The 70,782-nt window shown below is 36.2% G+C and overlaps 8 protein-coding genes across 10 annotated transcripts; all 8 read right to left on the bottom strand.

The window, feature by feature from the left end:
- Nucleotides 1-14,281: 14,281 nt before the first annotated feature.
- LOC110885829 lies at nt 14,282-15,562 on the bottom strand. The gene has a single exon (XM_022133555.1). The coding sequence runs from the start codon at nt 15,560-15,562 to the stop codon at nt 14,282-14,284; it is 1,281 nt and encodes a 426-aa protein (XP_021989247.1).
- A 5,230-nt stretch (nt 15,563-20,792) lies between these two features.
- On the bottom strand, nt 20,793-21,965 carry LOC110885824 (MATH domain and coiled-coil domain-containing protein At3g58260-like). The gene is made up of 3 exons (XM_022133547.1): nt 21,945-21,965; nt 21,781-21,894; nt 20,793-21,335 (listed from the first exon to the last, which is right to left on the bottom strand). Exons 1-3 carry the CDS (start codon nt 21,963-21,965, stop codon nt 20,793-20,795), a joined length of 678 nt encoding a protein of 225 aa, XP_021989239.1.
- Nucleotides 21,966-22,045: 80 nt separating this feature from the next.
- On the bottom strand, nt 22,046-23,999 carry LOC110902040. Its single transcript, XM_022148781.2, has 3 exons — nt 23,346-23,999; nt 22,880-23,272; nt 22,046-22,168 (listed from the first exon to the last, which is right to left on the bottom strand). Exons 1-3 carry the CDS (start codon nt 23,997-23,999, stop codon nt 22,046-22,048), a joined length of 1,170 nt encoding a protein of 389 aa, XP_022004473.1.
- A 1,620-nt stretch (nt 24,000-25,619) lies between these two features.
- Nucleotides 25,620-27,513, bottom strand: LOC110885817 (MATH domain and coiled-coil domain-containing protein At3g58260-like). The gene is made up of 3 exons (XM_022133537.1): nt 27,493-27,513; nt 27,335-27,442; nt 25,620-26,309 (listed from the first exon to the last, which is right to left on the bottom strand). The coding sequence occupies exons 1-3, from the start codon at nt 27,511-27,513 to the stop codon at nt 25,767-25,769; spliced, it is 672 nt and encodes a 223-aa protein (XP_021989229.1). The 3' UTR covers nt 25,620-25,766.
- A 123-nt stretch (nt 27,514-27,636) lies between these two features.
- Nucleotides 27,637-29,504, bottom strand: LOC110902032. Its single transcript, XM_022148776.2, has 3 exons — nt 28,894-29,504; nt 28,428-28,820; nt 27,637-27,716 (listed from the first exon to the last, which is right to left on the bottom strand). Exons 1-3 carry the CDS (start codon nt 29,410-29,412, stop codon nt 27,645-27,647), a joined length of 984 nt encoding a protein of 327 aa, XP_022004468.2. The 5' UTR covers nt 29,413-29,504; the 3' UTR covers nt 27,637-27,644.
- A 1,663-nt stretch (nt 29,505-31,167) lies between these two features.
- Nucleotides 31,168-35,791, bottom strand: LOC110902023. Its single transcript, XM_022148768.2, has 5 exons — nt 35,115-35,791; nt 33,874-34,281; nt 33,150-33,227; nt 32,882-32,983; nt 31,168-31,857 (listed from the first exon to the last, which is right to left on the bottom strand). The coding sequence occupies exons 1-5, from the start codon at nt 35,757-35,759 to the stop codon at nt 31,315-31,317; spliced, it is 1,776 nt and encodes a 591-aa protein (XP_022004460.1). The 5' UTR covers nt 35,760-35,791; the 3' UTR covers nt 31,168-31,314.
- Nucleotides 35,792-44,033: 8,242 nt separating this feature from the next.
- On the bottom strand, nt 44,034-47,844 carry LOC110902016 (protein bfr2-like). Its single transcript, XM_022148762.2, has 7 exons — nt 47,651-47,844; nt 47,332-47,468; nt 45,944-46,039; nt 45,758-45,847; nt 45,570-45,662; nt 45,092-45,235; nt 44,034-44,634 (listed from the first exon to the last, which is right to left on the bottom strand). The coding sequence occupies exons 1-7, from the start codon at nt 47,733-47,735 to the stop codon at nt 44,089-44,091; spliced, it is 1,191 nt and encodes a 396-aa protein (XP_022004454.2). The 5' UTR covers nt 47,736-47,844; the 3' UTR covers nt 44,034-44,088.
- A 1,974-nt stretch (nt 47,845-49,818) lies between these two features.
- On the bottom strand, nt 49,819-61,932 carry LOC110885799 (late secretory pathway protein AVL9). 3 transcript variants are annotated; one of them, XM_035979133.1, is made up of 9 exons: nt 61,668-61,932; nt 59,738-59,815; nt 58,732-58,821; nt 58,377-58,466; nt 57,635-57,847; nt 53,747-54,064; nt 52,539-52,649; nt 51,432-51,504; nt 49,819-50,525 (listed from the first exon to the last, which is right to left on the bottom strand). In XM_035979133.1, the coding sequence occupies exons 2-9, from the start codon at nt 59,801-59,803 to the stop codon at nt 50,497-50,499; spliced, it is 990 nt and encodes a 329-aa protein (XP_035835026.1). In that variant the 5' UTR covers nt 59,804-59,815; nt 61,668-61,932; the 3' UTR covers nt 49,819-50,496. The 3 variants fall into 3 exon arrangements, with proteins under 3 accessions (XP_035835026.1, XP_035835025.1, XP_021989203.1); XM_035979132.1 differs by having other exon boundaries at nt 49,819-50,526; nt 51,395-51,504; nt 53,897-54,064; nt 61,668-61,929; XM_022133511.2 differs by having other exon boundaries at nt 49,819-50,526; nt 51,395-51,504; nt 61,668-61,927.
- Nucleotides 61,933-70,782: the final 8,850 nt, after the last annotated feature.

Here is a 70,782-nt window from a genome sequence, read left to right as displayed (position 1 = left end):
TGTTCGATCGGCTAGCCTGTTCGATCAGGTTGCCCTGTTCGATCGGCTTGCCTGGTTTTGAGTGTTTCGCGACGATTTTTGATATTTCGACTTTGATGAACGATGATTTGAGGATGATAGAATTCCTAATCAAATTACTTTTAGTCTCAACTACTATATCTAACATACAAGCATCCTTACAACCATTTCGGGTTCGATTTCCATTGAGTTTGATTCACCTTTGAGTCTTGATTGATTTGATTGATTCACCACACACTTTAACATAAAAGTAAACATGCACAAGTAACACATAAGGCACACACACACGTATAAAAAGCATTAAAATTCCCACACTTGAGTTCGATGATTGGTTTGATTAGCTTGATTATTGATTGACTAGCTTTATTGCATTGTTACTTCCTATCATTCACAGTCGGTCGTTGATTCACAGTTCGATTATCGGTCGATTTAGTTTGATTATACAACACTTACTCCAAATAATACGAAAATCAAAATGAAACTAAAAATGAAATTAATCTTTAATTCCAATAACAGTCAACACTTGACTTTGACTTTGGAAAACACGGGGTGTTACATCCTCAACCACCACAATATCAAATACCACCGCCGGCACCGATGATGTCGCCACCACAAGTTCAAGAAATCCTTCAACGGATAAATGATGTGCGACGCGAGATGCGGCATGAATTGCGGGAAGAGCGTCGGCATAATCGTGGGATGTTTAAGAAGATGGTGGATTTGATCAAGGGAAAGAGCAAGAAGGACTACTAAATCCTTTGTTTGCTAGTTATTTAATCATGTCCCTGCGAGGACATTTATTTCTGTACTCTGCCCCTGCGTGGGCATATTTTCCTTTCTGTTCTACCCCTGCGTGGGTTTGTTGTTTCTGTTTGACCCCTGCGTGGGTTTGTTTGTTAGCTTAGCTCCTGCGTGGGCATGTTATTTGAGTAAAAGTCCCGTTTAGGGCAAACCTATGTTAGTTAAATTAATTGAAATGGCTAAATTAAGTTTTTCATTTTAAAATTTTATGCATGAATATAATATACAAATAAATGAAAAATAGTAATTTTTATTTTATTTTACCATTTTAATAGTAAGAATCTTAAAAAGGTAAAACCTAGCTTGAATGTCATATTAAAAGACCTGGCCAATATGGTAGAACCTATTTAAAAGATTCAAATCTCTGTTAACATCTGTAAACATGTTAACATTCTTGGCAAGCGTGATCCGCAAAATCACACATGTCACTCTTTTTAATAAGCTATCCAAATTTGTATTCTATATATATCTGATTGTGACTTGATGCCTACGGGTTATGACTAATGTCATATAAAACAAAAAGGGCAGTCGTGGTTTACAAACTCCCTGCCAAGCAAAGGGTTTATTTGTTTTAATTATACAATCCTAATCCTATAAAAATCTGAATTCAAAATTTAGAAATTGTCCAAGTGACTAGGCCTATTGTGCCAATATATATATTTCATTCTAGGGTAAAGTTGCTAATAAAAAGTCCTGAATGAAATTAATTAAATTAACTAATATGGCTCTTATTACCATGGTTAATAAATCGTCAAGAACGATAATACTGTTAGGTTTCTAAATAGACCTTGTCCTTACTTTTATGTAGCACCTAAAACCACATGGCTAAGTCTGAAGAAGTAAACAGTCACTCCGAGGAAGGACCAGATAACACTAGAATACATATAACTGGTGCGGAGCTACAAGCATTAGTAGAAAATGCTGTTGCCAAAGCCATTGAAAGGCAATATAGTGAACCAAGTAGGACCCGAAGTAGGGCCCGGTCCGCGCCACATTCCAAGACCAAGGATCATTCTGAGGCTCATACCAAACCACTCTCTAAGAAGGATGCATCTAAGAAAGACGAGCTAAAGAAGAATGATGAGGATAATCACTCCTCTAACCACAGCAGTATCCCGAAAAAGGAGATCAAGCAGAAACATGAATCGCACAGTAAGTCCTGTACGTATAAGTACTTCGTCTCATGTAAACCCAGTGACTTTACTGGGGAGAAGGGAGCGGTCGACTGCATGACCTGGTTAGACGAAATGGATACAGTTGTAGATATCAGCGGGTGTGCTGATCGGGACGTAGTGAAGTACGTATCCCAATCATTCAAAGGGGACGCACTGGCGTGGTGGAAATCTCTCTTACAAGCTGCCGGAAATGCCACACTTTACAGTATGTCATGGGATCAGTTCGTAGCCCTTATTAAAGAGAATTTTTGCCCACAACACGAAGTTGAAAGGATCGAGTCAGACTTCGTATCTTTAGTGATGAAAAATCTAGACTGCCAGGCATACCTCACCACTTTCAATACCCTATCTAGGTTGGTTCCATACTTGGTAACCCCAGAGCCGAGAAGGATTGCCCGTTTCATTGGGGGATTGGCACCTGAGATTAAGGCAAGTGTTAAGGCATCGAGGCCTACAACGTTCAGATCAGTAACTGATCTATCTCTCTCTCTCACCCAGGACGTAGTCAGATTGAGAGCACTTAAGAACTCGGAAGAGAATAAGAGGAAACGTGAGGACGATACCTCACGGAGATCGGAGAAGAGACACCGAGGGAATAACGACCACAGGAAAGGGTCGGGATTTAAGAGAGAGTGGCAACAATCAGGGGATAAGCCCAAATGCAAAACCTGTAAGAAAAACCATTTTGGGAAGTGTCGCTTAGAGTTGAAATCGCAGTCCCTCACGAGACCCTGTGGAATCTGCAAATCTAAGGATCATACGACTTTGAAGTGTAAGGGTCTGAAGGATGCAACATGTTACGGTTGCAACGAGAAGGGGCACATTAAGTCTAATTACCCAAAGAACGCTAAGAAAACTGATGATGGAAAGAAGACCAATGCAAGAGTCTTCAAGATGGACGCTAAGGAAGCAGTTCAAGATGACAACGTTATTACAGGTACTTTTCTTGTAAATGATGTTTTTGCTAGAGTATTGTTTGACTCTGGAGCAGATAAGTCTTTTGTAGATAATAAATTCTGTGAGTTGTTAAAATTGCCTATAAAGGCCTTAAGTGTGAAGTATGAGGTGGAATTAGCTGATGGAACCATAGAAACCGCCTCAACCGTTTTAGATGGATGTGTTATATCCATTAGGAATCACTCTTTTCCATTATCCTTACTTCCCTTTAAGCTAGCCGGTTTTGACGTAGTGATAGGTATGGATTGGTTGTCACATAACCAAGCCCAGATTGTGTGCAACAGAAAGCAAGTGGTAGTTAAAACTCCGTCCGGTGAGTCACTCACTATCCAAGGAGATACCCAGCATGGATTGCCTGAGCAAGTGTCCATGCTCAAGGCATCCAGATGTCTGCAGAAAGGTTGTGTCATTTATATGGCGCAAGTTACTGTTGATGAGCCAAAGCCGAAGATTGAAGATATCCCTGTCATTTCGGAATACCCTGAAGTGTTTCCGGGAGAACTACCTGGCTTACCACCAGATAGGCAAGTGGAGTTTCGAATTGACATCATTCCGGGTGCGACGCCAGTAGCGAGAGCACCATATAGGTTGGCACCAACGGAGATGAAGGAGTTAAGGACGCAATTAGATGATCTGTTAGCTAAGGGTTTTATTAGACCTAGCTCGTCTCCTTGGGGAGCGCCGATTTTGTTTGTCAAAAAGAAGGATGGATCGATGCATCTGTGCATCGATTACCGCGAGCTTAATAAAGTCACCATCAAGAATAGGTATCCTTTGCCTAGGATCGATGATCTGTTCGATCAGTTACAAGGGGCAAGCTACTTTTCCAAGATCGACTTGAGGTCAGGCTATCACCAGTTGAAGGTCAAGGATGAAGATGTTCACAAGACAGCGTTTAGGACTCGTTATGGACATTACGAGTTCCTAGTGATGCCTTTTGGGCTCACTAACGCACCAGCCACATCCATGGATCTCATGAATCACGTTTGCAAGCCTTATCTGGATAAATTCGTCATCCTCTTTATTGACGACATCCTTATCTACTCAAAGAACCAGGCTGACCACGAGAAACACCTTCGTTGTATTCTCAAACTTCTACATCATGAGAAGCTCTATGCCAAATTTTCAAAGTGCGAATTTTGGCTTCGAGAAGTCCAATTCCTTGGGCATGTGGTAAGTGAGCGTGGAATCCAAGTAGATCCCGCTAAGGTAGAAGCAGTTATGAATTGGCAAGAGCCAAAGACGCCTACCGAAATTCGCAGTTTCCTAGGATTAGCAGGATACTATAGGCGATTCATCGAAAATTTTTCAAGGATTGCTGCGCCCCTAACTTCGTTGACGCGTAAGAAGATTAAGTTTGATTGGGGCCCTAAGCAGCAGGAATCCTTTGACATTCTGAAGAAGAAGTTGAGCAATGCACCAGTGTTAACATTGCCCGATGGTATGGAAGAATTCGTGGTGTATTGCAATGCGTCACACACTGGCATGGGCTGTGTACTCATGCAGAGAGGCAAGGTCATTGCCTACACTTCACGACAACTAAAGGTGCACGAGAAAAACTACACCACCCACGACTTGGAACTGGGTGCCGTCGTATTTGCATTGAAACTTTGGAGACACTACTTGTATGGAATGAAGTGTGTAATCTATTCGGATCACAAGAGCCTTCAACATTTGTTCAATCAGAAGGAATTGAACATGCGACAAAGGCGATGGATGAAAACTTTAAATGATTACGACTGTGAGATAAGATACCATCCAGGCAAGGCAAATGTAGTTGCTGACGCCTTAAGCAGAAAAGAAAGAGTGAAGCCGATAAGGATCAATGCCAAGCGCATAGAAATAAGGAATAATTTGAACGAAAGGGTGTTAGCTGCACAGAAGGAAGCTGTGTTGGAAGCTAATTATCCTGAAGAAAAGCTAGGAGTAACTGAGGAACAGTTATCCTATGACAAAGATGGAATGCTAAGACTGAATGGACGAATATGGGTTCCAGTTTATGGAGGACTTCGGGATGTTATCCTCCAGGAAGCCCACAGCTCCAAATATTCCGTTCATCCTGGAGCTGATAAGATGTACCAGGATCTAAAGGCAAACTACTGGTGGATTGGTTTGAAAAAGTCCGTAGCAGAGCATGTAGCTAAATGTTTGACTTGTGCGCAAGTCAAAGCTGAGCATCAGAAGCCGTCAGGTTTGCTTCAACAACCTGAAATTCCCACGTGGAAATGGGAAATGGTGACAATGGATTTCATCACCAAGTTGCCAACGACGAGAAAGGGAAATGATACTATATGGGTCATAGTAGATAGACTGACGAAGTCAGCTCATTTCCTACCCATCAAGGAGACTTATAGCTCCGATATGTTAGCTCAATTATACGTTGATAAGATTGTAGCGCTGCATGGTATACCTGTATCTATTATCTCCGATAGAGATACTAGATATACGTCACATTTTTGGAAGAGTTTCCAACAATCCTTGGGCACTCGTTTGAATTTTAGTACGGCTTATCATCCACAGACTGATGGTCAAAGCGAGCGTACTATTCAAACTTTGGAAGACATGCTACGTGCATGTGCGATCGACTTGGGTGGTAGTTGGGATAAGAACCTACCACTAATTGAATTCTCCTACAACAATAGCTACCACTCCAGCATAAAAGCTGCGCCTTTTGAGGCCCTATACGGTAGAAAGTGTAGATCGCCTATTTGTTGGGCGGAAGTTGGAGATGTCCAACTAACAGGACCAGAGATTATTTTTGAGACAACGGATAAGATTGTCCAAATTCGCGATCGTTTGAAAGCTGCCAGGGATAGGCAGAAAAGTTATGCGGATCCAAAGCGTAAGCCTTTTCACTTCGAAGTAGGTGACAAAGTATTGCTTAAGGTATCACCCTGGAAGGGAGTGATGCGATTTGGTAAGAAAGGTAAGCTGAGCCCGAGATACATAGGACCTTTTGAGGTTATCGAACGCGTCGGATCAGTTGCTTACAAGTTAAACTTTCCTGAAGAACTTAGCGCTATACATAATGTGTTCCACATCTGTAATCTGAAGAAGTGTTTCGCTGACAAATCACTGGTCATACCGCATACAGATGTACACATAGATGAAAGCTTGAAGTTTGTGGAAAAACCATTGTCAATTGAGGATCGACAAGTGAAGAAGCTCCGAAGAAAGTACATACCTATTGTTAAGGTCAAGTGGGATGCCCGTAGAGGTCCCGAATACACCTGGGAAGTAGAATCCACAATGAAAGAAAAATACCCTCATTTGTTCCAGTAAATCTCGAGGTCGAGATTTCTTTTAAGGGGGTGAGGATGTAACACCTCGGAAATTTACGTCCAATAATGTATTGACACGTGGCATAAGCTTTGGATATGTGAAAACATACTTTAGAGGGACTAAAGTTAACAAACAGTAAAACTATGGAATTATAAGGGTCCAAAGTGTCAACAATGGAAAGATAGGCTCTAAAATAACCCTACATAATGTTTATAGTCTCAAACGGTTAAATCATGGATCATACAAAGCGGAAAATGTAAGAAAGTGAGGAATTACAAACTACAGGGGCTAAATGTGTCAACATGTTGAATTTATACCTCTGAGTGATCTTTTGGCAAACCCTAAGCTTTCTAATGCTAAAATATACTCACTAGAATATGTGGTAAAAAATTCATGAAGTTTCGTTATCGTATGAGAAAGTTATGACCAAAACCGTACATGAAGGGTTAAAAGCGTCAACGTCGAATTTCGTGACTTTTCGGGTGAGCGCAAAGAAAACCGAGGACTTTACCATGTTTGTAAATGTCCCAAGGTTCCTAAAAATCAAGTTTGAGAGTCTAAGGGTCAAGATAAATGGCCAAAACCTCGTAACCGAAGATCAGGGACCAAATCGCAAATGTTAAACAAGTTTTGTGGGTCTGCAAGCCCAGGCGGCCCGCCTGGGCACCCTTAAGCGGGCCGCGACCCACGCCCAGCTCCAGAAAATCGCGAACAGCAGCATTTGGGTCCGTTTTGCGAGTTGATGACAGCTTTTACCACCTCCCAAACTCACCAATCGAATTACATGCATGCTAGGACACCTGTAACCCTCTCACAACTCCTGAAACACCTTATAATCAGATCAAAACTTGCATAGAAGGCACAAAGGGTAGTAACCAAGAACACTTACATCTTTCAAAATTCACAAGAGCTATTCTGGAGCTTTCAGGTCGACAAAGCTGCTTCATAGTGATCTCTAAGCTTCATTAGGACTCTTGTAAGTATTCATAACCTTCTCTAATTCGTTCTAACTTAGATTATTAGCCGAAAGTCAATCCGTCGTAACTCTAGTTTGACTTTTTGATTAAACGAAAATGGCTCAGTCATTTCTCAAATTGAAAGTACCTACAAGTTGGTATTTATGTGGGAAACAAACCCTCAAAAGGGTATTTTCTGATTCCCACTCTAAGCATGATTATTGTCGAGTCAAAGTTGTTCTTAAAAAGTCAACAGAACGTGTTTTTGCAAAATCTAGCATAAATAGTAATGTAGATTACATGCAATCAGTTTGATCATCCAAATAACTTTGTAATGAATGTAAGAATATGTTTTATCATGATCAACTCGACAATTTTTAGTATAAACCCGGATTGGAACCGAAAGTCTTATAAAATGACTTTTTCTTTGACTCTCGATTCGGATCCGTGCATGCATGATTGAGATCTGACTTAGAGCTTATTTTGGACCATTTGTATTTATGTGCAACTCTCGAGATTTTAAGACTTGGTTCAACGCTTGTCCGATTCATATGCATGTTACCGGTTTATGCTTAAATATGACTATTTTGCCCTTTTTGCTATAAAACGTGATTTTTGGAAAAGTGAAAGAGTAAAAACCTTTATTACTAAATTATAAACTTGCACCGAAAATTTGATATCAGTTGGAGGTCCAGATTTAGAGTTATGCCCGATATCGTAAATCTAAAGCTTTATGTTAAATAAACGGCGTAATTAGCGTATAACCTATTTAAGCCCACTTTTTGATACCAAACTTTTTACCAACTGATGTTATATAATATTTTGGGATTTTTGAAGATTTTTATTTAATTTTTGGCTGATCGTATCATAGGCCTCTAAGTTTAATTCGGTTAATACCGGTTTTGACCTTTTAAGCCATAAAATGAGTTTTATAAATCTTTTTGACCCCAAACCTTTTTCTACTGATTTTATTTGTTAAATAAAATATTTTCAGCATTCTGGAAATATAAAAATATCAGCTTTCCTTTGAAAACCCGGAAACGGCTCTAAATCGCCTTTTTAAGCATTTTTAACGCATAGTATGTACTATAACCATATTAAGCGTATAAGGGTTATACCTACTGATGTTTTTAACATGTTTTTATAAAATAACAGTAAGTATAAGTTTTTGAACTCAGGTTTCCAGTTTTGACCGTTTAAGCCCTTGTGAAATTACCAAAATATCCCTAAGGTGCATAGTTCGATTTTAAATGATAAGTTTCATAAATGGGTCATACCCTACTGTTATAATATGTCAAATTAAGTATATTTACTGTATAAATCAGACCTGTAACTCAGATTTCCAATTTAACTCTTTTATAATCTTTTAAATGACCAAAATGCCCTTATAAGGCGTAAATTGAGTTTAAATCCGTATGAGGCAAAATAGAAGTTATCTTACTAATATTATAACATATTTAAAGCATATTATCTCAGGGAACTTGCATATGACTCTTGTGGTTACCCGTAACGCTCTTTTAGCGTTCGGTTCGGGTTATGTAACTAGTTTGCATAAATTGACCGAAACGGGTCAAACATTATCATTTTTGTCTCAAAATCCAGAATGTATTTAGCATACCCAAATTATACAAGTATTCAAACTTGTCAGGTCTAAATCACATTCTATCCGGTCTTCGCTTAATCGTGCGCTTGAACCGTATCGTCCTTAAAACTAACCGGTCTAAGCTTAGGCTTAAATAAAGACCCGTTAGGAATCTAATGGGTTATTATAAACCTTTGTTCCAGAATAGGAGACCCAGTAAAAGCTACCTTCACTTGCTAATTGTGATTCATACTTACCAAGGTAAATACTTTTAACTTATTTTCCCTATACGGGCTTGGGGTACGGTATATAAAATACCGCTTGGTCCGGCATTGAATTCTTTAATCGAATAGTGGTTAAATTTATTGAGATGACCTTGTTTTGAAGGTGTTTTATTGCTTAAAGCCTTTGGGGGGTTAATGACCATGTCCCGGATATCCTTGGCATCATCTTACGAGATGGCCACGACCTGAGCACGGGGTGTAGGCGTACACCCGTCAGTGTATAACTCTATATTGTGGTGTGTCTATTGATCTTTAACCCGGTCTACGGATCGGGCTACTGAACGCATAAATAACATGTAAATCCCTTACAAGATTATATTGCATAATTATCCCAAGTTATAAAAATATTTTATGCCATGTGCATTTAAATCAATTTTCAATCTTTTCAAAATGAGTCAGTTAATTTGTATTTACCAGTGTAAACTGACGTATTTTCCCAAAAGGTTAAGTGCAGGTACTACACGTAATAGGCTGGCTGTCTTCTAGAGCGTCCACAATAAGTCTCGCAAGCTTGGACGACAATAAAACTGTTGAACAATATCTTATTTTATTTTGATCCGCCTGTGGATCCGTTTCAACTACTAGTGATATTTAGTATTACATTCTATTAAAGTTGAAATGAATCTATCTTTGCTTCCGCTGTGCATTTATATATTGTGTTGTTTGTCTATGATGATGCCAACTACGTCACTATACTTCCCACCGGGCCCACCGGTGACACGTGGAAATTAGGGGTGTGACACATATCTCATTACTAGATCCATCAGGGCGGGTTTCTTTACCAGTGTGATGTTTGTTTTTGTTTGCATAAGCATTTGGGCCTCCTTCCTTTTGTGAGAAGCCTCAAAGTGTGCTCGAATCCACGACACATTAATGTTGGCGGCTTCAGCATCCGACAATTGGCGCTCTATATCTTCCCCTATTTCAATAACATCATCCGTTTGAATCCGCCTGACAACTTCACAAACAACCTCAAGGATTGATGATCTCACAGAATCTGTTTTGAATACACAATCAGCTGCGATATCACCGTGTTTCTTGAAAATGGCTTTAAGAATTGTTGCAGTACTACGCTTCACTTTGTAGCCTTGGACACAAACTATGTCACTTTGAGGAGATGAGAACTTTTCCGGCTATGCAATAAAAAGATACATATTAGAGGTGACCAAAACGAGCAAGTCGGGTAATGGGTCAAACCAGTTGTGTTGACATGTAAGTTTTTCTATATTCTTTAGATTCCGCGATAACCAATATATTAAATGCAGTTTTAGAGTTTACTACTTAATATTAGTTCATTGTAGCACCAAAAAACTGTCCTAACTTAAAAATGTAAGAGAAATAACAAAGGCTAACACAACCTGACCCGACCCAACAGTGGCGAAGCTTGAAAATTTCAACCGGGGGGTCAGAAGTCACCGGACCTTAAGATTCTATATGAGTTAATTTTCTTTTTATAAAACTGGGGTGGTCGAAAACGTATATGCCTAAAAAATTCTATACGAAACGTACATACATAACACTACTGAGTGAAAAGTTCGGGGGGTCGGGCTCCCCCCGGCCCCTTGAAAGCTACGCCCCTGCGACCCAACACAATTAGACATGCAAACTATTAAGCACTTCCTTTATTCAAGCCTGTCTGGAAGCATTAGTTCACTCAAAAGACTAAACTAGCCAAATTTCATCAAGTTTTGTCCATTTGGGCCTAAATGTCCTTTTTCTACTATTAATCATACGGATACATAACATAAGAGAGAGGTGGAGAGATACATACATAATTCGACACAGGAGACACATTTTCAACCGGCTCACATTGTAACTGCTTGGGGTCTAAGAGTACTACATCGTCGTCATCACCATCATCATAATCCTCATCCTCATCCCCATCCTCATCCGCATCCTCATCCTCATCCTCATTATCCTCATGATCCTCATCATCATCATCATCAACATCATCATCCTCATCCTCATCATCATCATCCTCATCATCATCATCATCATCATCATCATCATCCTCATCCTCATCCTCATCCTCATCCTCATCCTCATCCTCATCTGCATCCGCATCCGCATCCTCATCCGCATCCGCATCATTGGGTAACTACAAAGATAAAGCAATACATGTTAGTCTACATACAAAAGTACAATTTATAGATTTGAAATTGATAGAGTATAAAGTCCTTGCCCTCTTTCATTGATAATCATCAATATATATATATATATATATATATATATAGGTACAATAAGATCCCTATTTTAGGGGAGAGATAATTATAAAACTATACAAGATACTATCTCTAATTTTATGTATATCCTATATCTATTAGAAATATTAAACTGAGGATTTCAAAATTTCTTGGGTATGTCATTGTAACCCGTGCGTTTGATTTAAATTGTGTTTCTTGTAGTTTACTTTTCTCCTGCTGTTGTAATTGTATTCTCACGTGTTCACGGTGAGTGTCTGATATAGCAAACGATCTGTATATGAGTAAATCAGTGTACCCATATTCAACAATTTCTATGATTTACCTGCTTGTTACGAGGGTGTGCATTCTCGCTAAGTAATGAGTTAAGTTCCAGCAATAACTTAGTTGTAAAATATTTTATAGCTGGAGTTTTCGCCTTAGCTGGTGTATGTCTTAGCAGTTGGTCGTGTGCGTATAGCACCTGTTTAGAGAATGCAACATTAATAAACAATTCAAGATATATAACATTTGCCTTTCATAATATATGGACATACCGCAAGGAAAGTCAACGGCCCATTGTATGACTCTTTACCATTCCATTTTTCCTTAGTCCTTTTCAAACATGTTATGATGTAGCTACACCAATCCATGTTAGCTATCACTGTTTCTGTTGATTGAAATTTGCAGATCACGTAAACTATGAATTAGGGTTTCGAATCTTTTGAGAGAAATGATATGATCGTATTCGAAATTGGTAATGAATATTGTTAATACATGAGATATATATACATGGCATAATAAAAAGAGTAACTGCCAAAACTTATAATAACCAATAATAACATAATAATTATATCCTAATAATAAAACTTATACTATCTAATATACATTTATCTAGCTTATATTCTAATACCCTCCCGTAAGCTAGATAACTGCAACATGAAGGAGTTCTTTGAAGTGGTAGAAATCTTTGGGTTGCAAAGCTTTGGTGAGAATGTCGGCCACTTGATCTTTCGTTGAGCAAAAACAAACTTCTATCTCATCAGTCTTTATAAGATCTCTAATGAAGTGATACTTGACTCTTATATGCTTGCTCTTACCATGATAAACAGGATCTTTAGCCAAACATATGGTAGATTTATTATCACAATAGACAGTAGGTGGACAGTCCATATTAAAACATAGATCATTTAGTATCCCCTTCATCCAAAGAGCTTGACAACCGGCCATAGATAAAGCGATGTATTCAGCTTCTGTAGAAGAAAGTGCCACGACCTTTTGTTTCTTTGATTGCCAAGCTATAGCTCCAGATCCTAGATTGAAAATATATCCTGAAGTGCTCTTACTGTCATCCACATTTCCTGCGTAGTCACTATCGCTAAAACCGACTAATTTTCCTTTGCTTCCTTTTGAGTATGTTATACCTTCATTTACTGTTCCTTTTATGTATCGTAGTATTCGTTTTAACGTCCATCTGATGTAGATACCAACCGTGACGAGCAGCCAAGGCAAGAACAAGTCTTATAGTGTCAAATCTGATTACTGGGGCGAAAACTTCTTGATAGTCCACTCCATATTTCTGGTTATAGCCTTTCACTACCAAACGAGCCTTATACTTGTCAACTCTTCCGTGTTTATTGTATTTTGTCTTAAATATCCATTTGACTCCAATTGCTTTTTGATTGTTTTTTGGTTCCACCAGTTCCCAAGTACCATTTTTATGTATAGATTCTATTTCTTTATCCATTGCCTCCTGCCATTTGATATCTTTTACGGCTTCTGCATAAGTAGTCGGGTCAGCATCTGTGTAGAGGGCAAAGTTGGCGACATTAGTTGACATTGTTTGATTATGTTCGTATAGTTGTTTCACTTGGGCATCAGTCAATTGTGATGAATGCTGATATATATCTCTGATATCACGTGTCCTTAATTCTTCATTTTCTGATGTAGTAGAAGATGTGTCATCTTCCATGGTATCATCCTGTTCATTGTTTATTTCATTATGTGGATGTATCTCCGGTTGACTTTGACTTTGAGGGGCGATATCTTGTGGCATGTTTGCAGCATTTGGTTCTTGAGTTGCATGTTCCATTTCTGTATCCAAATCCTGTTCTTGATTCACTTGAATGATATTAGAATCCACATTTGCTGTCACAGACCCCTAATCTTGACTTTCATCAAATGTAACATCTCTACTAATGATAGTCTTATTTGTGATTGGATTATAAAGTCTATAAGCTTTACTATTTTCGCTATACCCGACAAAAATGGTTCTTTCTACTTTGTCATCCAACTTCCCTCGTTGTTGCTTCGGTATATGAGCATAGGCTATACTCCCAAAGATTCTGAGATGATCCACACTCGGTTTCGTTCCGCTCCATGCTTCTTGAGGAGTTACATCTTGAACGCTTTTCGTTGTGGTTCGATTTAATATATATGTTGCACAGACTACAGCTTCAGCCCAAAACGAGTGAGGCAGTTGTTTCATTTTTATCATGCTTCGGCTAAGCTCCATCAGCGTTCTATTTTTACGCTCAGCAACCCCATTTTGCTGGGGTGTATAGCTTGTTGTTAGTTGATGATGGATTCCGCTTTCTTTGAGAAAGTTCTGAAAATCATAGCTACAAAATTCTCCACCTCTATCAGTTCGAAGCGATTTTATTTTGTACTCTATTTGATTTTCAACTAATCTTTTAAAGATCTTGAACTGTGTAAGAGCCTCAGACTTTAGTTTCAAGAAATATACCCAAGTCCTCCTCGTGTAATCATCTATAAACGTGATAAAATATCTACAGCCGCCTATCGAATGCGTTCTCACGGGCCCACATATGTCTGAATGTACCAGCTGTAGAGGTTTTGTTGCATGCCATCTTGCTGTTTTGGGAAATGGCTTCCTTGTGTGTTTACCAAATAGACATCCTTCGCATATATTACTTGAGAAGTTCGATATCTTTGGTAAACCCTTCACAGTATTGCATTTACTTATCATATGTAAGGTTTCGAAGTTAACATGACCGTATCTTCGGTGCCATAATACAGAGGTATCTTATATCATCATGCTATAGGCCCTTGGTGTATCATCATATTCTAAATTTAAAGGAAACATTTTGTTTCCGGTCATTTGAACTTTCCCTATACTCATGCCCTTTTGATCCTTTATAGTGCATTCATGGTTATGAAATTTAACTTCATATCCTTTCTGCACTAACTGGCCAACACTTAGAAGATTATGTTTCAAACCTTCAACAAAATATACATTCGGTACCCTTTTCTCTACTCCCTTGAATCTGATCAAAACATCTCCACAACCCAGCACTTCTAATTTTTTATTGTCCCCAGTCCTAACTTCCCTTCTCTCCGACTCGTCTAGTGTGACGAATAGACTTTTGTCGCCAGTCATATGGTTGCTACATCCGCTATCTAAATACCAGCAACCGTCCTTCGTTGTTTCTTCTATGTTAAAGATCATAAACATAGTTTCCTCATCCTCCTCCTTTTCATGCATAAGTGCATTGCTAATCTTTTCAGTATCGTCTCTCCTTTGACAGAATTTCGCTATATGTCCTAACCGTTGACAGTTAAAACATCTAATCTGTCCATTGTATCTGCCTCTTCCTCTACCCCTTCCTCTTCCTGTATTCTCAGATCTAAGTGATCTTGAACGTTCCAGTCCTTGACTTTGAACTTGAAACGCTTGTTCCATTGGTGAATCATCGTATTGCTTTAATCTTAATTCATGAGACTGCAGAATTCCTAATAATTCTTCTGTTGTGATGGTATTCAGATCTTTAGATTCTTCGATTGCGACCACAACTGATTCATATTTTCGAGTGAGACTTCTAAGTATTTTCTCTATTATTCGTTGTTCTGGGACTTCCTCTTCATTTAGTCTTAATTGATTTACTATAACTGTGGTCCGATTGATATATTCTTCTATTGATTCACTATCTTTCATCCGTAATGCATCAAATTCACATCGTAAAGTTTGAAGCCTTACCGTTTTAACCCTGCGTTCTCCTCTATATGCCTTATGAAGAATGTTCCACGCTTCTTTAGATGTTTTACTTGTTGCCACACGTTCGAACACAGTTTCGTTTACTGCCTGAAAAATTACATGTAACGCCTTCTTATCCTTCCTGACTTTCTCTCTATATGTGTTCTGATCGTTTTCTGAAGCATTGGCAGGGATTTCACTATATCCATCTTCGATGATTGACCAGAGGTCTTGTGATTCTAGTAAAACTTTCATTTGGATATGCCAATGATAGTAATTTTGCCCTAGCAATTTTGGAATTTGAGATTGAATTCCTCCATTGGATGTTGACATGATGACGGTGGTTTAATGGAATGAAGACAGACAGAGAATAAATAAGAACAGATCGAAAGAGAAGAAATCTTATGTGTGAATCTTTGTGGCTCTGATACCACTTTGTTAATTGAAATTTGCAGATCACGTAAACTATGAATTAGGGTTTCGAATCTTTTGAGAGAAATGATATGATCGTATTCGAAATTGGTAATGAATATTGTTAATACATGAGATATATATACATGGCATAATAAAAAGAGTAACTGCCAAAACTTATAATAACCAATAATAACATAATAATTATATCCTAATAATAAAACTTATACTATCTAATATATATTTATCTAGCTTATATTCTAATAGTTTCATCTCTAACTGAGGTTCGGAATCTCAAATTGACGGCGGTACTTTTTGTTATCTCGCCCATTATTGTGTTGAACACAACAAGGAAGTTCAGTTTAAAAAACTTTCTACCGTCTTTCTGTAACTTCATTTTGTCAATCACTGTAACTTCATTTTGTCAATCACTTGTCTCACACTTATTCTTCCAGGATTACAACCAAACTGTCTCTTCCATTCTAAGATAACAGCATTGCGCTTCGACGGCTTGTTAATCTCATTTACGTCGTTTCCACCCATAGGCACACCAAGGACATCATGAACTATGGTAGGTGTTATGTTTATTATATGGGTTCCAACATTCAATGTGTTTTTTCTATGATCATAGTTTGTCAACAACCAATACCCCAAAGCGTTTGGTATGGAGCGTATGTTCATATACTTTATAGATTCAAAACCCATATCCTTAATTGCATCATTTTGAGCATCACTTAAGCCTACAACTGCGTTACAGAGCTTCCTCGGGCTGTTTCGTGACGTGAGTTTTTTGTTTGAGTATTGTATAAATGGTTGTACTTGTAGTATATGTGGTTTTTTAGTCACGTGTTCATCGGATATCTTTCTCTTTGCACGGGTTTGGAAATCGTCATGAGACTCTTCTTGCGTACGTTCTTTGCGTTTACCCCTTAATGAAGACGAGTTGTCTGCATCAAAGACGCCACGCAATTGATTAACTCATACACATTGTTTAATCAATGATGCCCCGTTTCAAATAAAAAAGGGAACATTAAATTAGTAAAGGTATATGTGTACCCATTTGTTTCACTCCATTCTATTTGTATTTGATTTTGCACCTTTCTTCTTCCCTGGAAAACAAAAACACTACCTTAAGCACACACAATAATGTTTTGTGATTCCATAGTTTTTATTAGAAAAAAAAAAGATTTTCCTAGATCTTAGAATATGACTTGACTGTTGTGTGTGTGTTAACACAATCTCTCTATATGTATATCTATATAGGGTGAAGTCTATTACAAACACCTTACACCATATATTGGGAGAAAAAAAAAAGAATAAACCTAAATCATTTAGTTTAGAGTTAATTGCTCGGATGGTCCCTGTGATTTCACGTTTTTTCACATTTAGTCCCCACCTTTTGAAAATAGCAGTTATGCTCCCTATGGTTTGTCATTTTGTTACTCGGATAGTCCCTGAGTAGATGTCAGTTAGTTTAGAAATAGCAGGTATGCTCCCTATGGTTTGTCATTTTGTTACTCGGATAGTCCCCAGAGTAAATGTTTGGGGACCATCCGAGTAACAAAATGACAAACCATAGGGAGCATACATGTTATTTACAAAAGGTGGGGACTAAACGTGAAAAAAATGTTAAACCACAGGGACCATCCGGGCAATTAACTCTTTAGTTTAGTATCAATTGTTTATACTTTTAATTTGTTTTACCTTTTAATTCTTTTAATTCTTATATACAAATGTGTATGTTATGTAAATAAAAATGATTTGAACCAATGTGTTAATATATTTTTATTTTTACTTTTAACCATTCACCTACACATAGTAGTTTAGATCCTATACATAAATGATAGACATTTGTTCGTATATATATACATTATTTTCAAGAGAGATGAATTAAATTGCATTTAAACAATTTACTCCTAAATTAAAAAAAAATTAAGATTAAAAATAAATGATTTACTTTGTTTCCCTAAGGGCGGGGTTTGCTCTAATTAGCAAAGTCATTGGAAAGGCAAAGGTTTTAAACACCTTGGAAGAGGAGGTCTTGGGTTCAAGTCCCACAGACGACAGTATTAAAAGAAATTTGCCGTTAAAAAAAGGTGTTATTCCCTTTAAGGTCGAGGGTTCAAGCCCCACTAAAAACGGATTTGGTGTGATTTTAGCCCTTCGTAAGAAAACAAAAAAAAAACTTTGTTTAGCCAAAAATTATGTTCCAACTAGAACCTCTCATAAGCACAAAATATGTCGATGGGAGTTCAGAAACAAAGCTTTGCATGTGTTATCAAGTCTTAAACTCACGGAATGGAAAAAAATAGGAATAATGAATTTTAATATTTTTCTATTAGTTGTTGGCCTGCAACGGTCCCAACTTCAAAAATAATCAGTGATGGTCTCATCTTTTCACATATTGTAAACCAATAGAGCTTTACTTAACCAAAAAGGATAAGGGGACAAAAAGAAATTAAGATTCTGAAAGTAAAGATCCATTGGTTTACAATATGTGAAAAGGTGAGACCACCACTGGTTATTTTTTAAGTTGGTGCCGTTTTACCGGTCAACGGCTAATAGTTAAGATTATTAAAGTCCATTATTCCAAATAAATAACTTGCTATTCTTTTTTCTAGACTATAAATAATTATATTCAAGTGACAACACAAAAACTTGACGATCAAAATTCACAGAAAGTAAGTGATAACAATATGCCTTTTAATTTAAATCACAGCTTCATTACAGAATCACCTCAATTTATCAGGCAGGCATAATGATGCAATTAGTTAATATATATGCAAACATCTTGTTAAATCAATGTAAACGTTCATGATTAGATTGCAAATTAGAGGAACAGAGTTAACGGGATCCGTACCAAATATTCGTGTTGAGTGAGTGTTTGAACTTTGAAGATGACTGAGTTGCTGAAGTGAATAGAGTTGGTGGTTTGGGGGTTGCTAGTGGTTTATAAAATACTGTAAATATTTGAAGGAAAAGGGCCTTGCTATTTAAGTTTTTTTTACTATTAGGGGACTAGGGGTGGTTCACTAGTGATAGAATCTATCACTCCCACTATCCAATCAAGTCATGTCATGTGTACAACCAATATTCTATCACTAGTGATAGAAATGTAGGAGGGGTGGAATCACTAGTGATGGGATTCCAATGTACAAGTTATAATGCACAATGTACAAGATACCATTCATTCACTCATTCACAAAACAACAAACAAGTTCAAAGTTCAACGCGTGGTCAGGTTAACGCGTTAAAAGATCAACGCGTGGTGGGACTAGTGGCGGCGGTGTACCGTTTCAAGTTCAACGCGTGATGAAGGCCATCACGTTACCGCCCCGGGTGCTCTTAGTAGTCACATCAAAATTCAAATTTAAATGATAATATATTAATTAATTAATTTATATTTTGTTTTACTTTATGACATTTTAATATATATATATATATATATATATATATATTGTAAAAAAACAAAAATGACATTGTGTTGTGTTTGTTTTCATATACATTTTGAGATAAGTAATGATGTCATAAATTTGAAAATATCAAGATATATGATATTTTGAAAGCTTCTGGGATACGTATTGTGGTTGTCATAACTAATGTGCACATTTACTTGTGTTTTACTTTTATTGAGTGGGTGAAAGATGATTAATTGATGGGAACAAACCTTCACATATAAATAAGTGTTTTCAATTGTTCGACATTCTAAAAAGAAAACTACAAATAAGTGTTCTAGATATTGCACTAAAGCCATCTATATTTTTTTAACAGAAAAGTCACTTAGATTGCGCATCTTAATGCTGTGAAAATTAGTATATTTATAAGTTAGGTTGGAGGGTGTGGAGGTCGTCCCCAGTCCGTCCAGCTTCGGCGCCGCGCCTCCGCCCATTTCTCCCCCCACCGCCGGCGTCCCAAACGGCCCAAGTAAGACGTTGAAGCCGCTCCACTACAAGACAAAACCCCCTCACACACACATATATACACACAACATATACATATATTTTAAGCCCATCCCCCATTTCCTCACCTTCATCCTCTTTGCCCCATCCTCACACCCGATCTACGTGACGCTTATGTGGCGGATCATCCTCCAAGGGAGGACCATCACCATACCGCATAGCCTTATCAATTGATGATGTTTATAGTGTCAAAACAATAACGTGATGGTTTATAGTGTCGCGTGTGTAATTTCATTTTTAACTCACTGGATCATGTGATAACATTTTCTAACTTTTAAAAAACAGATTCAAATAATAAGACAAAAAACTTGAAGAATGTTATAAAGCAAGTGGCAACAATACGCCAAATTCCTCTATCTATCTAAACAACTTATACATAACAATACAAACATCTTATGAACAATATACACGCAACATGTGTACTCCATTTCAAACAAAAAGCAGCATCTAGGGTTAGAATCCGTACCAGATGTGTGGTGTCTGACTGTAAAAACAAGGGTTTCTGTCTGTAAATATTTCAAAAATTTACCATACACAAAAGTGATATGTAGAGTTATTTACACTCTAGGTCCCTTCAGAGTTCAGACACACCGACTTTGATATATTACACCTAGTCACCTTGTTCCAAGTCTTCCAACCACTCTAGTCAATCACTACACACACTACTTCTATCACCATCCCTCATGGATTTATGTTTCAGTTAGTTCAAAAGCATACATTTAACACAACTAAAATTAAAATTAAGATTAACAGGGTATAACTTGTTTTTAAGATTAACAGGGTATAACTTATTTGAAAACAGATTATTATACAAAATAATAATAAAAAATTAAAAAAAGTAAAAAACCAACAATCATCTTGGTGATTGATGAGCTTCACGGAGAAGAAAGATACGTTATGTCTACTGTCTAGTTTACATGTTTAACCAGTTTAATTATAAAGATTGTGTTCGGGTTCACTTGTTTAGCAAGTACATATGTGATGAAGAGGTCATTACCAAAATCAAAATAGTTCAATCGATTCGGTCGGATGGATCCATTAAGTGTTAGGATTAAATACTAATTATATTCATTTAAGGTTTAAAACACATAAAGTTTAAACTTAACGGGTTCACCCCATTCGACCAAGATACGGAGACATCTACTGGCAAACTTCTAATAATTACACACCATTACATGATCTAATTAATTAGCCTATACAACTGGATGCTTTACCCATGAGTCCAGTTTAGCTTTAGACTCCAAGATGTTGTCATTTAGATTGTTTTTAACAAGATGCATTACTTTCACACATCTTTCAGCCTTTTCAAACCGTTGTTGCGCACCCGTTAGCTCTGCGCATCTTTCTCTCAGATCCATTTGGGCAGCTCTTTTAGCCAAACTGATCTTTGATTTCATCTCCAAAAGCAAACTGTACTTTTTACTGGTCTCCTTCCTTTTGTTAAAGGCTTCAAAGTGCGCTCGAATCCATGACACATTAATGTTGGCGGCTTCTGCATCCGACACTTGGCACTCTATATCTTCCACCATCTCAGTCATATTATTGGTTTTGATCCGTTTGACAACTTCACAAACAACCTCGAGGAAATGTGTTCTTGTGGAAGATGTTTTGAATACGCAGGTAGATGCAATGTCACCGTGTTTTTTGAAAATGGCTTCAAGAATTGTTGCGTTACTTCGCTTCACTTTGTAGCCTTGGACACAAACTATGTCACTTTGATAAGTTGACTTTTCCAACTATACAATAAAAGAATATAGATTAGTGGTGACCAAAATGAACGGGTCGGGTCAGGTTGGGTAATGGGTCAAACAAGCTGGCTTGACACGTTAGTTTTTTCTATAATCTTTAAGATTTCGTAATAACTAATATATAAAATGTAATTTAATAATTTACTACTTGATGTTAGTAAACTATGGCATCAAAAGAATAAACACTAATTATATAAACTTTAAGAAAACAACAAAGGCTAACATAACCAGACTCGACCCAATTTAACCGGTAATATATTGAGCACTTTCTTTATTCTAGCGTGTGTGGAAACACAATTTGACCCAAAAGAAGACTAATAAGAAGTCAAAATAACCAAGTTTTGTACATTTGCGCCTAAATTTCCTTGTCTAATACTAATCATCGCCTCATCGGAATGTATAACATATATGAGAAGTATAAGGAGATACATACAGAATTTGACATAAGAGACACATTTTCAGCCAACTCACTTTGCACCTGCTTGGGGCCTACCCCGGCACCGACACCATCACCATCACCATCACCAACACCATCATCGTCCAGTAACTACAAAGATAAAGCAACACATGTTAGTCTGAATACGAACAGATTTAAACCATATTTGTTTTAAACGTCATCTGTATTATTGTTGATTTTTTCTATACACATTCTTGATTCTTCTTCTCCTGTTGTGTTCATATATGAGTTTGAAATGAGGCTAACTCTTTAATTTTACAGCAAAATCTGAAGTTTTCCTCCAAACCTTAAGTTTCTTCTTTGGTATGCAAGTGTTTGCGTTTCTCCAAGCACGTTTCTTTGTCTTGCCCATATTATTACCAATCTGCAATCAAGGAAACAACAGTTATGAGTAGCGTGATCAAAAACCAATTCACCGAAACTGAGATAACTGACGAAACCACTGCGATACAATCGATCCAAACCATAGTTGTTACTGGCGAATAGCGAAAAATAGCGATAAGGTTGCTACATAGCGAATAGCGATAAATAGCAGGCGGCTATTTTATAAACAGTGATACACTAGAAAAAAATTAATTTTATATGTATATTATATCAAAATACCCTTGTATATATGCTATTTTACATGTATATTTAACAAAAACATACTATCCAGCTATTTTATAGCTATATTTAATTACAATTTATATTAAATAAATAAATAAATAAATTGCCGCTATCTCTCGCTACAACCATTATAGCGAGCCTAGACAAATACGCTACGTAGCGCGCTACAGCGATCGCTACGCTCGCTATTGACAAACCATGATCCAAACTAATAACCGATGGTTTAGTATTGTTTCTTTTTTTTTTCGAAAACCAAAAACTACAGTTTTGCTTCTCGTTTGTTACCGTTTGGTTGCGATTATCTCCATCATCATCAAATTCATTATTTTGAGCCATTAGTTTTAGTGAGTATGAAAATTTAGACCGGTAGTTTATGCTCAAATATTATTTTTTAAACCAATTTCTTAGGCCCAAACATTTCAAACCCAAAGGAATTAGATTATAACGTTCAACAGTGTGCATGACTTACCTTCTTGTCTTTAGACGGTTCTAGCCGGTTACAATGTCCTATATTAGCTGATAATCCAGACAGTGATTGAGACCCTCGTGGGCCATTGGGTGCCTTTAGGTTCAATACCGGATCTGTTTGAACAGAAGTTACATCAGGTACCTTAGCATTTTGGTCAATAGCAGTTTGACCTTCAACAGTTTGACCTTGAGCTTCAGGACCTAGTGACTGAACGTGATCTTCAACATTTGGAGTTAACGGATCCTCCTTTTTAATGTCATCATTCGAACACGGTCCGTTGTCATACAAGGACCGCTCAAGATCAACCAAGAAATCAGTGGTAACATATTGTAACGCTGGAGTTACTGCATTTTCAGGACTACGTTTCAGTTGTCGTTCGTGTGCGTATAACACCTGTTGTGTAATGAAAATCATATTAATTTCTTCATGTTAATAAGCAACTTATGTAACCAATAAGCAAACGTACCGCAAGAACGGTGAACGGGCCGTTATAGGGCTCTATACCACTCCATCCCTCTTTAGTTCTCTTCAAGCAAGCTATGATATAACTACACCAATCCATGTTCGGTATGTCGGCTTCATTATTGATTGACCCGAGAAACTTTTGATTAATGGTTGCACTCTTAGTTGTCTCACCCATAATAGAGTTGAAGACAACAAGGAAGTTAAGCTTAAAAAGTATCCCGCCTCGTCGATATGACTTAAGCTTTTCAGTCACATGTTTAATAGTTATACAAGCAGTAATGAACTGGCTCTTCCATTGTTCTCTAATAGCATCTCTTTTTGTCAGCTTCGGCTTTTCATAGACGCTAATTTCCCCCTTAGGCACTCCAAGAACATCATGAACCTTTGAGGGTGTGATTTCAATTTTACGGTTGCCAACGTTTAACTCGTTTGTTTTATGATCATAGTTGAGCAACAACCAATACCCTAAACCAGCTGGTATGTTGCGTATGTTAAAGCACTTCATAGATTCAAAGCCCATATCCTTTATATCAGAATTTTGAGCATCGGTTAACCCTTCTAACACACAACACAAACTGTTTGGCGCATTTCGCTTTCGCTCATCAATTTTCATGTCTGTATAACAATCAAATTGTTGTGGTGTAGGTATATCCATTCTTGATTGCTTCTTAATTGGTGTCCGGAAGCCTGTTATCAGAAAGAAAGCATCGAAAACGTTACAAGTATTGAACTTGCAGAATGCTTTCGATAACATGCCAAACTTTTAACAAGAAGATTCAAGTGACAAGACAAAAAAAAACAATGCGGTAAGGAGTTATCACTCCAACAATTTTTTAAATTCTGACTGTGGTTTCTACAAAATTTGTGAGATATGCAATCTGATCACTTTCACTCGTAATTTCATTTGATGCAAATCATAAAATTCTAAGCAATTACAACTTAACAAATCATAACTAGTTTCAGAGCCATCCCTGAAAACTCTTGAAAAAATTTAGGCCTCGGGCGACGAAAAGAATTGGGCCCAAAATTATGATTAAGGGTAAATGAATTACAAAAAATAAACTTCATGATGGAGCAAAGAATCGAACCTTTACATTATTTTAAGATGGTTTTTGCCACTACACCACCAATACTTTTTTGCATAATAAACGGATAAATATACTAAATATATAATTTAATAAATATATACAAGCTTATAAAGACTTTTCGGGCCCTTTGAAATTTTGGGCCTCGGGCGTCGGCACGGGTTTGCCGGGCCCAGAGCCGGCCCTGACTAGTTTTATACCCGTTTCGACCCGAACCAAAACAACCCTTTTTTGAAGTGACCCATTTTGACCCGGCACCCGACCTGCCCGTTTTGCCAGGTGTAGGCTTGTTCATGAGCTGAGCCGAGCTAGGGCTGATGGATCTCCATGGTATAATTTTACTTTTATTTTATGAACCCGGTTCATAGCCTGTCAATTGATGATGTTTATAGTGTCAAAACAATAACGTGATGGTTTATGGTGTCACGTGTGTAATTTCATTTTTAACTCACTGGATCATGTGATAACATTTTCTAACTTTTAAAAAACAGATTCAAATAATAAGACAAAAAACTTGAAGAATGTTATAAAGCAAGTGGCAACAATACGCCAAATTCCTCTTATCTATCTAAACAACTAATACATAACAATACAAACATCTTATGCAACATGTGTACTCCATTTCAAACAAAAAGCAGCATCTAGGGTTAGAATCTGTACCAGATGTGTGGTGTCTGACCGTAAAAACAAGGGTTTCTGTCTGTAAATATTTCAAAAAATTACCCTACACGAAAGAGATATGTAGAGTTATTGACACTCTAGGTCCCTTCAGAAACACTGACTTTGATATATTACACCTAGTCACCTTGTTCCAACCACTCTAGTCAATCACTACACAACACACTACTTCTATCACCATCCCTCATGGATTTATGTTTCAGTTAGTTCAAAAGCATACATTTAACACAATTAAAATTAAAATTAACAGGAAAGGGTATAACTTATTGAAAAACAGATCATTATACAAAATATTAATAATAACAAATTAAAAAACCAACAGTCATCTTGGTGATTGACTAGCTTCACGGAGAAGAAAGAGATGTCATGTCTATTGTCTAGTACATGTTTAACCAGTTTAATTATAAAGATTGTGTTCGGGTTCACTTGTTTAGCAAGTACATATGTGATGAAGAGGTCATTACCAAAATCAAAATAGTTCAATCGATTCGGTCGGATGGATCCATTAAGTGTTAGGATTAAATACTAATTATATTCATTTAAGGTTTAAAACGCATAAAGTTTAAACTTAACGGGTTCACCCCATTCGACCAAAATACAAGACATCTAATGGCAAACTTCTAATAATTACACACCATTACATGATCTAATTAATTAGCCTATACAACTGGATGCTTTACCCATGAGTCTAGTTTAGCTTTAGACTCCAAGATGTTGTCATTTAGATTGTTTTTAACAAGATGCATTACTTTCACACATCTTTCAGCCTTTTCAAACCGTTGTTGCGCACCGGTTAGCTCTGCGCATCTTTCCCTCAGATCCATTTGGGCAGCTCTTTTAGCCAAACTGGTCTTTGATTTCATCTCCAAAAGCAAACTGTACTTTTTACTGGTCTCCTTCCTTTTGTTAAAGTCTTCAAAGTGCGCTCGAATCCATGACACATTAATGTTGGCGGCTTCTGCATCCGACACTTGGCACTCTATATCTTCCACCATCTCAGTCATATTATTGGTTTTGATCCGTTTGACAACTTCACAAACAGCCTCGAGGAAATGTGTTCTTGTGGAAGATGTTTTGAATACGCAGGTAGATGCAATGTCACCGTGTTTTTCGAAAATGGCTTCAAGAATTGTTGCGTTACTTCGCTTCACTTTGTAGCCTTGGACACAAACTATGTCACTTTGATAAGTCGACTTTTCCAGCTATACAATAAAAGAATATAGATCAGTGGTGACCAAAATGAACGGGTCGGGTCAGGTTGGGTAATGGATCAAACAAGCTGGCTTGACACAGTAGTTTTTTCTATAATCTTTAAAATTTCGTAATAACTAATATATAAAATGTAATTTAATAATTTACTACTTGATGTTAGTAAACTATAGCATCAAAAGAATAAACACTAATTATATAAACTTTAAGAAAACAACAAAGGCTAACACAACCAGACTTGACCCAATTTAACCGGTAATGTATTGAGCACTTTTTTTATTCTAGCGTGTGTAGAAACACAATTTGACCCAAAAGAAGACTAATAAGAAGTCAAAATAACCAAGTTTTGTACATTTGCGCCTAAATTTCCTTGTCTAATACTAATCATCGGTAGGGCTGCAAGCGAACCAAACGTTCGACGAACAGTTCGTGTGAACTGTTCGGCGGGAAGTTCGTTTGTGTTCGTTCGTTTATTAAACAAACGAACACGAACAAGAAATTTCGTTCGTTTAGTTAAATGAACAAACATGAACAGAGGTCCTGTTCGTTCGTTCATGTTCGTGAACGTTCGGTAATGTGTTCGTTTGTGTTCGATAGTTCATTAGTGTTTTAAGTTTTTATATTTATTTAAATACTTCAAAATTCCGACAAATTAAATATCTAATAAGTGTCAATGTATTATATATTCTGTTCATGAACGATTGTTTGTGTCCGTTTGTTTCCATTTGTGTTCATGAACATTAGTTTGTGCTCATTTGTGTTCGTCAACGGTTTTTTTTTTTTTTTTTTGTTTCTTGCCTAAAATTAACAAACAAACACAAACGAACATGAACAAATTCATTTCCTTAACAAACGAACATGAACATAATATCTCGCTCGATAAGTGTTCGTGAACAGTTCGCGAACGCATATATTTCTTAACAAATGAACACGAACAAGGTTCGTGTTCGTTCGGTTCGTTTGCAGCCCTAATCATCGGAATGTATAACATATATGAGAAGTATAAGGAGATACATACAGAATTTGACATAAGAGACACATTTTCAGCCAACTCACATTGCACCTGCTTGGGGCCTACCCCGGCACCGACACCATCACCATCACCAACACCATCATCATCCAGTAACTACAAAGATAAAGCAACACATGTTAGTCTGAATACGAACAGATTTAAACCATATTTGTTTTAAACGTCATCTGTATTATTGTTGATTTTTTCTATACACATTCTTGATTCTTCTTCTCCTGTTGTGTTCATATATGAGTTTGAAAAGAGGCTAACTCTTTAATTTTATAGCAAAATCTGAAGTTTTCCTCCAAAACTTAAGTTACTTCTTTGGTATGCAAGTGTTTGTGTTTCTCCAACCACGTTTCTTTGTCTTGCCCATATTATTACCAATCTGCAATCAAGGAAACAACAGTTATGAGTAGCGTGATCAAAAACCAATTCACCGAAACTGAGATAACTGACGAAACCACTGCGATACAATCGATCCAAACCATAGTTGTTACTGGCGAATAGCGAAAAATAGCGATAAGGTTGCTACATAGCGAATAGCGATAAATAGCAGGCGGCTATTTTATAAACAGTGATACACTAGAAAAAAATTAATTTTATATGTATATTATATCAAAATACCCTTGTATATATGCTATTTTACATGTATATTTAACAAAAACATACTATCCAGCTATTTTATAGCTATATTTAATTACAATTTATATTAAATAAATAAATAAATAAATTGCCGCTATCTCTCGCTACAACCATTATAGCGAGCCTAGACAAATACGCTACGTAGCGCGCTACAGCGATCGCTACGCTCGCTATTGACAAACCATGATCCAAACTAATAACCGATGGTTTAGTATTGTTTCTTTTTTTTTTCGAAAACCAAAAACTACAGTTTTGCTTCTCGTTTGTTACCGTTTGGTTGCGATTATCTCCATCATCATCAAATTCATTATTTTGAGCCATTAGTTTTAGTGAGTATGAAAATTTAGACCGGTAGTTTATGCTCAAATATTATTTTTTAAACCAATTTCTTAGGCCCAAACATTTCAAACCCAAAGGAATTAGATTATAACGTTCAACAGTGTGCATGACTTACCTTCTTGTCTTTAGACGGTTCTAGCCGGTTACAATGTCCTATATTAGCTGATAATCCAGACAGTGATTGAGACCCTCGTGGGCCATTGGGTGCCTTTAGGTTCAATACCGGATCTGTTTGAACAGAAGTTACATCAGGTACCTTAGCATTTTGGTCAATAGCAGTTTGACCTTCAACAGTTTGACCTTGAGCTTCAGGACCTAGTGACTGAACGTGATCTTCAACATTTGGAGTTAACGGATCCTCCTTTTTAATGTCATCATTCGAACACGGTCCGTTGTCATACAAGGACCGCTCAAGATCAACCAAGAAATCAGTGGTAACATATTGTAACGCTGGAGTTACTGCATTTTCAGGACTACGTTTCAGTTGTCGTTCGTGTGCGTATAACACCTGTTGTGTAATGAAAATCATATTAATTTCTTCATGTTAATAAGCAACTTATGTAACCAATAAGCAAACGTACCGCAAGAACGGTGAACGGGCCGTTATAGGGCTCTATACCACTCCATCCCTCTTTAGTTCTCTTCAAGCAAGCTATGATATAACTACACCAATCCATGTTCGGTATGTCGGCTTCATTATTGATTGACCCGAGAAACTTTTGATTAATGGTTGCACTCTTAGTTGTCTCACCCATAATAGAGTTGAAGACAACAAGGAAGTTAAGCTTAAAAAGTATCCCGCCTCGTCGATATGACTTAAGCTTTTCAGTCACATGTTTAATAGTTATACAAGCAGTAATGAACTGGCTCTTCCATTGTTCTCTAATAGCATCTCTTTTTGTCAGCTTCGGCTTTTCATAGACGCTAATTTCCCCCTTAGGCACTCCAAGAACATCATGAACCTTTGAGGGTGTGATTTCAATTTTACGGTTGCCAACGTTTAACTCGTTTGTTTTATGATCATAGTTGAGCAACAACCAATACCCTAAACCAGCTGGTATGTTGCGTATGTTAAAGCACTTCATAGATTCAAAGCCCATATCCTTTATATCAGAATTTTGAGCATCGGTTAACCCTTCTAACACACAACACAAACTGTTTGGCGCATTTCGCTTTCGCTCATCAATTTTCATGTCTGTATAACAATCAAATTGTTGTGGTGTAGGTATATCCATTCTTGATTGCTTCTTAATTGGTGTCCGGAAGCCTGTTATCAGAAAGAAAGCATCGAAAACGTTACAAGTATTGAACTTGCAGAATGCTTTCGATAACATGCCAAACTTTTAACAAGAAGATTCAAGTGACAAGACAAAAAAAAACAATGCGGTAAGGAGTTATCACTCCAACAATTTTTTAAATTCTGACTGTGGTTTCTACAAAATTTGTGAGATATGCAATCTGATCACTTTCACTCGTAATTTCATTTGATGCAAATCATAAAATTCTAAGCAATTACAACTTAACAAATCATAACTAGTTTCAGAGCCATCCCTGAAAACTCTTGAAAAAATTTAGGCCTCGGGCGACGAAAAGAATTGGGCCCAAAATTATGATTAAGGGTAAATGAATTACAAAAAATAAACTTCATGATGGAGCAAAGAATCGAACCTTTACATTATTTTAAGATGGTTTTTGCCACTACACCACCAATACTTTTTTGCATAATAAACGGATAAATATACTAAATATATAATTTAATAAATATATACAAGCTTATAAAGACTTTTCGGGCCCTTTGAAATTTTGGGCCTCGGGCGTCGGCACGGGTTTGCCGGGCCCAGAGCCGGCCCTGACTAGTTTTATACCCGTTTCGACCCGAACCAAAACAACCCTTTTTTGAAGTGACCCATTTTGACCCGGCACCCGACCTGCCCGTTTTGCCAGGTGTAGGCTTGTTCATGAGCTGAGCCGAGCTAGGGCTGATGGATCTCCATGGTATAATTTTACTTTTATTTTATGAACCCGGTTCATAGCCTGTCAATTGATGATGTTTATAGTGTCAAAACAATAACGTGATGGTTTATGGTGTCACGTGTGTAATTTCATTTTTAACTCACTGGATCATGTGATAACATTTTCTAACTTTTAAAAAACAGATTCAAATAATAAGACAAAAAACTTGAAGAATGTTATAAAGCAAGTGGCAACAATACGCCAAATTCCTCTTATCTATCTAAACAACTAATACATAACAATACAAACATCTTATGCAACATGTGTACTCCATTTCAAACAAAAAGCAGCATCTAGGGTTAGAATCTGTACCAGATGTGTGGTGTCTGACCGTAAAAACAAGGGTTTCTGTCTGTAAATATTTCAAAAAATTACCCTACACGAAAGAGATATGTAGAGTTATTGACACTCTAGGTCCCTTCAGAAACACTGACTTTGATATATTACACCTAGTCACCTTGTTCCAACCACTCTAGTCAATCACTACACAACACACTACTTCTATCACCATCCCTCATGGATTTATGTTTCAGTTAGTTCAAAAGCATACATTTAACACAATTAAAATTAAAATTAACAGGAAAGGGTATAACTTATTGAAAAACAGATCATTATACAAAATATTAATAATAACAAATTAAAAAACCAACAGTCATCTTGGTGATTGACTAGCTTCACGGAGAAGAAAGAGATGTCATGTCTATTGTCTAGTACATGTTTAACCAGTTTAATTATAAAGATTGTGTTCGGGTTCACTTGTTTAGCAAGTACATATGTGATGAAGAGGTCATTACCAAAATCAAAATAGTTCAATCGATTCGGTCGGATGGATCCATTAAGTGTTAGGATTAAATACTAATTATATTCATTTAAGGTTTAAAACGCATAAAGTTTAAACTTAACGGGTTCACCCCATTCGACCAAAATACAAGACATCTAATGGCAAACTTCTAATAATTACACACCATTACATGATCTAATTAATTAGCCTATACAACTGGATGCTTTACCCATGAGTCTAGTTTAGCTTTAGACTCCAAGATGTTGTCATTTAGATTGTTTTTAACAAGATGCATTACTTTCACACATCTTTCAGCCTTTTCAAACCGTTGTTGCGCACCGGTTAGCTCTGCGCATCTTTCCCTCAGATCCATTTGGGCAGCTCTTTTAGCCAAACTGGTCTTTGATTTCATCTCCAAAAGCAAACTGTACTTTTTACTGGTCTCCTTCCTTTTGTTAAAGTCTTCAAAGTGCGCTCGAATCCATGACACATTAATGTTGGCGGCTTCTGCATCCGACACTTGGCACTCTATATCTTCCACCATCTCAGTCATATTATTGGTTTTGATCCGTTTGACAACTTCACAAACAGCCTCGAGGAAATGTGTTCTTGTGGAAGATGTTTTGAATACGCAGGTAGATGCAATGTCACCGTGTTTTTCGAAAATGGCTTCAAGAATTGTTGCGTTACTTCGCTTCACTTTGTAGCCTTGGACACAAACTATGTCACTTTGATAAGTCGACTTTTCCAGCTATACAATAAAAGAATATAGATCAGTGGTGACCAAAATGAACGGGTCGGGTCAGGTTGGGTAATGGATCAAACAAGCTGGCTTGACACAGTAGTTTTTTCTATAATCTTTAAAATTTCGTAATAACTAATATATAAAATGTAATTTAATAATTTACTACTTGATGTTAGTAAACTATAGCATCAAAAGAATAAACACTAATTATATAAACTTTAAGAAAACAACAAAGGCTAACACAACCAGACTTGACCCAATTTAACCGGTAATGTATTGAGCACTTTTTTTATTCTAGCGTGTGTAGAAACACAATTTGACCCAAAAGAAGACTAATAAGAAGTCAAAATAACCAAGTTTTGTACATTTGCGCCTAAATTTCCTTGTCTAATACTAATCATCGGTAGGGCTGCAAGCGAACCAAACGTTCGACGAACAGTTCGTGTGAACTGTTCGGCGGGAAGTTCGTTTGTGTTCGTTCGTTTATTAAACAAACGAACACGAACAAGAAATTTCGTTCGTTTAGTTAAATGAACAAACATGAACAGAGGTCCTGTTCGTTCGTTCATGTTCGTGAACGTTCGGTAATGTGTTCGTTTGTGTTCGATAGTTCATTAGTGTTTTAAGTTTTTATATTTATTTAAATACTTCAAAATTCCGACAAATTAAATATCTAATAAGTGTCAATGTATTATATATTCTGTTCATGAACGATTGTTTGTGTCCGTTTGTTTCCATTTGTGTTCATGAACATTAGTTTGTGCTCATTTGTGTTCGTCAACGGTTTTTTTTTTTTTTTTTGTTTCTTGCCTAAAATTAACAAACAAACACAAACGAACATGAACAAATTCATTTCCTTAACAAACGAACATGAACATAATATCTCGCTCGATAAGTGTTCGTGAACAGTTCGCGAACGCATATATTTCTTAACAAATGAACACGAACAAGGTTCGTGTTCGTTCGGTTCGTTTGCAGCCCTAATCATCGGAATGTATAACATATATGAGAAGTATAAGGAGATACATACAGAATTTGACATAAGAGACACATTTTCAGCCAACTCACATTGCACCTGCTTGGGGCCTACACCGGCACCGACACCATCACCAACATCATCATCATCCAGTAACTACAAAGATAAAGCAATACATGTTAGTCTGAATACGAACAGATTTAAACCATATTTGTTTTAAAATTCATCTGTATTATTGTTGATTTTTTCTATACACATTCTTGAGTTTGAAATGAGGCTAACACTTTAATTTTATAGCAAAATCTGAAGTTTTCCTCCAAACCTTAAGTTTCTTCTTTGGTATGCAAGTGTTTGTGTTTCTCCAACCACGTTTCTTTTTCTTGCCCATATTATTACCAATCTGCAATTAAGGAAACAACAGTTATGAGTAGGGGTGCAAACGAGCCAAGCTACTCGCGAGCTACTCGAGCTCGGCTCGAAAAAAAGCTCGAACGAGCCGAGCTTAAACGAGCTCGAGCCCGAGCCTAAAAACAAGCTTGTTTAGTAAACGAGCCCAAGCCCGAGCTTCGCTTATCGAGCTCGAGCCGGCTCGCGAGCCTTTACGAGCTTTCTTTTTATATATTTTTTATTAATATATTAAACATATATTTAAATAATAATATTTACCAATTATATAAATATAAAAAAATAACTAAATTATATGTATAACAATAATTATAATTAATAAATACTAAACGAGCCGAGCTCGAGCTTGAAAAATTACCTTCGAGCCGAGCTCAAGCTTTAGAAATAAAGCTCGAAGCTCGGCTCGAGCTCGAGCTTTCATATGTTAAACGAGTTCGAGCTTGAGCCTGGTCGAGCTCGGGCTCGGCTCGGCTCGTTTGCACCCCTAGTTATGAGTAGCGTGAGCTTGGGCTTGATTCAGCTCGTTTACACCCCTATAAACATTCAGTGAAAATCTGCTACTTCAGAAGGAGAAGATACAAACAATTATTGAATATACATCAAAAAATGAGTAAATACGTTCAACAATGCGCATGACTTACCTTCTTGTCTTTAGACGGTTCAAGCCGGTTACAATGTCCTATATTAGCTGATAATCCAGACAGTGATTGAGACCCTCGTGGGCCAATGGGTGCCTTTAGGTTCAATACCGAATCTGTTTGAACAGAAGTTACATCAGGTACCTTAACATTTTGGTCAATAGCAGTTTGCCCTCCATCAGTTTGACCTTCATCAGTTTGACCTTGAGCTTCAGGACCTAGTGACTGAACGTGATCTTCAACATTTGGAGTTAACGGATCCTCCTTTTTAATGTCATCATTCGAACACGGTCCGTTGTCATACAAGGACCTCTCAAGATCAACCAAGAAATCAGTGGTAACATATTGTAACGCTGGAGTTACTGCATTTTCAGGACTACGTTTCAGTTGCCGTTCGTGTGCGTATAACACCTGTTGTGTAATCATAGTTATTAATGGTGAATAGCGACAAATAGCGATAAGATACCTATATGTTAAATAGCGAATAGCGATAAATAGCGGGTGGCTATTTTACAAATAGCGATACACTAGAAAAAAAAAATTAAAATTTTATATGTGTGTTATATATAAAAAAAAAACCCTGGTATATATGCTATTTTACATGTATATCTAACAAAAACCTAAAATCCAGCTATTTTATAGCTATATTTAATTGCTATTTATATTTAAAAAAATAAATAAATAAAAATAAGAGTTAAATGCCATTTTAGTCCCTGTGGTTTGGGCCATTTTGCCAGTTTAGTCAAAGGTTTCATTTTTAACCTGTGGGTCGTCCAAAAAGATTTCACAGTTGTCATTTTAGTCCACTGGGTTAACTTCATCCATTTTTTCTGTTAACGAGAAGGCCATTTCGGTCATTTTATATGGCTGAATTGCGCTTTTAGTTAACAGAATTACATACAAAATGACCGAATTGGCCTTCTCGTTAACAGAAAAAATGGATGAAGTTAACCAAGTGGACTAAAATGGCAACTGTGAAACCTTTTTGGACCCACAGGTTAAAAATGAAACCTTTGGTGTAAACTGGTAAAATGGCCCAGACCACAGGGACTAAAATGACATTTAACTCTAAAAATAAAATATCGCTATTATCACTACAACCCTAATAGCGAGCGTAGACCTATACGCTACGTAGCGCGCTATAGCGATTGCTACGCTCGCTATTGACAACTATGTGTGTAATGAAAATCATATTAATTTCTTCATGTTAATAAGCAACTTATGTAACCAATAAGCAAACGTACCGCAAGAACAGTCAACGGGCCGTTATAGGGCTCTATACCACTCCACCCCTCTCTAGTTCTCTTCAAGCAAGCTATGATATAGCCACACCAATCCATGTTCGGTATGGCTTCATTATTGGTTGACGTGAGAAACTTTTGATTAACGGTTGCACTCTTAGTTGTCTCACCCATAATAGAGTTGAAGATAACAAGGAAGTTAAGCTTAAAAAGTATTCCGCCTCGCGGATATAATCTAAGCTTCTCAGTCACATGTTTAACAGTTATACAAGCATTACCGAACTGGCTCTTCCATCGTTCTCTAATAGCGTCTCGTTTTGTCACCTTTGGCTTTTCAGAGACGCTAATTTCCCCCATAGGCACTCCAAGAACATCATGAACCTTTGAGGGTGTGATTTTAATTTTACGGTTGCCAATGTTTAACTCGTTCATTTTTTGATCATAGTTGAGCAACAACCAATACCCTAAACCCGGCGGTATGTTGTGTATGTTAAAGCACGTAATAGTTTCAAATCCCATATCTGTTATATCAGAATTTTGAGCATTGGTTAACCCTTGTAACGCGTAACACAAACTGTTTGGCGTGTTTCTCTTATCGTTTTTCATGTCTGTATAAAATACAAATCGTTGTGTTGTAGGTATATCCATTCTTGATTGCTTCTTAATTGGTGTCCGGGAGCCTACTTATCAGATAGAAAGCATCGAAAACGTTACAAGTATTGAACTTCTTTCAAAGTTTCGATAACATGCCAAACTTTCGATAACATGCCAACCAGGAGCGTAGCTTTCAAGGGGCCGGGGGCGCCCGACCCCCCGAACTTTTCGCTCAGTCAGTGGCGAAGCTTGACCCGAATGACGGAGGGGTCGAAAACGTACATATCCAAAAATTTCTATAGAACCGGGGGTCGAAAACGTATATACCCAAAAATTTCTATACGAAAACTACATATATAACACTACTGAGCGAAAAGTTCGGGGGTCGGGCGACCCCTCCCGCCCCAGTGTCATGTATGTACGTTTCGTATAGAAATTTTTAGGTATATACGTTTTCGAACCCCCGGTTTTATAAAAAAAATATTTATATAGAATTTTTAGGTCCGGTGACTTCTGACCCCCCGGTGAAAAGTTTCAATCTTCCGACTGACTCCAACAATTTCTTAAATTCTAACTGAGGTTTCTACAAAATTTGTGAGATACAATCTGATCACTTTGACTCGTAATTTCATTTGATGCAAATCATAAAATTCTAAGCAATTACAACTTAACAAATTATAACTAGGTAGCTTAATTAATGTACATGAAATAAGAATATTATATTTCTACAAAATACAAACGAACGAAGCTGGAGTTAGGGTTTACCGTTTGCTGCTGCAGTGAAAGAGGGTTGAAAGGGCTTGGGTAAGAGATTACAGGGTAAAATGTAAAACAATCTAAGGGGTTGTTTGTTTACCTAGCCTCGTAATATGTTAGGATAAGAATCAAGAGAGAACAAGAAGAAGAAGGAAAACTCAATTCATTATCCAGATGCTCAATACAACGGTTCCAACGACCTTTTAACCAACATCCCGAACTATCACTACATTTACACATTTCACCCTCCAACTATTCATTTATTACAAAACAGACCCTCTATTTTATACTACTATTGCAATTAAGACCTCCTAACTGTTAAACCCGTAACAATACTCCCCCCTTTAAAAGATTCTTGTCCTCAAGAATCCACATTAAAATGAGGATAGCGAGCTATAAAGGCTGTAGCTTCCTCCCAAGTAGCATCATGTAAAGGACTGTCTTTCCATTGAACTAGAAACTTGACAATTGGACGGTGACCTTGACGGGCTAATTTGCGATCCAAAATAGCCAAAGGCTGTAACATAGGAGGTGCAGCAATATCAAGAACTGGAACAGGCTGCTCAGGCGGGCCAGGAGCTTTCTTTAGCAAAGACACATGAAACGTAGGATGAATTTGGGAACCAACTGGAAGATCCAATGTATAAGCAGCATTTCCCACCTTTTGAACAATCAAAAATGGCCCATAAAACTTGGGAGAGAGTTTAGAATACTTGTGTAATCTTAAAGAAGACTGCACATGGGGGTGAAGTTTAAGAAAGACCCAATCACCAACTACAAAACTTCGTTCACTACGATGCATATCAGCAAATTGCTTCATTCTGTTTCTAGCCTTCTCCAAATTTTGCTTTAAAGAAAGCAAAACAGCCTCTCTCTGATGGAACCAAGTTTCCAAATCAGCAACAGCAGTATCCAAAGGAATATGAGGCAAATGTAAAGGAGGATCAATACCATACAAGGCTTTGAATGGGGGCATTTTAATGGCCGAATGCCAAGTGGTATTATACCACCATTCAGCCAATGACAACCATTTGACCCAAGTGCTAGGTTGTGTCATGACCATGCATCTCAAATATGTCTCCAAGCATCTATTTAACACCTCAGTTTGTCCATCCGACTGAGGATGGTATGCAGTTGAAAGGGCTTGATCAATACCTTGCAATCTCAAAAATTCTTTCCAAAAATTACTCAAAAATAATGGATCACGATCAGAAACAATAACTTGAGGACATCCATGGAGTTTGAAAACAAAATCCAGCATGACCTGAGCAACAGTGGTGGCAGTAAAAGGATGCTTAAGTGGAATAAAGTGAGCATATTTACTGAAGCGATCCACCACAACAAGGATAGTGTCTTTGCCCTCAGATTTAGGTAAGCCCCCAATGAAGTCCATAGAGATATCAGAAAATAAGGAATGAGGAATAGGCAATGGCTGCAACAGCCCAGGTGTAGCAATAGCTCATACTTTGCCTTCAAGCAAATATCACAAGACTTAATGAAATGTTTGATATCTTTAGTAGCCCCTTTCCAATAAAACATAGCCCGAAACCGTTGTATAGTGGGATGAGTACCAGAGTGGCCACCCATAGGGGAGGAATGGCATAGTTGTAAGATCTCTCTTCTCAAAGCCTGATCTTGACCAATCCATAACTTTTTCTTCCTAGTCAACAAAGATCCATTCCACTCCAAATGCTTAATCATTTCACCTTGAAGTAACCTCTGAATAAGAATTTGGGCTACTGCATCAATTGACCAATGTTGCTGAATCTTTTGTAACAATAAAGGGTCATAAGAAGAGATTGCTATCTGAAAAAAAGTGACTCCAGGAACTCTAGATAAAGCATCAGCGGCTGAATTATCAGAGCCTTTCTTGTACACAATATCATAATCATAACCCATGAGTTTGCTCAACCAAGTATGCTGCAAAGGAGTTGTGATTTTCTGTTCTAATAAATGCTTCAAACTCTTCTAATCAGTTTTGATAGTGAAATGGTTCAAAATCAAATATTGATGCCAATGTTTAACAGCTAACAAAATGGCTAACAATTCTTTTTCATATACGGATAAAGAACATTGTCTAGCTGAGAGGGGTTTACTCACAAAAGCAATAGGGTGATTGCGCTGCATTAAAACGGCCCCCAAACCTTGTGAACTTGCATCAGTCTCTACCACAAATTCTTGGGACCAATCAGGCAAAGCCAGCACAGGGGCATTACACAAAGCGGTCTTTAGAGATTCAAAAGCTTGTTGAGCCTCCGGTGACCACTTAAAGGCATCTTTTTGTAATAATTGGGTCAGTGGTTTAGCCAAACTGCCATAGGAAGAAATAAACCTCCTATAATAACCCGTGAGGCCCAAAAAACCCCTAAGTTGCTTGACCGTAGTAGGCACCAGCCATTTTACAACCGCCTCAATTTTAGTTGGGTAAGTAGATACACCATGCTTTGAAATCACATGACCCAAATATTCCACTTTAGATGCAGCAAAACTGCATTTAGAGAGCTTGGCAAATAGCTGATGCTCTCTAAACAATTGCAGCACCTCCTGCAAGTCAAGCACATGCTGCTGCAAAGATTTGCTATAAACCAACACATCATCAAAAAATATGAGCACAGATTTCCTCAATAACTTCTGAAAAACAGAATTCATAAGACCTTGAAATGTTGCAGGGGCATTTGTGAGACCAAAAGGTAGAACTAAAAACTCAAACAGCCCTTGATGAGTTCGAAAAGCGGTTTTGTGAATATCATCTTGATGCATCCTAATCTGGTGGTAACCAGATCTGAGATCCAGTTTAGAATATATTTCAGACCCCCCCAATTCTTCCAACAATTCTTCTATGAGTGGAATAGGAAATCGATTCTTAATGGTATGATCATTAAGTTTCCTATAGTCCACACAAAGCCTCCATGATCCATCTTTCTTTTTAACTAAGACCACAGGTGAAGCAAAAGGGCTAACACTGTGTCTTATGATGCCCATATCCAACATCTCCTGAACCATCTTCTCAATCACATCTTTTTGCCCCATAGGATATCGATAAGCCTTTTTATTAATAGTAACAGATTCATCAATCAGATGAATCCTATGATTACAACTTCTATCCGGAGGTAATGAAGTGGGATTTTGGAACACATCTGCATATCCATCCAACAAAGCCTGAATGCTAACATCATGCTGCAGATCAGACAAGGTTGTCTGATGCTGGAACTTCTCACTTTGGTCTAACTGCAAACTGAATAATTGAAGCTGAATGCTTGGACCTCCTTTGGACACCAATTGGGTTAACTTCTCAAGTGAACACAAGGCAACATCATTGGAATGAATGCCTTTAAGCTCAATGACTTGAGAGTCAACAGTGAACTTCATAGTCAAGGCCTTAAAGTTCCACACAATATCATCTAATGATTGCAACCATTGAATTCCCAAAACCATATCATAGTTATCTAATGGCAGCAGCAACACATCAGTTCGGAACCATTTCCCTTGCATCGTCCATTGGAAATCTTTACACAATTGGCTACAATCTAAGGCTTTCCCATTTGCAACTTTAACTTTCATCAAAGGTAAGCCTCTAGTAAAACAATTCAGTTTATTGGCCAATTTCTGATCTAAAAAATTATGAGTTGATCCCGAATCAATTAAAATGTGAAGTTGTCTAGTGCCAATATTTCCCATAATCCTCATAGTGGAAAAAGAAGTAATACCCGTCAAGGCATGTATAGAAATCTGAGGTACCGTTTGCATCTCCTGCAACTCACCTTGACACTCTTCCCCTACATCATCATCCTCTTCCCCATATAACTCCAACACATACAAATGCTTAAATTTACACTTGTGTGTTGGGGAATACTTTTCAGTACACCAAAAGCATTCGTTCTTAGCCCTTTTTTCCTCCATTACCTTTGAGGGAATCTTTTTAACATTCTTGATCAATTGATTAGCAGGAGGGGTAGGAAGTAAGGCTAGTGTATTGGTTGGATTACCCACATTTTTAGTAATATTTGCTGTTGACTTCAAAGGAGTAACTGCAGTATTCACAGCAGTACCCATCCTATTCTTACCCATTTCCTTATCACCAAACAATGTACAATAAACCACATTTTGTTGTTTAGCCATTGCAATGGCATCCCTCATTGTAGTGGGTTTAAAAATATTCACCAAACAACGAATCTCCGGTTTAAGCCCCCCCACATACATACTAGCAGCATTTTCATCAATCAATTTCACCCTATTAAGCAAAGTATCAAATTCTTTAGTGTAATCAGAAAGCGAACCTGTTTGATTCAAATTCTTCAACTCTATCATCGCATTTTCAGACAATCTTTCTGAAAATCTATTTATGGCTGATCTAGAATACTCATCCCATGTAATATCCTCCACAGCTCTATTCTGGCTCTCAATATACCCTTGATGCCATTCCAACGCGGCACCTTCTAAATTGGTCACTGCATAATGCACTTTTGCATTCTCAGGTGTTTTATCTACAGCAAAGAAATGATTGCAACGAATGATCCATCCTTCTACTGCAGAACCATCAAATTTAGGGAAATCCAGTCGTCCCGTTCTAACCATCCTTGGTTCCCTATGACCATAATCCCTTTCTTGCCCTAATCTGGTATTAATCTCGGTCATTTGTGTAACCAACGTCGTCATACTGATCTGCAACAGACGAATTGCTTCCGATTCTGATCCAAAATTGCTTGTTGACCTTCAATTAGGGTTGCATTTGCTTGAGCCAAACTCTCTAATCTCTCCATTTCTTGTTGTCTTGTCGGCATATAATTCCGATCAATTATTGAATTGAAGCACCTTACGAACAAGAAAACAAAATCAATCCACCAATTTATACAACAATTGAGGAATTGAACGAACAAAAGCTTAGATCGTAATCGATCTTCAGCGGATTCAAAGGAAAAAGGAACGGAAGCTTAGATCATAATCGATCGTCAGCAATTTTGAAGGAAACGTAATGGATTGATAGTAACTGAGCTCCGAGAATCGGTAGCTCTGATACTAATGTTAGGATAAGAATCAAGAGAGAACAAGAAGAAGAAGGAAAACTCAATTCATTATCCAGATGCTCAATACAACGGTTCCAACGACCTTTTAACCAACATCCCGAACTATCACTACATTTACACATTTCACCCTCCAACTATTCATTTATTACAAAACAGACCCTCTATTTTATACTACTATTGCAATTAAGACCTCCTAACTGTTAAACCCGTAACATAATAGGTTCAGATCTCTTACTGGTTCAGCATTTAATGGTTCAGACTATTTGTTTCACGAGCAGATATGTCTGAATGATTCAGACATTTGCCTCTGAATGGTTAACCATTATAGAAAGTCTGAATGATCAAGACCTTTAATATGAAATGGTCAGACATTTGTCTCCGAACGGTTAATAAGGGTGAGCAAATTTAGGTCCGGACCGAAAATAACCGAGAACCGAACTGAAAATATACCCAACCCGACCCGAACCCAAGTACCTAGGTGTTTAGGTCGGTTCCAATTTTTCATATAAAATAGGGTCGGGTCGGGTCGGTTCTCGGTTCTTTTCATGGTGAAACCCGACTTGGACCTATGGACCGGAACCGACCCTATATTTAGGGTAGTGAATCGGTTCCGTATTTTATGTTTGATTGGTTCTCGGGCCGGGTCGGGTAATTGTAAGGTAGGGTCGGGTTTTTACTTTTGCTCACCCCTAACGGTTAAGCATTATACATGCTCTTAATGGTTCGGATTTCTTACTGGTTCAGCACTTAATGATTCAGACCTCTTACTGGTTCAGCACTTAATCATAATGTTGCCAAACAGCCCCTAACAACCCCTGATTCTAAATAATGCTAAGGTTGCAAACTATATCATTTAGGATTTTGATTAAAAGTCAACAATTTTGTAAATTACTTAAACTTTTAAAATTAAGTAAAATTGCATATTTGTTCTCAACTTTTTATCTTTTTTTAGTTTAAACCTTTGATTTTCTTTTTGCTTTTTTTTTTTCTAAAATCGTAGCCATTTGATGCGTTTATTCAATATATATATGGAAAAAATTGAGAACTAGGTTGAGATGTGAGAACTAGTAAACAATTGAATTTTTAATATGTTAGCGTAGTTTTACAATAGGGACGACCATATTTTAATGAGTACCGGTACCATAATGATATCGCGCCCGTACTAAATTGATTATGGTTTCTTTTATTTTGCTATTTTTCTGTATTTTTGCACTATCGGGACCGAACTGGTACTGCACCGCCATATTAGGTATGGTACTCGGTCTGTGTTTTTACTCATTTTCGATTTCAATATTTTTGATACCGGTACAGTACCGATCTTAAATGTACTTTGCCAGGACCTTTAAACCTAATAATTGGTGTTACAAGATGCTTCTTGTTCTTAGAAACATTATTTTTATTTTTATCTTTTTTAACGACAAGCTAAATCTACACCACTTGAATACAGTATCACTTTGTACCATTAAACTACTTGGACTATGGAAGTCACACTAAAATTGTTGGTGTTGTACAAGAATATGCTTCCAACATGCCTTCTTGAATGCTATAGTAAAAAAATATAAGTGATGTGATTTTATTTATTAAACAAAATTAAATGAGTTTTATTTTGGAATGCATTGAAATGAAAACCAAAAAAACAACAAATAACCACATTGATATATATATAATCCACTTTAATATTTTTCTTTAACATCCACGTCAGTCATACTTTTTCATCTATCTGTTAAATTTAGAGAGAATAAACGACACCTTGCCTAATAAACTACAAGATATATCCAAGTTTCACGATATTAAAACCAATATAAATCGATTGTTTTCCATTTAAATAAAAAAATCTTTATTGAACACTTTGGAAAACCTACTATTGGGTGATTTTCCATTATTATTTTCATTAAAATTAACTAATCTTCCATTACTATTGGGTGATTTTCCATTATTAATTTCATTAAAATTAACTGTGGAGGGGAGGAGAGGAAGAGGCAGACCCAAACTGACATGGGATGGGCAGATTAGGCGTGATTTACTAGAGTTACATCTTTCGGAGGACATGGTCCAAGATAGGACTTCGTGGAGGCGTAGGATTAGGGTTAAGGACTTCTAGAGGATATTGCATTAAGGTCTTAGGTGTATTTAAGGGACGTAGGTTTTTCTTATTCATTTATGTTACTTTACCGGTGATTGCCTTCATGTGTGTATGCCCAAATGATGTTGTATGCTATTATACATGATTTACATTATATTGTGTCACTCTGATTACTGTCTTGGTATTGGTGACTTTTTATTCCTATATCCTTTGACTTGGTGTGTTAGTATGTTGTTCATTTTCGAGCCGAGGGTCTCTCTGGAAGCAGTCTCTCTATCCCTAGGGATAGAAGCAAGGTCTGTCTACATCCCACCCTCCCCAGACCCTATAAGTAGGGTTGCTATTTGTGGGATTTACTGGGTATGGTTGTTGTTGTTGTAACTAATTGAGAACTAGAAATTCTTATAGATTTATTTTTTCATAAATAAGGTTCAAAACACCTAAGAGTTAAACTATCATCCCATTTGACAAAAAAAACTTCTAATAATTACACACCATACCATATCATGATCTAATTAGCCTATACAACTGGATGATCTACCCATGAGTCTAGTTTAGACTTAGATTCCAAGATGTTGTCATGTAGATTTTTTTCAACAAGATGAAGCACCCTCACACACCTTTCAGCATTTTTAAACCGTTCTTGCGCACTCATTAGCTCCGCACATCTCTCTCTCAGATCCATTTGGGCAGCTTCTTTAACCAAAATGGTGTTTGATTCCATCTCCATAAGCAAACTACACTTTTCACTCGTCTCCTTCCTTTTGTGAAAAGCTTCGAAGTGCGCTCGAATCCATGACACATTAATGTTGGCAGCTTCTGCATCCGACACTTGGCACTCTATATCTTCCACCATCTCAGTCATATCATCGGTTTGAATTCGTCTAACGACTTCACAAACAACCTCGAGGAAATGTGTTCTCGTGGAAGATGTTTTGAATACGCAGTTAGCTGCAATGTCACCGTGCTTCTTGAAAATGGCTTCAAGAATTGTTGCTATGCTCCGCTTCACTTTGTAGCCTTGGACACAAACCATGTCACTTTGACAAGATGAGTTCTTTTCCAGCTATATAATAAAATAATACATATTAGAGGCGACTAAATAAGTGGGTCGATCGGGTAATGGGTCAAATGGGTCGGCTTCATATGTTACTTTTTCTATTTCTTAAAATTCCATAATAAGTTAATAACTAATATATGAAATGCAATCTTATGGCATCAAAAGAATAAAAACTACTTTACAAGTACTAAGTTTAAAAGTTATACACACGGTACTTGGTTTACCTGAATTTTGAATTTGGTCCTTATTTTAGTCCTCGTCTCTTAAAAGTTATTGGACTAAATCACATTTTAGTCCCTAGATAGGGACTAAACATGTGACAATCTCCAAAGTTCTTGGACTATATCCATAATTTTTTTTTCAAAATAAGGACCAAATTCAAAATTCAGTTAAACCACAAGCTCCATCCGTGTACTTAATCATAGGAATTTATAACATATTAGAGAGGTACGGAGATACATACAGAGTCAGACATATGAGACAGATTTTCAACCAACTCACGATGTTCCTGCTTCGTGGTTGATAGTTCTACATCATCATCATTATCGTTATCATCATCATCATCATCATCATCACCATCACCATCACCATCATCATCATCAAGTAACTACAAATAGAAAGCAGTACATGTTAATCCGTATGATCAAATGAAGAACTGATTAAAACCATCGCAGAAAAATTTAATGCGAAATTTTGAGAAAATTATGGGTAAATTTATGCATTTTTTAACGAAAAACTTAAAAATGGGTAAATTTGATATTTTAATTATTTGAAAGGGAATAAAGGGACATATGATATTTTGAATTCGGTTTGGATAGGACCCGACTCATTGGACCCGTAAGTATTAAGCACTTTCTTTATTCTAGTGCGTTTAAAAAATGTTCTTTCGCGCCAGAGACTAACAAAAAAAAAGCCGGGGGGGGGGGGGGGTGGATACATACAGAATCCGACATAGAAGAGACATTTTCAACCAACTCAGAGTGTTTAGGGTCTAACAGTTCTTCTACATCACTATCATCATCTCCGTCGAGTAACTAAAGAGAGAAAGAAAGAAACGCATGTTAGTCTACATACAAAGTATATATAATTGGAACAAAGAGTTGCTGATTGTTGACTTTTTTATACAAACCTTGCGCAACGATTTTAGCTTCTTGTTTGGTATCTGAGTGTTTGTGTTTTTCCAAGCGCGTTCCTTCGTCTTGCTCATTCTACAACTAATCTGCAAGCAAAGAAGACCACGATCGTCAATGAATATATAGATAAATACATAAACCCATATATATCATGCAAATAACTGTTATTATTTGACCCAAACCTTTGGTTTCTGGCTTCGTTTTTTCTTTGGTATGCAATTGTTTGGGTAGCTCCAAGCGCGTTCGCTTTCCTTTCTCTTATCCATATTATAACCAATCTGCATTTAAAGAAACAACCGATTACAATCCAAACTAATAACAGACAGTTTAGTTTTGTTTCTTTTTTCTCAAAAAACAAAATATACAATTCAGTTGCGGTTATACCTCGTTCCATGACATAATAATCGCACTGAACTTGTTTGTTATTGAACTTATGGACCAAATTTATTATTTTGAGCCGAAAATTTTAGTTAGTACGAAATTTTAGACCAATAGTTCTACGCCCAAATTTTACCATTTTAACAAATTTTTCAGGTCCAAACATTTCAAAACTAGATGTAAAACCGAAAACTGACGTATAACAGAGCCGAACCCATACTTAATCGAACTAACGTGTTTCCCAAAATAACCTTAATTTTCAGTTTTGGTTCGGAAACGACTCATACATACCACCTAGGAATATATAGACATGAGCACATATATATATATATATATATATATATATATATATATATATATCTAAACCAAAAGCACAGAATAGATGATTTCAAAAGGCTAGGGGCAACAATATGATGCAATTACTACTGCAATAAGACCACATATGAACTGAAAGCGGTAGGGGTGTAAACGAGACGAGCCGCTTGTGATCAGCTCATTAATAACTCGAATCAAGCCGATCTTAAATGACCTTGGGCTTTTGTTGAGGCTTGTTTAATAAACGAGCTCGAGCATGAGCTTCACATGTTGGGCTTGGGCCAGCTCGCAAGCCTAAACGAGCTTTTATTTAATATATTTTGATAATAGTTATTAACATATATAAAATTCGACAAAAATGTTAAAAAATATATGTTATATTATTATAAATATATAGAGAGAAAGAGGGAGAGAGGGGTTGGTTAACGTACAGGAGTGCTTATCGTGCGAAGCGTATGAGGGCATCTCAACCACACATATGAGCCTTCAATTGAATGCGGCATAATTACGCAAGTTATTACATAATTATGCATGGGTTGGGTTAAAACCCTAATCATGCACGTTATTTGCATAATTACACACATTATTACATAATTACGCATGTTATAATGCATAATTACGCACTTTATAAAAAAAATCAAAACCCGCATGCCACCAAACATGAAAATTACGTATGTTAAACTCAAAAATTACGCATGGGTTATACTTGTTCCAAACCCTAATTACGCATGTTATATACATAATCACGCACGTTATAAAAAATTAAGAAATGACACGCGTACAACGCACGATAAGCACTATTGTATCTTACACTTTCTCTATCTCTCTCTATATATATAAATAAAAAAATAAATACTTATAGAAAGAACATCACCACCTTGTTTGAGTTTGAGGAGTTGGGGATTTTTCTATCTTTTGCCCTCCGATTAGAAAACCACTTTTTCAACTGCCCATTTGTTAAATTCAACTGCACAGATAGCTTTGCTCGATGCTGCTGTGATGGATATGCCTCCACTAAACATCAAATCAAGTAACAATGCTTTATTAAAAACTAAATAATAATAATAATAATAATAATAATAATAATAATAATAATAATAATAATAATAATAATAATAATAATAATAATAATAATAATAATAATAATAAGCAAAATGGAGAGAGATATGATTATTAAAAAAATATATATGAGAAACCAGCATAAGTTTTCTCAAGAATCTCCAACTGAAAATGTGTCTTCATCTTCTTTCTCATCCTTCTTGGCTCACTTCCATCATCCATTTCTGGTGGTCAAAAAGATCGAAATCGGAAAGTGTGGGGTTTTGCAGTTGAGATCAAACAATCCTACCAACGGAAAACTAGGATAAACTTGTTAGACGGTTAATTGTACTTCAAAATATATATTTTTTTTTTAATTTAAACCTTTGATTTCTTTTGTTTTTTTTTAAATCCCAAACATAGCATTCCGATGTGTTTATTCTAAATAGAGTTAAATGTAATTGTGGTTTGGGTCATTTTGACAGTTTAGTTTAAATGTTTCATTTTTTGTATGTGGGTCCAAAAAGGTTTCCCATTTTTTATGTTAATGAGAAGGGCAATTCATTTATTTTATATGTAATTCTGTTAACTAGAATGACAATTCGGCCATATAAAATGACCGAATCGTCATTCTCGTTAACAGGAAAAAATGGATGAAGTTAACCCAGTAGACTAAAATAACAACAGTGAAACCATTTTGGGCCCACAGGCGAAAAATAAAACCTTTGGACCAAACTGGCAAAATGACAGTGACTAAAATGACATTTAACTCTTTTTTTTAATTAAACCTTTGATTTCTTTTTGCTTTTTTTAAATCCCAAACATAGCATTCCAATGTGTTTATTCTAAATAGAGTTATATTCCATTTTACTCCCTGTGATTTTTGTCATTTTGCTAGTTTAGTCTAAAGGTTTGAAACGTTGTCATTTTAGTCCAAATAGTTTCAAATGTTGTCATTTTAGTCCACTAGATTAACTCTATCCCTTTATTCTGTTAACTAGAAGGGCATTTCAGTCATTTTATATGTAATTTTGTTAACTAGAAGGGCAATTCGACCATATAAAATGATTGGTTACCCTTCTAGCTAACAGAAAAAATGGACAGAGTTAACCCAGTAGACTAAAATGGCAACGCTTGAAACTATTTGGACTAAAATGGCATCATTTCAAACCTTTAGACTAAACTGTTAAAATGACCCAAACCATAGGGACTAAAATGACATTTAACACTTCTAAATATATATACTAGTGGTTTGGGTATTTTTGCATTATCGGTACTGAATTGGTACTGTACCACCATATTTAGCATGGTATTCGGTTTATGTTTTTACTCATTTTCCGTTAAGGAATATTGGTACCGGTACAGTACCAATCAAATCCGTACTTTGCAAGAAGAATCATACCACTTAGGAACCATCCTTACACTTTGGTACCATTAGAGTATATGTAATTCGATAAAGAAAATGTTGGACAAGAACATGCTTTAGACATGCCTTCTTGAATGCTATGGTAAAAACTTTGGTGATGTAATTTTATTTATCTTTAAAATGGATTAAAATGAAATCCGGAAAACATTAATCTAATTCACTTTTATATTTTTCGTTAACACCTCATTAATTATTATTTTTTCATCACTTAAGAGAGAGAAGTAGACACCTCACCTGGTAAACTACAAGATATACCAAATTTCACAATATTAAAACCATTATAAAACAATAGTTTTCCATTTAAATAAAAACTGAACAACTTTATTGAACACTTGGAAAACTAGGTGATTTTTCCTCTATTGATTAATTGGTCTCATTAAAATTAAGTGAACAAGAAACGGAAATACTCATAAAAAAAATTACATAAAAAAAGTATTGATGCTAACTATACACAACAAGAAGTCTAATTAAGCTTGTTAGCCCACCAACCCGTTTAATCCGCTAACCAACTTACAACTTGATTAAAAACCATTAACCCCCTTTGACATAAATTAATAGGTTAACTCAATGTTTTAAAATCCAGTTTTTATACCATACCGGATTTGGCTAAAAACGGTTTAAACAGGTATATCGGGCGGTTCAACCGGGTGTATCGGGCTGTTTAACGGATTTTAGCGGATGGTTCAACCGGTACAACCGGCCGGTTTGAACCAGTTTTTAAAACATTAGGTTAACAAGTTGTGTTCGGGTTAGACGAATTCAAGTGTCAAAATGTATTTGACACTGATAAATATATGGGTCGTGCTAGGGTTCAACAACTCAACCCGACACAATTTACTTTCCTATTCCTAAATTCATAGGAAAACTATGTCAAAGTGGATTTTATAGTTTTTTTAAGTGTTATAAAATACTAATTTAATTCATTTAAGGTTCACAACACATAAGGTTTAAAGTTTAAACTTGGCGGGAGCACCCCATTTGATCAAAATACAAGACATTCTATGGCCCATTTATCAAACTTCTAACATTTACACACCATACCATAGCATGATCTAATTAGCCTATACAACCGGATGATCTACCCATGAGTCTAGTTTAGACTTCGATTCCAAGATATCGTCATTTAGATTCTTTTCAACAAGATGCAACACTCTCACACACCTTTCAGCATCTTTAATCCGTTCTTTCGCACTCATTAGCTCCGCACATCTCTCTCTCAGATCCATTTGGGCCGCTTGTTTAACCAAAACGGTGTTTGATTTCATTTCCATAAGCAAACTGTACTTTTTACTAGTCTCCTTTCTTTTGTGAAAAGCTTCGAAGTGCGCTCGAATCCATGACACATTAACGTTGGCGGCTTCTGCATCCGACACTTGGCACTCTATATCTTCCACCATCTCATCCATATCATCGGTTTGAATTCGCCTAACGACTTCACAAACAACCTCGAGGAAATGTGTTCTCGTAGAAGATGTTTTGAATACACAATTAGCTGCAATGTCACCATGCTTCTTGAAAATGGCTTCAAGAATTGTTGCATTATTTCGCTTCACTTTGTAGCCTTGGACACAAACTATGTCACTTTGACAAGATGAGTTCTTTTCCAGCTATACAATAAAAGGATACAAATTAGAGGCGACTGAATGAGTGGGCTGGGTCGGGTTGGGTAATAATGGGTCGAACGGGTTGTGTTAACACGTTAGTTTTTCTATTTTTTTTTTTAAATATATGAAATGCAATTTTAAAAGTTATTACTTGCTATTAGCAAAACGGTATAATTAAAAGAAGGGTTGTGTGAACACTAATTATTTTACAACGATATTTAAATATTTTAGTTATATAAAATTTAGAGTAAATTACAAAAATCGTCCTTTATGTGTGTCACTTATTACAAACTATGTCCTTTATCTTCAATAATTACAGAAAACGTACTCGATGTTTGAAAACCCTTACAAGTTATGTCATTTAGCCCTAACTCGGTTAATTTTTTGTGGTTAAATCTGACCAAATGGACTTCACATGAGGGTATTTTGGTCATTTTACTCTCATGTGCGGCCCATTTGGTCAGATTTAACCACAAAAATACCCTCATGTGGGGTCCATTTGGTCAGATTTAACCACAAAAATTAATTGAGTTAGGGCTAAATGACATAACTTGCAAGTGTTTGCAAACATTGAGTACGTTTTCTGTAATTATTGAACACAAAGGACACAGTTTGCAATAAGTAACATACATAAAGGACCATGTTTATAATTTACTCTAAAATTTAAGAAAATTAAAACAGGTAACAACCGAACTCAACCCATTATAACCCGTAAAACTAAGCACTTTCTTTGATCTAGCCTGTGTGGAAACATTATTTCACCCAAACGGAGACCAACAAAAGAGTCATAATTAACCAAGTTTTGCATGTGGGCCTAAAATGCCATATATCCAATAAGGATCATAGGATTGTATAAAATAATTAAGAGGTGAGAATCTGACATAGGAGACGTATTTTCAACCAACTCACATTGTTCCTGCTTGGGGACTACGAATTCTACATCATCATCGTCGTCGTCATCATTATCATTATCATCAAGTAACTGCAAATATAAAGCAATGCATGTTAGTCTACATACAAAAGTATGATTGAAGAGTTGTTGCTGGAAATCGCTGTACAAAAAACTACCGTAAATTGCAAAAAAAAAAAAAAAAAAAAAAAAAAAAAAAAAAAAAACCTGTAAAAAACACTAGAAATCACAGTAAAAGACCATGTTACAACAATGTGTAGATCTGATAAACTAATTATTAAAAAGAGAGATATGGGGGGGGGGGGGGGGGGGGATGGTTGTTATCATACAACAGCCTCTTAGCGTGCGACAGTACCGAAATTACACATGCTATATGCATAATTATGCACGTTATAAAAATTCAAATCTCGCCTGCCATCTAACATGAGCTTACGCATAGGTTGGTTTAAATCTAATTATGCACGTTATTTTGGTCACTTCGTACCGTCGCACGTTAAAACCCATTTGTATTTAAAACTTGCACTATGTATATAGAGTAAATTACGATTTTGGGCCTTATGGTTATATCACTTTTACCCTTTTAGCCCAAAAAGGAATCTTTTAACATCTGAGCCCCAACGTCTTTTTTTTTCTAACCCTTTTGGCCCCCAACATTTTTTTTTTCTAACCCTTTTGGCCCCTAAAAGTAAATGGATGGGTTAGTGTTAGGGGCCAAAAGGGTTAGAAAAAAAGACGTTGGGAGCTCAGATGTTAAAAGATTCCTTTTTGGGCTAAAAGGGTAAAAGTGATATAACCACAGGGGCCAAAATCGTAATTTACTCACATATATATGACATTTAGAATTTCATTTGTGTATATATTATGCTGGTCAGGATGTTTCTAGAGATGTATATGAAATTCAACCAGACCGGACCAGACCTGGCCCATTGACGCGTAAACTATTAAGCACTTTCTTTATTCTAGCGTGTTTAAAAATGTTATTTCACCCAAGAGACCAACAAAAAAGACTAAAATTCACCATTTTTTGTCTATTTGGGCCTAAACTGCCTTTTCAAACATTAATCATAGCAATGCATGACATAACTGAAAGATAGAAAGATACATACCGAATCGGACATAGAAGACACATGTTCATCCAACTCACGGTGTTCCTGCTCGGTGGGCTTCGGTTGTGGAATATCAGCTCTCACTTTTTCAAGAACTGAAATAACCGCTCTCTGTTTTTCGGTTTTGACTGAATTAGTTTTAAAGTAAGTACCAAAACATGCATCAATAACTTTAAGAAGAGAATTAAAAAACAAATACTTACAATGGTTTTTTTTTTAAATACTTACAATGGTTTTTTTTTAAATGTGATCTGCACGTAAATGAAACAAACTTTTCTTTCCTGTTTTAACAACAAACTTGCAAGTATTCAACCTCAACTGATTTTACATGTTACTGATGCCATCATGCCACTTGCAAAAAAAATGCTTATGAGAAGAAAATTAAAAAAAAAAAAAATACTTACATGGTCTTTTTTAAATGTGTATTTAATAATTAGAGGAAAGTATTTGTATGGTCCCTATGGTTTACCAAAATTTTGGATTTGGTCCCTAGCTTTCCAAAAGTACACAAATGGCTCATGTGGTTTGCACTTTGTAATGCATTTAGTCCCCAACTTTTTCCAAAAGTACACGGATGGTCCCTGTATTTTGCACTTTGTAACACAGTTAGTCCCCAACGTTTGGTGACTAAATGTGTTACAAAGTGCATACCATAGGGACCATCAATGCACTGTTGGAAAAAGTTGGAGACTAAATGAGTTACAAAGTGCAAACCACAGGGACCCTCCGTGTACTTATGAAACACTAAGAACTAAATCCAAAATTTTGGTTAACCACAGGGGACAGTCCATGTACTTTAATAATTATAAAATGGCCCATCAAATGCCATGTGGGATATGCACATACACTAAAATGAAAAAAAAATGCCACATCGGTGATTTCCATAAATAAAGAGTTAATTACTGTTTTCGTCCCTGTGGTTTGTCAAAAATCACTATTTCAGTCCATTAGTTTAAAAATTGCGATTTCAGTCCCTGTGGTTTCACTTTCGTAACCATTTCAGTCCACCTCGTAACCATTTCAGTCCCTGTACTAACAGAATAAATGGATTAAAATGGTTACGAAAGTGAAACCACAGGGACTGAAATGGTTACGAAAGTGAAACCACAGGGACTGAAATCGCAATTTTTAAACTAATGGACTGAAATAGTGATTTTTGACAAACCACAGGGACGAAAACAGTAATTAACTCTAATTAAAAAAATCACCTTTGTGGGTCCTGATGCATTTCCCTTATAAACTCCTTTGCTAATGGAGTGTTCGAGAATCTCTACGGCCCAATTGGGTGGATTTCTATTCAGAGATTCATAAACACATCTTCTAATTCTTGCCCCCACATTAGTTGGTAGCTTTCTTACTGGTTCAAGAGCCTGGGCCCACTCCGGTGAGTGTGAGTCATCTTCAATTACATTCATCTCTTTTCGAGACTCTCCGGTGGTGTCAATTTCTTTCTGGTTTGTGATGATGATGTCATCAGCTTTACTAGTCACTGAAGAAGAGATTTTCTTGGAAGCTTCTGCTAAAACCTAAGAATAACAAAATCTATAATTGGTAAGACTTAACGATAATAAATGCGTTACAAAGTGCAAAACACAGGACCATCCGTGTACTCTTGGCAAAGGTTGGGGACTAAATGTGTTACAAAATGCAAACCACACGGACCATCACCATCCGTGTACTTTTGGCAAAAATTGGGGACTAAATACGTTACAAAGTGCAAACCACGGGGACCATTCGCGTACTTTTAAAAAACTAGGGACTAAATCCAAAATTTTGGTTAACCACAGGGACCATCCATGTAACTTTACTCTAAAACAAATTCAAAAGATATCAACATAAGATGTGGGGCTAGCCCACTTGGTACATGAACAAGACCTTGTTCGGGTTTGTTTGTTAAGAAATATATGTGTTCATGAACGGTTCATGAACACTTATCGAACGAGATTTTATTTCCGTGTTCGTTTGTTAAAGAAATGAACTTGTTCGTGTTCGTTTTTGTTCTTTTGTTAATTTTAGGCAACAAACGTTCATGAACACAAATGGAAACAAACGAAAACAATGAAGCGTTCATGAATAGAATATACAATACACCGACACTTGGTAAATATTTTATTTGTCATTTTGAAGTATTTAAATAAAATAGAGTTAACTGCCATTTTCGTCCCTGTGGTTTGGTCACTTTGGCCATTTCAGTCCATTTTTCAAAAATGCGCCATTTTCCTCCCCGACATTCTGGAAAGGTGCCATTTCAGTCCAAAAATCATAACCCAGTTAAGTCGGTTAGTAAATAAGGACTGGTTGTGTAAATTTGTAACATAAAGGACTGATTGTGTAAATTTGTAACACCACCACCACTAGCCCTGCCACCACCACCACTCCGCTGCCACCGCCACCACCACCACTCCGCTGCCACCACCACCACCGCCACCACCACCACTCCGCTGCCACCGCCACCACCACCACCGCCACCACCACCACCGCCACCACCACCACTCCGCTGCCACCACCACCACCACCACTCCGCTGCCACCGCCACCACCAATTTTGTTGATGATAATGTTGTTGCTGATAATGTTCTTGCTGCTGTTACTGTTGCTTCCTTCAAATATTAATAGAGGCGATGATGATGATGATGAATTTGTCGTTCATCACCGCACCACCACAGCCCTGCCACCACCACTCTCACAGATGTCAACAGTGTCATCTCCCCCAAAGCGGTCAACAGAAGGTCAAACAGGAAAGTCAACGGCTCAAATTAACGACCAAAATCAGGTTATATTCCAATTAACCTGGTGCAAACATTGTACAAGTATAAACGAATGAACCGGAACAAGAAAAACGAACCGTTAACGGCTGGAACGACGTGTTGACTGATTCCGGCCACTGTGAAGATTCCGGCGAAGTTGCAGGTTCGGTTCCGGCTAAAATCGATGTGTTTGAGCGTTGTGAGGGGTGTAAAATGTTTGTGGGGATCTAAGGAACTTCAGATGTCCGTTCAATTCGACCCAGATCGACAGAAACAGAAGATTAACACGTGGGGGTGTGGGGTGTCGGAAAGATGGTCGGATTTACTCCGGTCACCGGAGTAGAGAGGTAAAGGTGATGGTGGTGGTGATTGCAGAGCATAGAGAGAGAGAGTAGAGAGAGAGTGTGTGGTGGTGGTGATGGCAGTGGTGGTGGTGGCAGCGGAGTGGTGGTGGTGGCAGGGCTGTGGTGGCGGTGGCGGTGGTGGTGGTGGCAGCGGAGTGGTGGTGGTGGCAGGGCTGTGGTGGCGGTGGTGGCGGTGGTGGTGGTGGTGGTGGTGGCAGCGGAGTGGTGGTGGTGGCAGGGCTAGTGGTGGTGGTGTTTAATATTTACTTAAATGGTCCTTTATGTTACAAATTTACACAATCAGTCCTTATTTACTAACCGACTTAACTGGGTTATGATTTTTGGACTGAAATGGCACCTTTCCAGAACGTCGGGGAGGAAAATGGCGCATTTTTGAAAAATGGACTGAAATGGCCAAAGTGACCAAACCACAGGGACGAAAATGGCAGTTAACTCAATAAAATATAAAAACTAAAAACACTAATGAACTATCGAACACAAATGAACATAAACGGAAAAGTTACCGAACGTTCACGAACATATATGAAGGATCGCGGTCTCTGTTCATGTTCGTGTTTGTTTGTCAAATAAACGAACGAACACAAACGAACTTCCCACCGAACGGTTCATGAATTGTTCACTGAACGTTTGGTTTGTTTGCAGCCCTGGGCACGCGTCTAAGTACAACCATATAAGCTTTATCTACAACAAAAGTTGCACCGCTCTTATATTTTTTGACATGTCAATCTATTCTAGTAAAACCTCACAACCTTTGCATCCGTTTGATTGTTTTTACATATAAACTTCCTACAGATCCTAATTTTCCTACAAACCCTAAATTTGACAAATGAATCTTTCTAAATCAAAGCACCATTATATAATGGCCTCAATTTATGAAGGCATAAGGATACAATTAGTGTTGATATATCGATGCATGTAGTGACTAATAAGATCACGTATAAACTGAAAACAATTTGTTCTTACAATTATATAAATACAAGCATTTGTGAAGTCAGTGTGGTCATTCATGCTTATAGATCGCACTTTCTTTATGGTAGATGATTGGAAATTTTTCAGTCTAGGCCTGTAAACGAACCGAATGTTCATTGACTGTTCATGAACTTGTTCAGCGGGAAGTTTGTTTATGTTTGTTTATTAAATAAACGAACAAACATGAACAAAATTATTTGTTCATTTAATTAAACGAACGGACATGAACACACATTTATGTTCGTGAATGTCCGTTTATGTTCGTTAACATTTTAATAAATACATATGAGGTTATATTTATGTAAATATAAAAGAGGTTTTGTAACTATTTATATACGTATAACTAATTGATAATTTAAAAGGGCTTTCCAATATAACTTATCGTAATTAATCAATAATTTTTAGATAAAAAAACTTGTTCAACGGCAAGTTCGTTTATGTTTGTTTATTAAATAAACGAACAAACATGAAAAAAATTATTTGTTCATTTAATTAAACGAACGAATATGAACATGTGTTAGTTCATTTATGTTCGTGAATGTCCGTTTATGTTCGTTAACATTTTAATAAATACATATGGGTTATATTTATATAAATATAAAAGAGGTTTTGTAACTATTTATATACGTATAACTAATTGATAATTTAAAAGGGCTTTCCAATATAACTTATCTTAATTAATCAATAATTTTTAGATAAAACAACTACTTTATGTCTGTTTATGTTTGGTCATTTATGTTCATTTGTGTTGTTTTATATTTGTTTGTTTATGTTCGTTTATGTTCATGAACTGTTCGTTTGGGTTTTAAACAAACAACCATAAACGAACACGAACATGCCCATTTTCTTAACAAACGAACACGAACATGCATATGTTCGTGTTCGTTCGGTTCGATTACAAGTCTAATTTTCACCCAAACGACTAACAAAAAAGCGGACTTTCACTTCGTTTCCTTGTCTAATATTAATCATAGGAATGCATGTATAACATAATTGAGAGGTAGGGAGATACATACAGAAACCGACTCACAATGTTCTTGCTTCGAGGTTGATATTTCTACATTGTCATCATCATCATCATCACCGGCACTACCATCATTATCAACATCATCATCATCATCATCACCGGCACTACCATCATTATCAACATCATCATCATCATCATCATCATCACCACCGCTACCATCATTATCAACATCATCATCATCATCATCATCATCATCAAGTAACTACAAATAGAAAGCAATACATGTTATTCTGTATGATTGGAATGAAGAGCTAATGCTATTTGTTGCTGGATAATACAGTAAAAAAAAACTTCCATAGATAGCAGAAAAAACTGTAACAAAATACGGGAAGTCGAAGTAAAAAACAAAAGCAGTAAAAACCGAGTTAAAAAAATGTGTAATGTGAAATTTTGAGAAAACTAAAGGTAAATGGTAATATCATGAATTGTGTTATTGAAATACATTAGAATGGGTAAATATGATATATTAATTATTTAAGAGGGATATATATGATATTAAGAAATTAGAATTTGGTTTGCATATATATGTATATGAAATGATATTTAGGATGTTTCTAGAGAATATAGATGTATATGAAATTCAACTAGACTGGACCCGACCCATTTTGACCCGTAAATTATTAAGCGCGTTCTCTATTCTGGCATGTTTGGAATGTTCTTTCACCCAGAAGACTTAACAAAAATCACCAAGTTATGACATAATTGAGAGATAGAGATAGAGATATACATACAGAAACCGACGTAGAAGACACAATTTCAATCAACTCGCAGTGTTGCTGCTTAGGCTCAAACATTTCTACATCACTATCATCATCGAGTAACTAAAAAGATAAAAAAAAAAAAAAAAAAAAAAAAAAAAAAAAAGAATACATGTTAGTCTACATACAAAGTATAGCTGGAACGAAGAGTTGTTGATGTTCTTTGTTGTTTTTCATTTAATTCCAAACCGACTTTGTTATTCATCTTCATTTGCTTTCTTGTTGACTATTTTATACACATTCTTGATTTTTGAGTTTGGGTGATTTGGGTATTATTTATTGTATATTTATTATTTGAATACACAAAATTCGAAGTTTTTCCCCAAACCTTTGTTGTCGGTTTTAGCTTCTTATTTGGTATCTGAGTGTTTGTGTTTCCCCGAGCACATTCCTTTGTCTTGCCCGTTATAGAACTAATCTGCAAGCAAAGAAAACAACAATTACATGTAAATATATAGACACATGAACCAATATATATTTCTTGACTAAAAGCACAGAATTGATGACTAAATAAATCAAGTGGCAAATTTGGTTTAAAAAAGTAGGAAGCTAGGGGTGCAAACGAGCCGAGCTACTCGAGCTCGGCTCAAAAAAAAGCTCGAACGAGCCGAGCTTAAACGAGCTCGAGCTCGAGCCCGGGCCTAAAAACAAGCTCATTTAGTAAACGAGCTCGAGCCTGAGCTTCACTTATCGAGCTCGAGCCGGCTCGCGAGCCTAAACGAGCTTTCCATTTATATATTTTTTATTAATTTATTAAACATATATTTATATAGTAATACTTACCATTTATATAAATATAAAAAAATAACTAAATTATATGTATATAATAATAATTATAATTAATATAAATTAATTAATAAATACTAAACGAGTCGAGCCCGAGCCGAGCTCAAGCTTGAAAAATTACCTTCGTGCTGAGCTCAAGCTCGAGCTTTCATATGTTAAACGAGCTCGAGCTCGAGCCTGGTCGAGCTCGGGCTCGGCTCGGCTCGTTTGCACCCCTATAAGAAGCGCTGCAAGGCGTTTAAGTCCCAAAAGCCAAAGTGCAAGACGCGCGCGTCTACGTAAAAGTAAAAACCATTTGAACTCTATTTATAACCTGAAGATGCGTCTCTCTCATATGTTTTACACGTCAACCTATTTATCAAATAATCCTTTCATGATTTATGCATATGTTGTTTACTTGTTTTTACATATAAACCTTGTTACAAAAACGCCTCAATTTATCTAGGCATGATTATGCAATTACTGTTATTATATTGATGCATACAGTTACTGCTGCACTAAGACCACATGCCAACTGAATATACAAAATTTGAAGTTTTCCCACAAACCTTTTGTGTCGGTTTTAGTGGGTGAATGCTTGAGCCTCTCCAAGCACGTTCCCTCGTCCTGCCCATACTATAACCAATCTGCAATCAAAGAAGACAACGGTTACCAGCGAATATATAGACACATGAACCCATTTATATCTCCAAACTAAATACACAGAACTGATGTTTTCATAAATCAAGTGGCAACCTTGGTTTAAAAAAGCGTTAGACGCTCCGAGGCGTTTAGGTCTATGTAGCTAATATCCCGATATATCAACCGATATATCAGTGATATATCGGTTATCGGTCCCCTGCCGAGAGAGCGGTACAAAATATCGGTCAGAATATCAGTACCGATAATATCAGCGATATTGTCTGATATTTGACGGATATAGGACCGATATTTGATCGATAAATCACCGATTTTCCCGATATCAGTACCATTCTTCTTATTTCTACCGTTCATTTTTCTTCTTATTGCTGCTATTAGTGTTTTAAGTCTTAATTGTTAGTTGTTACTGTTAAATGTTAGTGTTTTAAGTCTTAGTCTGTTCATACTTATTACAATTGTTAGTGTTAAATTGCTATATATATAAATTTAGCATGATATTAAAATTACCGATATCCCACCGCCATAACCGATATCTCAAATATCGGTCCTTGACCGATATCCGATATTTTACCACATTAACTACTTAGGTTTAGGTCTCAAAATCCAGGCACGCGCATCTTGTACGCTTGGTTTCAAAATGCGTGCATCAAGGGTGCATCACATGATGTGGTCTAATGCGGCGTCTTACACAGCTAACCACTACTTGAACAAATTGGACCGTGATTGCAATGAGTTTGACCTTTTCAATCTTATGAACAAATCTACCCATTCATTGAGCAAATAATTTAACTACCTAAACAAATTAGACCATCGATTGAACAAATCTGACTAGAGATTATTAGCATATCTCACATTTTAGTGTTCTAATATCCATAAATATTTTTTTAATATTTTTTAATAACTTACATACATGATGCACGCACTACGCGCATTGCGCATCACACATCGGCCGCATTGGATCACTACGCGCTTTTTTTAAAACCAAGCTTGTACGTGAGACACACGTCTATGCTATACAGTTAATGTGGTAAAATATCGGATATCAGTGAAGGACCAAGCATTACGCATCACACATTGGCCGCATTGGATCACTACGCGCTTTTTTTTAAAACCAAGCTTGTACGTGAGACACAAGTCTATGCTATACAGTTAATGCGGTAAAATATCGCATATCAGTGAAGGACCAAGCATTACGCATCACACATCGGCCGCATTGGATCACTACGCGCTTTTTTTAAAACCAAGCTTGTACGTGAGACACACGTCTATGCTATACAGTTAATGCGGTAAAATATCGGATGTCGGTGAAGCACCGATATTTGAGATATAGGTTATCTCGGTGAGATATCTGAGGGATATCGGTAATTTTAATATCATGCAAAATTTATATAAATAGCAATTTAACACTAACAATTCAGTGATATATCGGTTATATCGGTGATATCGGTCAAATATCGGTGATATATCGGTTTGATATTAACTGCATAGCATCTATGTACAATGTACAACCAAATAAGCTTTATTTACAACACAAGTTGCATCTCTCTTATATCTTTTGACATATCAACCTATGCTATTTATCAAGTAAAACTTCCTACAAACCCTAATTTTGACCAATGGCCTCAATTTATGAAGGCATAATAATTGTTATACATGCATGTAGTGAGTAGTGCAATACGACACCGTATGAACTGAAAACATACACATATATAATACACACAAACATTTGTGAACTCAGTGTAATCACTTAGGGTAACTTTCTTTAATATTATGAATATACGGTAATTTAGGGTTAAATCGCAAAGAAAAAACAGCAGATTTAGGGTTAGGATTATGTACCAGATGTCCGTAAGTGTGAGCGTTTGAAGAAGAACTGCTTAGGCGAACAGAGCTGGTGGTGGTGCGGTGGTTGCTGGTGGCGAATTGCGACGGGACGGTGGTGTGTCGAGGGTTTCTGAAATACTGTAAAAATTTAAACAACGATAGTCAAAAAAAGTTACAGATGGGTTTCTTTTAAACAACCGGTTCAGTTTTTCAACCAGTTTAATACGATGAGAACCCGAACCGTTACTAACCGGTTCGGTTTAAAGACCGGGTTAGGCAAAAAACCGGTTTTTTAAAATTGGTTTGGTTTTTAAACCATTTACAAATGTGGCAAAGAAGAACCAGTATATAACTGTCAGGTTGGGTTGAGCCAAACCGGTGGTTAAAAAGTTGTTTAATTTTTTTTCTAGTTTGGATCCTTTTTTTTTAAATAAATCAATATCATTCAACACGTAAAAGGGCAATTACAAAGCAATGGCAGGTAGTCGGGCAACAAGTTGCGCCGCCACCCCCTTTTGAATAGAAAAACCAATTCTACTAATACAAAGTTTGAAACATTTAGCGACGAATAATTACTGTTAACGACTTTTTGAACCCGATTCAAGAGTCGCACAGCATCAGGAGCGAGACCACCAAAGGTATCAAACGCAAACGAGACAAACACATGTTGATTCTCCCGGCAGGCTTTCTCATGTTTTGCCACTTCGATCCTAAAACCAGTTTTTTGTACATGTCTAGTACCGCTTCCGTGGTACGGGTGGTGGAAGGTACCGAAGAAAATCAAAATTGACTAGCATCGAAGCCGAAAACACTAAAAATTAATATTGGTATAGTTGTTATTTGGACGGTATTGATTTGGTTCTTTATGGTTGCCGACACTTGTTATATCTTATAATAGTAGTTATTTTAAATATCACTTTCTTTTCAACAAAATTTATACAGTTGAAACCTTTTTCTTAAGCTATTTGTTACGATGGTTTCACATTTTTTTCACTTCAAGTCATCGTCACGTAAGTATGAGCTTTCACTCACTTTATTCACATTTGGTGTGTAATAATTTCACAAGTTTTCACTGCCTAATAAATATTAAAATAATATTTAATTATATAGACATTAAATTTATAATAATAAAAGTGGAAAATGGGCGAGGTGGAATTTTTTTAATGGTACAAACAATTAATTCCCATGCCAAAAGTGAAGGTTGCAGACATGGTGGGCGTGGTGGGCACATTCACGCCTTCATTTTCACGTCACTTTTTTCACAAACTTTGGGGTGGTGTATAGAGGCGTGAAATAGGGTTAAAATCCACTGTGGCATTTGGGTGTGAAACGATAACACATAGCCTTACGAATTTCCGCGACGAATCACGGGTCGTGATGGAATTTAAATCATTATTTATGAAAGAGGAAATTAAGATTTTGGCTCCTATGGTTATATCATTTTTACCTTTTTAGCCCAAAAAAATAATTGTTTTCTTTGATTAAAAATGGTTAACAACCTTGAGAAAAAAATCATTCATTCCTACAGGATTTTGGAAATTGTTTTAGATAATCATCAAGTAAAAATTTAATTTTTTGATGTTGATTAGGTTTTCTTATTTGATTGTATAATAGTATGTTGTGGTCTCATGGGCTGACATGTGGAAAAGAACATGTAAAAATGAAGATAGTGTGTACAAAAATCTGGACATAAAGATATTGTTTTGTTGATATGATTGTTCTTTTTTTCAAAAAAGTAGATAAGAAAACATAATTCCACTTCAAATAATTAATCTTTTTACTTGATAATTATATAAATTAATCTCCGAGCCTGTAGAAACGAATGATTCATTCTCAAGGTTTTTGGTCATTTTTAATCAAGAAAACAAACTACAATTTGGTAATAACAAAACAATAAAAAGAGAAAGGTATATCACTATAGAAAGGATTCATATACTACACAATGTAATTGTGTGCCACAAATTTCTTGATGATGATTTAAATTTATAGACATTAGTTTCAAACACATTACATAATAAAGGTTGTCATGTGATAATCATTTTTTTGTTTTATTGTGTTATTACATATACACACACATTAGGTACAAACACATTATATTTCTCATAAACCATAAAATTATTGTTTGTAACAATTGTCATGTGACAACCCCTTATTAGACACTATTCGTATTTCTCATAAACCTTTACGCCTTTTATATATATAATGTGTTTGTAAGTAATGTCTATAAATTCAAATATGTCATGAGCCAAATATTACAACGGCAATATACATCAATCCTTACTATAATGTGAAGCTTTTAGCTTTTCATTTTCATCATTTAATAATCAATACTCTAATTTGTTTTCTTGATTAAAAATGGCTAACAACCTTGAGAAAAAATCATTCGTTCCTACAGGATTGGAAATTGTTTTATATGATCATCAAGCAAAAAAATTAATTTTTTGATGTTGAATTACGTTTTCTTATTTCATATATAATAGTATGTTGTGGTCTTACGGACTGACATGTGGAAAAGAACATGGGGCTGACATGTGGAAAAGAACATGTAAAAATAAAGATAGTGTATAAAAATATGGACATAAAGATATTATTTACTCATGAAGATTGTTCTTTTTTTTCAAAAAAGAAGATAAGAAAACATAATTTCACATCAAATAATTAACCTTTTAACTTGAAAATTATATAAAATAATCTCCGAGCCTGTAGAAACAAATGATTCCTTATCTAGGTTTTTGGTCATTTTTAATCAAGAAAACAAACTACAATTTGGTAATAGCAAAACAATAAGAAGAGAAAGGTATATCACTATAGAAATGATTGATATACTGCACAATGTAATTCTGAGCCACAATATGTTTGATGATGATTTAAATTTATAGACATTAGTGACAAACACATTACATAATAAAGGTTGTCATGTGACAATCATTTTTTTTTTGTTTTATTGAGTTATTATATACACACACACATTAGGTACAAACACATTATACATTTCTCAAAACCATATAATTATACTAGGTTATATACCCGTGAGCTTCACAGGTTATGGGTTGTGTTAAAAAAATTATATTTACAACAGAAATATTTTTATATGATTTCTTATAAATGGATAACCATTCATGTTTGGCAAACACTACAAACAAAAAAAATGTACCATACAGTGCATTTATTTTGGGACAACCCAAAAAAGAAATTGTTACATATATTTTGAAACCCTGGAAATTCATATATTAGGCTATCGGACCGAGCCCAAACCAATTCATCTATGCTGTAAGGCTGTCAACGTGGGTAACCATTTAAAGCAACCCTCCACGCTAAAAAAATCACTTTCAAAAGAGACCAATTGTTCCAGCAAAAACCTAACCCACATGCAATACGGTGCCAGTTAAGTCGAACCACTTATGAAGAAATGGGTTGAAATTGCTTCCGACCATAATCCCAAAGATATAAAGGCTTCTTTGGTTTTTACCTTTTTCTAACCGAAACCCGATTACCAAACCTGACCCAATGCAACCTAAACCAAGTAAGAAGGAGCTCGAGGAACCCGAGCATTGTGAATATAGTTGTTGGAACCTTGAGCATTTTATGCATAAAATTAACTAAAGCCCCTTATGATATTCTTGTTGCACTAAAAAAACATTGTGAATATAGGATCCTATTTGTAAAAAGATTAGCTTTTTTTATTTGTAGAATACCCAATGATATAATTTCTTTATATTCTAAATAAATAGTTGCAATTTCACTTTCAGAAGAAACCCCATGCCTTACCCACCATGCATGATAATAATTATCAGCAACACCCTTTAATAGCTCAAGATTCTCTCTTAAAAACACATATTGATAAGAACTTCTATATTTCGTAATTGTTTTAATATCATCTATTACATATGTCAAATATGCCTCAAATTCATCTAAAAATGATAAAGATTTCCATAAATGATCAGATCAAAGATAGTTGAACAAAGAGCATCTTCATCAGCCACACAAACTTATGATAGTTAGACGATAAGAGTCAAACCGAACAGAATGTGGTTCAAGAGGCAGTGGTTTCTTCTAAATACCAAAGAGCTTGATTTTTGGATTAACATGAAAAATCACAAGTAATTAGTGAAGTTTAATCATATGGTTATTTATAAAAGTAAAATGTCTAATAAGTAAATAACATGAAATATAATATCTTTACTTTGAAAAGAACCTTAGATGAAGCATTAGAGGGAACTGAAGACCAAATTGCAGACTTAAGACAAGGTAGCATGCTAAGGAAACCACTGCATTTACACAAAAAAGGCCATCCGCCCAATGTAATTGGTTGGTTGGGTATCGCTGGAGTCCATGAGTATGGTAATTGGTTTACATGGTTAACAAAAAAATCTATAAAACGAACAATAAATAATTATTGAGTGCATACATGTTGACTCGACTTATTTCTATATTAGATCCGTACCAATAAGATATGTAAGCCTCACGAACTACCAAAAGTTCATAAATGGCATTTTCTACCTCATAAATCAATAAGTTGCAGGCTACTTACCTTACTGAAACAGAGAATAAACGGAAATGATAAAACGCAATAGTAACTGTATGCATAAATAATAACACACACTTTTAAGTTTCATTTCCTTGCATGTTAAATAGGGGTGCTAAACGGGTCGTGTTTGCGGGTTCAATCCGACCCGAAAATCGTGACATATATATAAACCCAAACACGTCTCGAATATTCGCATGTTGAGCCGAACCCGCCACGACCAACCCGATTTTTTAATATTTTTCTACTTTTTTTCAGCAAATTAGTAGACTTAAATTAACTTTTACTAAAAAAACACCCAATTTAATTTATGACATAATACATATTGTATAAAAAAATAATATAATATAAACTGGTTAAACGGGTCAATCCACCAACCCAAAGGGTTGACCTGAACCGAACCCGTTTTCAGCCGGAAACTGGCCCGAACCCGTTTAGACTAAACTTAAACCCGCAAATTTCGTGTTAGGTTCGTGTCATGCTTTTGGGTCGTGACAGAAATTCACACCCCTAGTTAAAGATACATATGTATATGGCTTGTATATTTTTTTGTTTATTTTTTAAATTACATTCTTTTTAGTTGAGATCTGTAGCTATTAAATCATCAATCATATTTTACAATTTAACAACCAAAATTAGTGCATGTGAGTTTTCCATACTGTATGTCAATAACCACTTTAACAATTATATATGGTCACTTAAAGAACAAAAGTATGCTCTAGAAGTAAACTATTTATTCTAATAAAGCAATCAGATAAGTAAAAATGGAATTATAAACTTCAAAAGTTATGAAAACGGACAGTAAGTAAAATTATGAAACAAAACATGAAACCTACAGTGACCCTTGATGATAACAAACAGTAACCGAGATAAAAATCCAAACTTTGTTATAGAATGAGCAAGATTTCTTGATTTCAAACAACACCCTAACAAATCTTGAACAATAACAAAATATCAAAAGTAACTCTACAAAAAATGCAGCCATTTTACACCATAATATGTAAGGATTTCTTAACTCCAATACTATTTAACAAATCATGCCACGATAGTTCAACACGAGATATACCCATGAATGGGAACTACAAACAACTATACGGGTGAAGTCCTTCTTATATATGCACACTTTCTTGAATGATAATAAATTACCATCAAAACTGGTAATAATATAGTCACATGTTTGAGTTTTTAGAAATCAATTTTTTTTCATTTTGAAAAGATTGCGCCTAATAAACACGTGAATAATATTGAACAATAGATTTCATAGCCTGGTCCAGATTGCGCCTATACAAAAGCCATAACTTACAAAACCATATGGGAAAATACATTTCATAGCCTGGTCCAGATGTAGCTCATCCCCATAACGATATCTAATAATATTGAACAATAGAATTTTTTCATTATTATTTTAAAAGTGTATTGACATTAACTTAATTATGGAAACAAGTTAACAACGGGTGCTTGTTGTAAGGCTAAAGGGTATGGGGGGCATGGAATGGGTCATAAATTGCCACCCATTTGCATCATCTAAACTAATTTTATCCCAAAATAAATAGAGAAAGAAAAAGTACTCAAATTGATTAATTAGGGCTAAAATAATATCCAACCCAAAAAGTATCAATCAGTAATCTATTAAACAATATTAGATAGTGCTAGCTGCAGGCAGATGGGTAATGCTTTGGAAACAACAATTTGTATACAATTGGCGAATCAGATTCAATGTAGATGGAACTAAATTTTAATGACTAAAAATGATATACAAGAAAAATAGAAATCTTTATTGTTTTCTTTTTAAATAACTGGTTGAGTCAAACCACTTATGATGAAATGGGTTGAAATTGCTTCCGACCATAATCCCAAAGATCATACTTTTTTTAAAACGAACCATTACCATGTGATCATGAATCTTTATACAAATAATACTTACTAATATCCATCACGAAGACCACCAAATTTCTCCTGTCCAGCTGTGTCCACCAGTAAAACCGAATCTTTCCACAATTGGTGAAGAAATCGAAGGGATGAACCTCCACACCAATGGTTGCTGAGACAACAAAATAAAACGTGTATTCAATATCCAAGTAATGTAACAAAGCCAATGAAAAGATAACGAACTATAATGAATACTCACGTTCATATTTCTTCTCAAATTCTCCAGTCAAGTGTCTATTCACAAAAGTAGTTTTTCCTGCACATTAAAAGCATCACAAAAACATAAACATAAACATACAGAAGCCAATGCACTGAATCCTTGCTAAGCAGTTAATGCGGTATAATATCGGTTATCGGTCAAGGATCGATATTTGAGATATAGATTATTGAGGTGAAATATCGGTAATTTTAATATCATGCAGAATTTATATATATAGCAATTTAACACTGACAATTCAGTATACTTTCATACCAATAACAAACTAACCTCTTGCAACTTGCAATAACAATTTTAGCAAGTAAAAACTGATTTAACACTTGAAACACTGACATTCAACCCTAACAATTAACAATTAAGACTTAAAGCACTGAAATCGGGAATATCAATGAAATATCAGTGAATTATCACCGATAATATCAAAACCGATATTCTGACCAATATTTGACGCCGATATTTCACCAGGGGACCAGTAACCGATATATCACCAGTGATATTAACTGCATAGAATCCTTGATCAGATTCACAAGTAATCAACATACATAAACACCATACATAGGCATTGCTTTCCATGACCACGTTTAAAATAAGGAAACAACCAAATTAACTCCTGGGCAAAATAACATCATGTATTATGTTACACCACCATTCATGGCTCTTTATTGCTGAAAATTATTCATATACATATCACAAAAAACATGGGCTCCAGTATGGACGGCAAAGTTGATTATCTTTCAGATGGTTTTGTTATTTCCGAATCGATCAACATACATAGATAGAAAATTCTTGACACAGATAATAACATAGATTGGGTTCGAGATTCGCATTATTGGGTGAATTATCATAACGAATATGTAACACCTCGAAAATTCATGTCCAATAATGTATTGACACGTGTCATGGACTTAAAACATGTAAAGGATTGATTTTGAGGGACTAAAGTTGACAAACAAGAAATCTATGTGCGTAAAAGGATTCAAAATGTCAACAATGAGTAAATATATCTTTCAATAACCCTACATGATGTTTATACCCTTAAACGAATAAATCATGGATCATACAAAGCCAATTGTGAAAGAAAGTGAGGAATTACAAACTACAGGGGCTAAATGTGTCAACATGTTTAAAGTGTACCTCTGAGTGATCTTTTAGCAGACCCAAAGCTTTGTAATGGTTAATTATACTCACAAGAATGTGTGATAAAAATTTCACAAGGTTTCGATAAAGTATGAGAAAGTTATGACAATATTCGTATGCGAGGGGTTAAAAGCGTCAAACCACAAAAGTATGTCAATTCGTAAGGTTTCGGACCTTCCGGAATATGACCATGAGTTTAGAATACTCAATTTAACCTTTATATAGCTTATATACAGGCTTAGAGGTGTTTGTTGCGCAAAAATAAACTTTTATGTCATGCAGGGACTAAAAGTGTCAAAAAGTGCACAAGTTTGCATTTTCGCGCATATCTTGCATTCTGAATATCCCCGGACACCCAAAAATTTATGTAAGCACTAAAATATTTTATTTTAGTGTTTGGCTTGATAAAATTCCATTCGTCGCGTAATTTGGATCGTTTTAAGCATCCGTCCGTGTTTCGTCGTAATTAGCCGAACAACGGGACCGTACGACCAAACGAACCGACATCCGGCATATTTTTGAGCATGTTTCATGTTCCCTATGCTTAGGCATCATTGTAGAGCCTTAAAAATGGTTTATCGGGCCTTAGAAGTGTCGGAAATGACTTTTGGAAGTGCAGGGGCCAAAACTGTCAATAGTTGAAAGACCCCATGTGCAGGTCAGGTCCTTACGGACCGTATGAGGGACCTTACGGTCCGTATAGCTTGCCCAATTCCAGAATTTTAAAAACCAGCTTTGGTTTTGCTCTCACACTCTCATAATCGAATCTAGGGGCTGCCCATTGTTTTGTAAACCATGGGTATGAAGTGTAGGGCTGAGATTGAAGCACGATTATCGATGAACGATCCTAACGGCTCTCAAAAACCTATATATACCCCCCCTTGTTTTGGGTTTCACTTGCACCTTCCTTCCATTCTGAATTCTCTGCATTCCTTGAGGGTCTTGAGCTTCTTGAGAACCTCTTTCAAGTCCTTTGGACTTTTGTAAGTGATTCCTTTCATGCTTAGTTATTTGTTTAGCGTTTAAACCGAAAAGTCAAGCGTTATCGATAAACACTTTGACTTTTAATCGGTTGAGCCATTGTTCGCGTTGAACGTGGCTACGTGATCGTAATTAGGTAGGTGTTAAACCCTCTAAAGGGCATCTCCTAATTACCACGTTTACTTAGTTTAATTGTCTGGTCAAATTAAAGTCAAACGGGTTTGTTTTAAATAAAATTAATAATTAATAATGAAGAAGTTATAAAATCAGTTTTGCCACTTTAAAACTTGGTAAATATTAGTTGAACATGTCTAAGCATGTTCAACCCGACAATTCTAAGT

The sequence above is a fragment of the Helianthus annuus genome, chromosome 2 (assembly GCF_002127325.2).
Source record: "Helianthus annuus cultivar XRQ/B chromosome 2, HanXRQr2.0-SUNRISE, whole genome shotgun sequence".
Lineage (NCBI taxonomy): Eukaryota > Viridiplantae > Streptophyta > Magnoliopsida > Asterales > Asteraceae > Helianthus > Helianthus annuus.
Note: the sequence above shows the minus strand (reverse complement) of the source record. Positions and strands in the feature narration are given on the sequence as shown.

What these genes read in the sequence shown, in the direction of transcription:
- LOC110885817 (XM_022133537.1), bottom strand. Translation starts at nt 27,513, where the DNA reads ATGACGTTTAAAACAAATATG. An exon ending in TGACGTTTAAAACAAATATG is followed by an intron (nt 27,443 to 27,492) that starts GTTTAAATCTGT and finishes TTATCTTTGTAG; the next exon opens with TTACTGGATGATGATGGTGT. An exon ending in TGTCTCTTATGTCAAATTCT is followed by an intron (nt 26,310 to 27,334) that starts GTATGTATCTCC and finishes TTTATTGTATAG; the next exon opens with CTGGAAAAGTCGACTTATCA.
- LOC110902040 (XM_022148781.2), bottom strand. Translation starts at nt 23,999, where the DNA reads ATGGATATACCTACACCACAACAATTTGATTGTTATACAGACATGAAA. An exon ending in GCCCGTTCACCGTTCTTGCG is followed by an intron (nt 23,273 to 23,345) that starts GTACGTTTGCTT and finishes ATTACACAACAG; the next exon opens with GTGTTATACGCACACGAACG. An exon ending in AACCGTCTAAAGACAAGAAG is followed by an intron (nt 22,169 to 22,879) that starts GTAAGTCATGCA and finishes CCTTGATTGCAG; the next exon opens with ATTGGTAATAATATGGGCAA.
- LOC110885824 (XM_022133547.1), bottom strand. Translation starts at nt 21,965, where the DNA reads ATGACGTTTAAAACAAATATG. An exon ending in TGACGTTTAAAACAAATATG is followed by an intron (nt 21,895 to 21,944) that starts GTTTAAATCTGT and finishes TTATCTTTGTAG; the next exon opens with TTACTGGACGATGATGGTGT. An exon ending in TGTCTCTTATGTCAAATTCT is followed by an intron (nt 21,336 to 21,780) that starts GTATGTATCTCC and finishes TTTATTGTATAG; the next exon opens with TTGGAAAAGTCAACTTATCA.
- LOC110902016 (XM_022148762.2), bottom strand. Translation starts at nt 47,735, where the DNA reads ATGGATGATGGAAGTGAGCCAAGAAGGATGAGAAAGAAGATGAAGACA. An exon ending in ACTCCTCAAACTCAAACAAG is followed by an intron (nt 46,040 to 47,331) that starts GTGGTGATGTTC and finishes CTTTAAATGCAG; the next exon opens with ATTGGTTATAATATGGATAA. An exon ending in TGTCTCATATGTCTGACTCT is followed by an intron (nt 44,635 to 45,091) that starts GTATGTATCTCC and finishes TTTATTATATAG; the next exon opens with CTGGAAAAGAACTCATCTTG.
- LOC110902023 (XM_022148768.2), bottom strand. Translation starts at nt 35,759, where the DNA reads ATGGATATACCTACAACACAACGATTTGTATTTTATACAGACATGAAA. An exon ending in AACCGTCTAAAGACAAGAAG is followed by an intron (nt 33,228 to 33,873) that starts GTAAGTCATGCG and finishes CCTTAATTGCAG; the next exon opens with ATTGGTAATAATATGGGCAA. An exon ending in TACCAAAGAAGAAACTTAAG is followed by an intron (nt 32,984 to 33,149) that starts GTTTGGAGGAAA and finishes TTATCTTTGTAG; the next exon opens with TTACTGGATGATGATGATGT.
- LOC110885829 (XM_022133555.1), bottom strand. Translation starts at nt 15,562, where the DNA reads ATGTCAACATCCAATGGAGGAATTCAATCTCAAATTCCAAAATTGCTA.
- LOC110885799 (XM_022133511.2), bottom strand. Translation starts at nt 59,803, where the DNA reads ATGGGCAGGACGAGGGAACGTGCTTGGAGAGGCTCAAGCATTCACCCA. An exon ending in TGTCTTCTATGTCCGATTCG is followed by an intron (nt 51,505 to 52,538) that starts GTATGTATCTTT and finishes TTATATTTGCAG; the next exon opens with TTACTTGATGATAATGATAA. An exon ending in ACGTCTCCTATGTCAGATTC is followed by an intron (nt 50,527 to 51,394) that starts TCACCTCTTAAT and finishes TTTTATTGTATA; the next exon opens with GCTGGAAAAGAACTCATCTT.
- LOC110902032 (XM_022148776.2), bottom strand. Translation starts at nt 29,412, where the DNA reads ATGGGCTTTGAATCTATGAAGTGCTTTAACATACGCAACATACCAGCT. An exon ending in GCCCGTTCACCGTTCTTGCG is followed by an intron (nt 28,821 to 28,893) that starts GTACGTTTGCTT and finishes ATTACACAACAG; the next exon opens with GTGTTATACGCACACGAACG. An exon ending in AACCGTCTAAAGACAAGAAG is followed by an intron (nt 27,717 to 28,427) that starts GTAAGTCATGCA and finishes CCTTGATTGCAG; the next exon opens with ATTGGTAATAATATGGGCAA.